The sequence below is a fragment of the Uranotaenia lowii genome, chromosome 3, assembly GCF_029784155.1.
Source record: "Uranotaenia lowii strain MFRU-FL chromosome 3, ASM2978415v1, whole genome shotgun sequence".
Taxonomy (NCBI): domain Eukaryota; kingdom Metazoa; phylum Arthropoda; class Insecta; order Diptera; family Culicidae; genus Uranotaenia; species Uranotaenia lowii.
In genome coordinates this window covers 16,519,599-16,591,687 of record NC_073693.1, presented here as the reverse complement: position 1 = coordinate 16,591,687, position 72,089 = coordinate 16,519,599, and the positions used below count along the sequence as shown (strand labels likewise).

At 36.2% G+C, this 72,089-nt stretch overlaps 3 protein-coding genes across 16 annotated transcripts in view; 1 reads left to right on the top strand and 2 right to left on the bottom strand.

Moving 5' to 3' along the window:
* Positions 1 to 6,197, bottom strand: part of LOC129757875 (potassium voltage-gated channel subfamily H member 7-like) — a 505,815-nt gene extending 499,618 nt beyond the window's left edge. For 8 of the 9 annotated variants that reach the window (XM_055755238.1, XM_055755232.1, XM_055755237.1 and 5 more), the window contains exon 1: positions 4,916 to 6,197. The gene's annotated coding sequence lies outside the window, so the exon portion shown is untranslated. The remainder of the gene's footprint in view (positions 1 to 4,915) is intronic. The other variant, XM_055755233.1, reaches the window with a different exon arrangement.
* A 10,856-nt stretch (positions 6,198 to 17,053) lies between these two features.
* Positions 17,054 to 50,920, bottom strand: LOC129755181 (uncharacterized). Its single transcript, XM_055751550.1, has 4 exons — positions 50,102 to 50,920; positions 34,741 to 34,928; positions 26,173 to 26,694; positions 17,054 to 18,371 (listed from the first exon to the last, which is right to left on the bottom strand). Exons 1-4 carry the CDS (start codon positions 50,217 to 50,219, stop codon positions 18,054 to 18,056), a joined length of 1,146 nt encoding a protein of 381 aa, XP_055607525.1. The 5' UTR covers positions 50,220 to 50,920; the 3' UTR covers positions 17,054 to 18,053.
* A 20,654-nt stretch (positions 50,921 to 71,574) lies between these two features.
* Positions 71,575 to 72,089, top strand: part of LOC129751644 (rho guanine nucleotide exchange factor 18) — a 312,534-nt gene continuing 312,019 nt past the window's right edge. For 4 of the 6 annotated variants that reach the window (XM_055747275.1, XM_055747274.1, XM_055747272.1 and 1 more), the window contains exon 1: positions 71,575 to 71,826. The gene's annotated coding sequence lies outside the window, so the exon portion shown is untranslated. The remainder of the gene's footprint in view (positions 71,827 to 72,089) is intronic. The other 2 variants (XM_055747273.1, XM_055747276.1) reach the window with 2 other exon arrangements.

Genomic DNA, 72,089 nt, shown 5'->3' with positions numbered 1-72,089 from the left:
ACTTAAAAATTCTGCGGTAGTATCTTGATTTTGAAAAAAATGCAATTTGAAATGTACATTCTCGATTAGGAAAAAAATCCATTTTGAATTAACGAGAATTTAATCAAAAAACTTAGTTGAAAATTTAATTTCATTAAATAAAAAGAAAAAAAATATCAAATGTTATTTTAAGAGTGCCAGTGATCAAAGTCAAAGATAAAATCATTTTTTATATTCAAATTCTTCCAGTTATCGATATAAAAAGCCGAAAAAGTTCCTTTTTGAAGTTCATAATAATAGCTTCATAAATGTATTTATAATAAGCTTACCAGATTGCCCGGTTTCATCTGGGTATGCCTGGATATTCTATATAAAATTTGGGAAAAGTCCGGTCCGGCCCGGTTGACTGGATTCCATTGAAAAAAAAACCCCAGATTTTACCCGGATGTATTCACTTAATTTGCCAAACCATACTGCAAAAAAAATCAAATTGTGTTGTAATTTTTATTTAATTATGCGCCCAAAACTAAATTATTTTAGCAATTTTAATAAAAATAATAATAAAAGGTTTTTTGGAAGCCTTAAATACAATTTCAAATCTGCTTATGAGATTAGACGGAAATTTTTTTTTTATGTTTTTGTTCATGATTTTTTTTTTAAGTAAATATGTTCTGGGTTTCAACAAAATTTGCCCAGACATTGCCATGATTTTTGGTGGACAATTTTGAAATCAAATACCAAGTTTTTGCTAGGATTTAGTACGAATTAGCCCGGATTTGTCGAGTCTGATACGTGCTGAAAAAATTCTGGCAACCTTAATTTCTAAATAACATATATATTCAATTCATCATTGAACGTTTGAACTGACAAAGAACAGGTTGTGAAATTTGATTTATTAAATGATCATAGAAATCACAATGAGGAATTCCACGCATGAAGCAAATAGTAATTTAGTTAGCATTTGGCATTATCATTCAACTTTGAAGTTGCTATTTCGAGTTATTTTTGAACTTTTGATAGAATAATTCAAAAAAAATTAATCGATTAAAAAAAGAAAAAATTAAATAAGATAAATAAAAGGAACGTTTAAAATTTTTTCAAGTGCTGAATATTTTGTCGCCGATAATTGAATTTATTTATGAACAAACTTAATAATTGCTCGATTCAGAATGTTTTGCGTGAGGAGTCGTAAATGAATCATGAAAAATCACTCATAACAAACATTTATACGATTGCCACGAACAATCTCAATTTAAACGACCTATGATTTCATGTAAGCTGGGCCGTCTCACAGTGGTAGAAAATTCAAAAAAAAGTTGGCAAAAATTATGTAAAAGGTTTTTTTTTTGTTAAAAATTGTATGCGTAAAGTTGAAAAAATAAGATTCCATTTTTTTTTTCATTTCAAAGATTTCTATTTTTCTATAATTGCCAAATTGGGTTTTGAGCTTTACACTGGAAAATTGAATATTTTTCAATTATATATGAATATTCGTTTTCGAACACAAAATTAATAAAGAGAAATTTAGGTTTTACATTTAATTTTCAAAATAATCTGAACTACCCCGGGTAAAATCCGGAATGTTTTTAACCATATATGGGCATCCCGGCCAAATTCGACTTATAAATAATTTTTCGTTGGATCTATGGACAAAAGACTAGTTCACTTTTCGGCTTTTTTCGCTGATCACAACGCCACTTACAGGGTTTGATCCTCATTCATTTTCAAGAACTCTGGCCAAATTTGAGCTCATTTGAGTATGTTTCCAGCGTGCGCTAGGAGTTTTATTGAAAAAAGTCAATTTTTCTGGAAAATTTTCGTAGATGTGTTCTAGCAAGCTATTGTTAATATAAAATGATAATTTTATAGTGCTCGGTGATTGGTATGACAAGCATTCGTATGGACCTGTTTTAGATAATTGACTAAATCAAACCGAAAAAATTTAAAAATTCATAAACTACCAACTTTTATAGAAAATTTACTTACAAGTTAAGAGCTTAAAATCAGTAGTAAAAAGAAAAAAAAATATTTTCGATATAAACTTTTCATAAAAAGATAGCCTTATTTATAACCTTTAATTTGATGTATAACACTTAATTATCGCAACAGTACAATCAAAGATATTCAAATATTCACATCACATTCTTTGAATCATAATGTTGTCTCCATTCAAGTTTTAGCATCATGCAACCTGCAAAACGTGGCATCAAGAGGACTTGCTTACAACTTGATCAAAGCGCGCGCTTTTTTTTTAACTCCTGGCCCCGTCATGGGGTTCTTGATTGAATAAAATATCCTTTCTTGTGCACAAGTTGGTGTGGAGCAAACTTGAATGTAAAATATTTTATCAAATCAAATTTGTTGCATAGACATTTGAATAACTTTGCTAGCACTCTTGCGATCATTAAGTGTTATACATGAAATTAAAGGTTATAAATAAGGCTCTTTTTATGAAAAGTTTATATCGAAAATATTTTTTTTTCTATTTACCACTGATTTTAAGCTCTCAACTTGTAAGTAAATTTTCTATAAAAGTTGGTAGTTTATGAATTTTTAAATTTTTTCGGTTTGATTTAGTCAATTATCTAAAACAGGTCCATACGAATGCTTGTCATACCAATCACCGAGCACTATAAAATTATCATTTTATATTAACAACAGCTTGCTAGAACACATCTACGGAAATTTTCCAGAAAAATTGGATTTTTTCAATAAAACTCCTAGTGCACGCTGGAAACTTACTCAAATGAGCTCAAATTTGGCCAGAGTACTTGAAAATGAATGAGGATCAAACCCTGTAAGTGGCGTTGTGATCAGCGAAAAAAGCCGAAAAGTGAACTAGTCTAATAGACAAGCCTGGATAAATCAAGAAAATCTGGAATAAACGTTAATCAAAGTATAAAGCGATACCAATCAGCATTCTCCTGTACGATCTGCAGTGAAAGATATACGGATCCACCAAAGATATTTTACAAAAACCATAAGATTTTGATAATTGTGTAGCTTTTTCAACATTTCTTTAAGATATTTAATAAATTCACCCTTTTCGACCAAATACTAAGCCCAACTAGGCTTAACGGTTTTTGGCGGAATTCGGCTGTCCAAATATTCGGTACATCTCCAGTTTTAAACAACCTATTTAAATTTTGTTTTGTTGCCAAAATTCACTTTTTACAGTAGCAAGCAAAATGAATGTTCATAACTATTGGCTGGGAAGTTTTGAATAAATTTTTGTTAATGAGTCAATCAATCAATCAATTTATTCTTTTAGAATAAACATTTAGTTTTATCCATTCAAACCTTAAAGTTAAAATTCACTCATTTAAACGTTACTTTACAATTCTGCTAGTTTGAAAAATGCATGCATGAGTGAAGAACCAACTATTTAAGACCCCGGGATCAGAGATATTCAAAAATGCTCGAAAATCTACTCAATTAGATGATCAGTTGGATCCTCAACACTAGTAAATCCACAGATTTTATATGTAAGCACTTCAAGAATGTCGTTTTAAGGGGGGGGGGGGTAGGGTCTAACGGGTATATAAAAACACCATTTTCACGATTTTTTTCTAGAGCTATCGTTCAAACAAATGTATTCAAATTTTTCGCATTATACAAAGCATTGTTTAAAGAACATTTAGTAATTTTTTCGCAGAAAAATATTGAAAAATGAACCGGTGACGTAGCACTTTCGAGGATGCCTTTTAGAAAACAGGATTTGCGGTGGACACTGTATCTCAGCACAGAATCATCTGAAGTAAAAAAAATCAGAGCATAATATTTTTAATAGATGTTTTTCTGGACCCCAACGATTTTATTTAACTTAAAAAAAAAATATGAAATTTTTGTGGCTGTTTGAAGTAAAAACTACGATTTTTTACGAAAAAATCCGCCATTTTTTATCTGTAAAATCTCCTCAAAGTAAAAGAAAATCGTTGGGGTTTGCTATTTTATATGCAGAAAACATGTTCCAAATTTGAAAATAATCGGTGAAGTAGTTTTCAAATGACGATGTCCACTGACTTTAAAAATGTGCTTTCGAGAAAAACTCGTTTGAAGATTATGCTCTAAAAATGATGCAGTATTAGATAAGAGGAGATAAAGGCCTATAATTTCTACAGTTTTGCTTCGATTGACTTGAAAATTTTACACAACATTCTTGAAATGCTTTACAATAAGAAAATAATAAAAAAAAATCGATTTTTTGAAAGGGTTAGACCCTACTCCCCCCTTAAGTGCTAGTGAACTTTGGATTACTTGTAAAACTCTAAAGAGCCGATCACCATTCGTGAACAATTATTTTACTAAAGAATTCAGTTGTTTATCACTCCATGAATTCAAAATCCAAAAAGATTCATCTGAAGAGGGAAAACCAAATTTCCATTAGTGAGAAACTCAATGCAAGAACGCTTTAACAAGCTTTTGTAGCGGAAAAGTGATGTTTCTGGATTCGACCTGTCAAAAGCATTCTGGCAAATAATCTGACGACGAAAATTGGCGCATTTAAATTTAAACCATTTGCACTCTCTGGAGCCACCCACCATTGAGAAGTTAAGTAAACGTTCCAAGCACTGGTACCTACGTGATTTTCATAATGCTTATCAACCTCTAAGAAAAATCATTAATTTTTTGACATCTTAAAAAAATGTTTTTGAATTTACTTTACTTAAATTTAAATTTTTTTGGAAGATGATAATCTTTTCGAAAGTCACATACCAGTGCTTGGTACATTCACTTAGTCTGAATAAAGGTGGCTCCAGGGGGTTTTTTTTTTTTCTAAGTAAGATTTTCCAAAAAAAGCCAAGAATTGAAATTGTATTTATAGACCGTCATTGGACTTATACGTCTTTATGATAAAAACTTTTTTTTTAATCTAATTGAAACGAAAAATATCATTCCTTGAAAGAACTAAATAAGAGAAAGTGCTTCGTAGTACCTTAATAATCTGCTTATACGCGAACTATCATAGTAGTCCCAGTTGGAGGAATCCTTCCGGTTTAAAGCTTTCAACCTATGATGATGATGCTTCTGTTAATTTTAATCCAATCGTTTGGCGATTGCTGCTGCCGCTAGAGTAGTCTGTTAGAAACCGTTTTCACTAAGGACCAAGATGCACTGTAGCTCAGCGCCACGGAACACAGGCATTGGAATCTGTGTGCAAATCTCGTTCACTTTGGATCGTTGCTATCGTTGTTGTTACTACACACTATTTTTGAATCACAAAACACAATAACACCAAAACCGGATAACTCAAATATGTGTGCTGTTTCCCCCACTGACGATTACGATTTATTCCGCTTCCCGGATCCGCTTTTGATTTCGGATCGTTCGGGGTCCGATTTTCCTCGACGACGGATGAAGACGAATTTATATTCCAATGTTCGACGAGTAATCCCTTTGGAACGGGGGAATTTATTTGCTTCCGTTTGGCCCGGAAACTAGTAGGTACCCTCTAGGTAGGTAATTCAATTTCCGCGACGGCTGCTGTCCACACGCGAAAGCAATAACCCAATCAACGAATCCATCACAACTCTCGACTCAGGCACCGGAACACACCGGAATCGAATCATTAATTTGGACAGGAAGTTCGATGTGTGTTCGGTGGGTATCCACCAGAAAACTAACTAACTTCAACTAACCGTTGTTCGTTGTGAGTTGATATTCGCCATCAATCCTGTTGGCCGGGCCGGAAGTTGGTGGAAGTGGTCGGTTGCCGGAGGAATTTGCTCACGCACACCGATTAGTAAGTCAATGCAGGCACCGGAATGGTCTGCACCTCTTTTACTCCGCAGCCTACTGCGGAACTGGCGACGGATTTAGGGGTTTGAAACCGACGGATTTCACACGGATTCTCGGAACATTTTCCGAATGTTCCTTCAAATAAACTGAAGGAGGGCACGATGATGGGGTTCACTGGGAAATCTACAAAACATTCGAGTGTTTTGGCGACGATGAAAGGAACAATGAAAGTCGAACAGAAAATCACACATACAGAACAGACACGCACATGGGGATGGAAGGGCAGCCGGAACCCTAGGGGGAGGAAAGGAATAAGGACACGCGGAACGGTGCCCGGCACACTACTTATTCACTCTCGGGACACACAGACGGAACGACGACGGCAAACGGATAAAGGACGAACACGACGGACGACGACGAAGACGCCCCGGAACAAACGGAACAAGGGACCGCGTGTTGTGTACTTCGTTGCTCGAGTGTCTGCATCGGACTGAATCGGAGCCAACCGAACGGATCCATCGAATGCGGTGAGGTTTTCGGCTTCTAGTGTGTCCTTCCACCTCACTCGGCATGTTTCATCACCTTGCCTCCTTCCACCAACCCGAAGTAGCCTGAAGCAGCTGAAAAACTACGTCATTGTTGCGCTTTCATACTAACCCTTGTCTCCCCCCTTTCTCGGGCAGCCGACTCTCTCCTTCCTGCGCACCTGAGAACGAGAAAAGAAAACTCTACTAAACGAAATCAACTGAGCCCCCCCTCACATTGGGTTTTGGGTGGTCGTTGCGCTCAGTTTGCTTTCTAGCCTGCAAGCAGCAACTTTCAAATGTTTGTGCCTACTTCGAGGCTGACGCGGAGACTTTGCTTTATATTATGCAGCAGTAGCTAACTCGTGTAGCCCAGTTTAGAAGGGGCACTCGCCACTCCCCACCTCCCTCTCACCTTGAGGTGCTGCTGATGTTTTGGTTTAGTTTTTCCCGCCTCCTGAGCTACCTTCAATTAAGTAGCTAGTAACTCACAAAAAGGGGGTGTGTGGCTGAGTGACCGACCACCCATTGCATCCTCCTTTTTCGGGGTGGTTAAGTAGCGGAAAATTTAACTATTGAAATCCGTTTGTCGAAGTGACACTGGAGTTGCACTACCTGACGTTAGATTATGCCTATTTTTTTAGGTACTGACAATAATTTGAAAAATTGCACATTTTACGTTGGCTGTGTTCTAATCCAATTATAATGAGTAAGAATATAGATGATGGTTTGAAGAATTATTTTCATATTTACAAAAAATTTACACACATATATAAAATTTTTCAAAAATTCATTAAAAATTTACAAAAATTTACAAAAATTTACAAAAGTTTACAAAAATTTACAAAAATTCACAAAAATATAAAAAAATTTACAAAAATTTACAAAAATTTACAAAAATTTACAAAAATTTACAAAAATTTACAAAAATTTACAAAAATTTACAAAAATTTACAAAAATTTACAAAAATTCACAAAAATTTACAAAAATTTACAAAAATTTACAAAAATTTACAAAAATTTACAAAAATTTACAAAAATTTACAAAAATTTACAAAAATTTACAAAAATTTACAAAAATTTATAAAAATTTACAAAAATTTACAAAAACTTACAAAAATTTACAAAAATTTATAAAAAAATAAAAAATTTACAAAAATTTACAAAAACTTACAAAAATTTACAAAAATTTACAAAAATTTACAAAAATTTACAAAAGTTTACAAAAATATACAAATATTTACAAAAATTTACAAAAAATTACAAAAAATTACAAAAATTTACAAAAAAATAAAAAATTTACAAAAATTTACAAAAACTTACAAAAATTTACAAAAATTTACAAAAATTTACAAAAAATTTACAAAAATTTACAAAAATTTACAAAAATTTACAAAAATTTACAAAAATTTTCAAATATTTACAAATATTTACAAAAATTTACAAAAGTTTACAAAAATTTACAAAAATTTACAAAAATTTACAAAATTTACAAAAATTTACAAAAAATTACAAAAATAAACAGAAATTTACAAAAACTTACAAAAATTTACAAAAATTTACAAAAATTTACAAAAATTTACAAAAATTTACAAAAATTTACAAAAATTTACAAAAATTTACAAAAATTTACAAAAATTTACAAAAATTTACAAAAATTTACAAAAATTTACAAAAATTTACAAAAATTTACAAAAATTTACAAAAATTTACAAAAATTTACAAAAATTTACAAAAATTTACAAAAATTTACAAAAATTTACAAAAATTTACAAAAATTTACAAAAATTCACAAAAATTTAAGAAAATTAACAAAAACTTAAAATAAAATTTACAAAAATTTCCAAAAATTAATAAAAATTTATAAAAATTTACAAAAATTTACAAGAATTTACAAACATTTACAAAAATTTACAAAAATTTACAAAAATTTACAAAAATTTACAAAAATTTACAAAAATTTACAACAATTTACAAAAATATACAAATAATTACAAAATTTACAAAAATTTACAAAAATTTATATAAATTTACAAAAATTTACAAAAATTACAAAAATTTACAAAAATATACAGAAATTTACAGAAATTCACAAAAATTTACAAAAATCTACAAAAATTTACAAAACCTTACAAAAATTTACAAAAATTTAAAAAAAAAATGTACAAAAGGTTATAAAAATTTACAAAAGTTAACAAATTTTTTTAAAAATTTTAAAAAAATTACAAAAATCTAAATTTATTTTTCGGACCCGAATGCCAAAAAAGGTCCTAAATAAATGAAAAAAAAAATTATTTTTAAATTACAAAAATTAACAACAGGTTTTCCAAGACTTAAAAAAAAAACCCAAAATGTTTAAAATTGACATTTTTTCAAAAAAATCTTGCAAAATTTAAAAAAAAATCGTTACATCCAAAATATTGGAAAATATTGTGTTAAAACAAAGTTACATTTGATTATAAACATTTATCAAATTTAAACCAATATTCAGAAAGAAGGTTTAATTTAAAAGGACCTCTTGGCCTGGGTTGCCAGGTGTCCAGATTTGTCTGTAAAACACAGTTTTTTGACCATTCGTCCAGATATTGCATAGACATAGATTTTGCCCTGATTTTTGCCCATATTTTACAGACATAAAAAATTGAATGTAGAAATCAATATAAATGTATCGAGTATGATTCAATATTGCGAGATTATACTGGAAATCTCGCCTGCATGCCACAGTATTTCGCTAATAATATATTAAAACTTAATATTATAGTAAGATCGGCGATTACGTGGTAGAAAAATGTGGGTATTGTTTATTTCGTTACTCGAAAATAAGCAAATACGAAACCAAAACATCACCCAACCTCCCCATCTGCCCCGCTCACACGCATTGCTAAGCCCTGAATTCGTACCAAATTTGTTGTTTTTAGTTGAGCACAGTCTTACACAGACGTTTTCTCCAAACTGCCCAGATCTCTTCGAAGCCAGTCCACAACATAAAATTCCAATTTGGGAGGATAAAAACCGACGTCAGTGACTACTTTCATTTGGCAGAGGTAGTACGCACAAAAGCTCTAAGCCGACAGCGATGCTCTAACTTCTGGCCTCCGGGCATATCGAAACCAGCTATTAGCAAAACATGGCGATCGGGTCTCAATATTACCAAAATAGTTGATGATATGACGTCAAAAAAAAAAAAAGAAATATAACAATCTTTTCAATTTTTAAAAAGGTTTCGTTTGCTGAACGCCTAGTTACTCGTCATAAAAAAATGTACCGATTCATCCAGGAAATAGTTCGATAAACCGTCCAAGCTGTTTCAAATAAAAGAATTGTAAAAAAATCAGTTGCAAATGCTGAACATTATTCATTAATCGGCTTCAAATTCAGACACAAAAAGAATATTTTTTAGTATAATTAAGCTTTATAGTCTGTTTTTCATAGTCGCAATCTAAATTATTCCACCTATTTTTCGATTTCATTTCTATCGTGATTTTTTTTATTATTTTAAAATACTTCAAATTGAGACGGAATAAAATATAAAAGGCATTTAACATCACATAGTTTATCAATTCATTGTTAAAATGCTGCTTAACTTAAATTTTGTATAATTTTTTGCCTCGTCACCTCCTGAGAAGGTACCGACAGTTTTCACCAAAATCGTCACCCGAATGTGACATTTCTCTCCCAAGGTGACTAAGAGAATAGAGTAAGAACTCACAAAGTTCATCCGAAGTGACGTTACTCACGACTACTGGAGTCGAGTGACTTGGGTGACTCGATTTTTGTCACCTCACGCGCGGCGCAGGATAAGGGCCTTTGTTTAACTTATTAATGGTCGAAATTATAATCAGCGTTTTAACAATCTCGCTAACAACAGAGCTGCAGGAGTGAGGTAGGGATAGTCAGAGTCGTGTTTGTCTTTTCTTCATGTCTGTTTTTCATCAAAAAGATCCAATTGCAATTTTGAAAACCCTATCTAGGGTACTTTTCAGATGAAAATTCACCAGTGAATTCGTCATGGATATTCAAAGTTTTTCAAGTGATTTTTTTTTAATTTAAAGTGATAAATACTCATATTGTAAGGATTTTAGTATGTTTATTATTATATTTTCGGGAATGTTTGACCTTGTTAAGCCTCACAAAATCAGTTCCGACCAAAACCAAGAGCAGATTCGAATTTCTTTAAAAAATCACATTTTTATGTAACAATATTCTCTGACCGAATACTATACAACTTCGATTTTTCTAAATTTTTGTTTCACATTGGTCCTATTTATGAAATTTTGGACTTGAACTACTATAATTCAAGGATAGAAAAGCTGAGATGACTAAGACCTCAGTAGATATTTCAAGCAGGAATGGAAGTATGATTTCCTGGGAACCTTTTTTTCAAGGAAGTCCGAAGATATTGAAAGTTTTTCGGGCAAAAATATTATCAAACGCAAGCTTAAAAAGTACAAACACTATCCAAAACATATCTCACTAAAATGTTAATCTTTTAAATTATAACACGTATTGGCACGTATTGGCAGCTAGTTATAGTTTTGTTGAAAAACTAAGACCCTAATTAAGATGTTCAAGTAGGAATAAGAGTGGGATCTCGTGGGGTAACTTATTTTCTAGAAATTCGAAGATTGTTAGAAATCGTGATTTTTCATTACAAGGTAAACACTAGGAAATCAAAATTTACGAATATATTCATTCCTCAACCTAAGAATGAAAATTTTCATATTTTTTCGAAGACGCCAAAAAATAAAATTTCCCTTGGAATATTTCTTTTAAAAGGTTGTTGAAAAAATATTTTAGTCTAAACCTTATTATTAGAATTAGAAAAATTTGAGAATTCCCGAATCCCGGGAAACGCATAAAATATCCTGGGAATTCCCGAATCCAGTAAAATGTGCTAAATTTCAACAAATTTACACGATCTAAATTGGAAAAATGAATCAGATGCAGCAATGAAAATGATAGTTCCACTGACCATACTGACTGGACACACGATATCGTAATGTATGTTGGATAATATTTCCAACAGTAGGCAATATTGATTCCGGAGTTCGCATCGATCTATTTGAAGGAATGCTATCCCGGTTAGAAAGTATCACCCAGTATGATTAGTGGTACTACCTTGATGGCTCAGTCTTGATTTTTTTTTCATAAATCTGGCTAATACATTGAATTTGATCAAAAAAATGTTTTTCCAATCGAAAACTTAGTGTTAAAGTGAAAAACCACAAGGAATCTATGAAACCAAACAATTTCGATAATGAAACGCTACGGAAAGAATCTAAATGTTCTATTTTTCAACACTTCCGTTTCGGATACTGTTTACAGTAGCAAAAATATCAGCAAAGAAATATTGTAAAAAAATGGATAGTTATCCGAAAATTGAAGATTTTTAATGAATAACCTGAAGTCTAGCTAACTAACTTATATCTGTAGTGAGAAATCTTTATCAATTATTTCAAATTTTTGCAGCTAGAATCAGACTAGTTTTTCGGTTGAAGTACTTTGTTTTTGGGTCTTTGGTTTGCTTATTGAATTTTTAAGGAATTGAAAAAGTTTGAAATGTTTTGCAATACTAGTTACTACTTTAAATTTAAAAATACCATATTGATAAGAATTCGTACCCTGTAGAGCGGTAAGATCTTCATGTTGAAATCTTCATTTTCAATTTTTCCTGGGATCCCGGGAATTCCCGTGAAAAGGATCGTAAGATTTCTCGATTCCCGGGAACGTAAAAATGGCCGGGAAATGAACACTCTGCTTATTATTAGCCTAAGTCTCATTGAAAAACTTATCCGACACAACTGTGTTCGATGTTGTACTCTTGGGCAGCTAAACAAAAAACTGTATCCCAAATATTCTTTTTTTAATTTAAAGCGTTTTTAATTTTTTTAACGAACACAAACACATGCAGGATCTCGATTGATGTTTCCTCGAAGAGATTCCTTTTTTCTTAACTCTAAGCGTACATCTTCCGAGGATATGATGCGTAGCATCTTACAAATGCTGAAACCACCAACTCACAGAAAGTGTACATACATAGTACGTGACCGGGATTCGATCTCATGCCCGCTGGCTTAGAAGACTTGAAGGCTGTCCTCTACGCCACGGGCTGCATCTAAATTTAAGCTGTTTTACCGTAGGATTATTATAAAAAAATGCAAAAATCTACTTAGTAGAGCCAATGAGTTTGTATATTTTTGAACTCCGATTCATACTTTGAATCTGATTCTGAACTCTGATTCAAATTGAAATACCATTTCTGCTTCTGAAATCAAATTTTGAGATAACCGTATACCTTAACGTTTTTACTATCAACTTACGTTAAAAATTAAATTAGGAAAGCTAAGTAAAAAATTTAAAATTAAGACACGTGAAATGAGTTCCTCTAAGCTAAGGACAAGACAAAAAAAAAACAAACTTTCGCTACTCCACACATTTCTATATTGCCAGATCTCTCAGAGGACAACCGAGCTACTAGTTCAGCTGCTGATAGGCGAATTCACACGTGCCACATCCATATGTAGGTATCTGGAGCTCTGCCGTGTCGAAAGTAGCCCAAAACCAGAACTGCAAATATTATGCTTTCGCCGCCTTTTGATGAGATCATCGGAAAATTTTCGACGCGCACGCTTTCCACTCTTAGTAGGGACCTAGTTGTTGGTTGTTCCAAAATCTGTGTACCTTCTAGTTTTGTTTTTTTTATTTCTGCTTGCTCCTGTTCACTCGAAAAGAGCACATACACACCTTATCACGTCACACATGCCACGCCAGCCAACAGATGAGGGTTTTCCAGAAAGCCCCCGCCACATATGCCTCATACATATGTGTTTGGGAATGCCAGGCGGCAAGAATGGCAATTTAAATGCAGAAAAAAAGGATGATGACGTGATTCTCGAGTTTTAACTATCTTCTGTGGATGCTGAGTGTAGGTTGAGATGTTAACGGAAGGGTTGCCGAAAATTTAAAAAAATATACACTTGCAAAAATTAAGATAAAAAGGCAATGTCAAAATTTACAAACAAAAAAATGAAAAAAATGGCAAAAATTAAAAATTGACAAAAATGACAAAAATGACAAAAATGACAAAAATGACAAAAATGACGAAAATGACAAAAATGACAAAAATGACAAAAATGACAAAAATGACAAAAATGACAAAAATGACAAAAATGACAAAAATGACAAAAATGACAAAAATGACAAAAATGACAAAAATGACAAAAATGACAAAAATGACAAAAATGACAAAAATGACAAAAATGACAAAAATGACAAAAATGACAAAAATGACAAAAATGACAAAAATGACAAAAATGACAAAAATGACAAAAATGACAAAAATGACAAAAATGACAAAAATGACAAAAATGACAAAAATGACAAAAATGACAAAAATGACAAAAATGACAAAAATGACAAAAATGACAAAAATGACAAAAATGACAAAAATGGTAAAAATTACAAAAAATACCAAAATGACAAAAAAAAAAACAATATAATATTAGATATGACAGAATTGTATAGCATTTGTTTATTTGACTCGAATAAGATTAATAAAACAAAGGGCTCAAATTTAATATTTTTCCAAATTTTGATTGAAAAAAAAACAAATATTCTTATGCATAGTATTGATAAGAATCATTCTTAACATTTACATATTTAGTAATAAATATCCAAATCGAGTGCAAAACATTTCAAACTGTCAATTTGGCAACCCTTGATGCTCCTCTAGATTTTATCATTTTTTTTATTCAAATTTGGATAAAATTATTATTATTATTATTATTGATATTTACGTGTTCGAAACAAACGTAGTTTGTTTTATTCGAACATTTTTTTTTATCTGTCAAATTTATTTGTTTCAATTTTTAAAGCTACTGTTTAAAAAATGTAAAAATATGCTTTGATTCAAGCAACAAAATTGTGGTAAAGTTTGAAGAATTTTTTGAAACGACAGCAGAAAAGCGTTGAATAAGCAAACAGCTATCAGTATGATAAGCAGGTATTTTGGGAGGCTTATCTCAATCCTAGGAGAAACAATCCCGCAGATACCAAAGGGGAGTTTGGACGAGGAACAAATCTCGTTTCCCACGAGCCAACCCCTTTCTTGGTCGGATGTTGATATTCCTCTGTTTGCAACCAGATAGTGAACAGGTTTCTTATCTGCTCACAGCAATTCCCAAATCGTGTTGGAGATCGATAGTCGAATTATGATTTTCTTAAGCTTTTGAGAAAAAGCTGAAAATAGACAAGCAAAAAAAGATGTCAACGAGCCAAGTTCACACACACAGCATGGAGAGAAGGGATTTCGTCGAATAGATCAATGGACCCTTCGAATTACTCTAATGTAAGCAAAATTGGATTGTTGTTCGAAGCCAGCGAGTCCTAAAATAACAGCATCTTTGCTTTTGGTGTTGGATGTTGACTTTGTAGTATGTTTGGAGAGAAGAAATGTGGGAGGGAAAAGGATTAAAAACATTGAATGGCTGAAATGGATTAAGGATCTGAACTATTCTGGCAGAAGCTTGATATCCGTAAAATAAAGAAAAATCTTTCTCAAAATCATTTTTTATAAACGGTCCCAATTTTGACATTATGTCATTTTCAATAATATTTTCAATTTTGTCAGTTGGATGAATTTTGTTCAATTATTTAAACTTCGTAAATTTTGTCAATTTTGTCAATTTTGTCATTTTTTTCAATTTTGTCAATTTTGTCAATTTTGTCCATTTTGTCAATTTTGTCAATTTTGTCAATTTTGTCAATTTTGTCAATTTTGTCAATTCTGTCAATTCTGTCAATTCTGTCAATTTTGTAAATTTTGTCAATTTTGTCAATTTTGTCAATTTTGTCAATTTTGTCAATTTTGTCAATTTTGTCAATTTTGTCAATTTTGTCAATTTTGTCAATTTTGTCAATTTCGTCAATTTTGTCAATTTTGTCATTTTATTCAATTTTGTCAATTTGGTCAATTTTGTCAATTTTGTCAATTTTGTCATTTCCGTTATTTTTGTCATTTTTGTCAATTTTGACAATTTTGCTCATTTTGTCAATTTTGTCAATTTTGTCAATTTTGTCAATTTTGTCATTTTTGTCATTTTTGTCATTTTTGTCATTTTTGTCATTTTTGTCATTTTCGTCATTTCTGTCATTTTTGTCATTTTTGTCATTTTTGTCATTTTTGTCATTTTTGTCATTTTTGTCATTTTTGTCATTTTTGTCATTTTTGTCATTTTTGTCATTTTTGTCATTTTGTCATTTTTGTCATTTTTGTCATTTTTGTCATTTTTGCCAATTTTGTCATTTTTGTCATTTTTGTCATTTTTGTCATTTTTGTCATTTTTGTCATTTTTATCATTTTTATTATTTTTGTCATTTGTGTCATTTTTGTCATTTTTGTCATTTTTGTCATTTTTGTCATTTTTGTCATTTTTGTCATTTTTGTCATTTTTGTCATTTTTGTCATTTTTGTCATTTTTGTCATTTTTGTCATTTTTGTCATTTTTGTCATTTTGTCATTTTTGTCATTTTTGTCATTTTTGTCATTTTTGTCATTTTTGTCATTTTTGTCATTTTTGTCATTTTTGTCATTTTTGTCATTTTCGTCATTTTTGTCATTTTTGTCATTTTTGTCATTTTTGTCATTTTTGTCATTTTTGTCATTTTTGTCATTTTTGTCATTTTTGTCATTTTTGTCATTTTTGTCATTTTTGTCATTTTTGTCATTTTTGTCATTTTTGTCATTTTTTTTGTCATTTTTGTCATTTTTGTCATTTTTGTCATTTTTGTCATTTTTGTCATTTTTGTCATTTTTGTCATTTTTGTCATTTTTGTCATTTTTGTCATTTTTGTCATTTTTGTCATTTTTGTCATTTTTGTCATTTTTGTCATTTTTGTCATTTTTGTCATTTTTGTCATTTTTGTCATTTTTGTCATTTTTGTCATTTTTGTCATTTTTGTCATTTTTGTCATTTTTGTCATTTTTGTCATTTTTGTCATTTTTGTCATTTTTGTCATTTTTGTCATTTTTGTCATTTTTGTCATTTTTGTCATTTTTGTCATTTTTGTCATTTTTGTCATTTTTGTCATTTTTGTCATTTTTCTCATTTTTGTCATTTTTTTTTTTCGTTTTTGTCATTTTTTTTTTCGTTTTTGTCATTTTTGTAATTTTTGTTATTTTTGGTATTTTTGTCATTTTTGTCATTTTTGTCATTTTTGTCATTTTTGTCATTTTTGTCATTTTTGTCATTTTTGTAATTTTTGTAATTTTTGTAATTTTTGTCATTTTTGTCATTTTTGTCATTTTTGTCATTTTTGTCATTTTTTTCATTTTTGTCATTTTTGTCATTTTTGTCATTTTTGTCATTTTTGTCATTTTTGTCATTTTTGTCATTTTTGTCATTTTTGTCATTTTTGTCATTTTTGTCATTTTTGTCATTTTTGTCATTTTTGTAATTTTTGTCATTTTTGTCATTTTTGTCATTTTTGTCATTTTTGTCATTTTTGTCATTTTTGTTATTTTTGTCATTTTTGTCAAAAAATATGAAATCTTAAATTCGATTTCCATTTTTTGGAATATAATTTCTCCTGTTTATTTTTACGTTTTTCTTACAGTTTTTTTCCGAAGGTTCTTTTTAAACAGAATCGGAATCTGAATATTAATTATTTTAATGTGAATTAAACTGTCTGATTTGCTGATGATTCACTATTCTCAAGTAGAGTGAGGATGTGGATTACTCACAATCACATTTGACCTTTCCACAGTTGTTGATAGACGGTAATCTTTCAGAAGAAAAAAAAACACACGTTGCTCCAGTTCTCTTAAGCCTACAATTTTTATTGGAATAATAATATAACCAATGCATACATTTCCCGTCGTCTCGTATAATTTAATGTTTCTATTTCTCAAATTACGTATACGGTTTTCGTTCTTGATTCTGCAGCTTGCAAACCTTGACATGACATAGTTATGATCAACATAGCGGTAAAAAGTACATAAATATTTGGTAGTAGATCTCAGATCCTGGTCTCAACAATATAGAAAAGAAAACTTAAATACACTAACTATTAGCATCAGCTACCTCGGAGAAAAAAACAACCGAATAAAATAAGTTGTACCAACATCAGCAATCGATTCACACAGTAGGCGCGAGTGGGGAAATAAACATTACAGCAACAGAAAAAAAAAACAAAATACATCACACTTCCCTGCCATCTTCAAGTCAGCCCTACTGAGTCCTATCCCCCTACTCAGTTGGACCGTCAATCTATATATCTGCTATCTGGGAGCCTACTTTGGTGAGGAAACCTCTCAAACCCAGGGGCAGGAACCAGATGATGATACACCCTAACCTTACACATTACACGCTACAGTATACATTATGTTTGTTCACGTTTCGCGTTTTTTTTTCACTCGAAACCCCCAAATGTAGGCACTATTTTTATTGCTAAAACGTGAATCGATTCATGATGATAGCCTGTTTGGTTTTTCAAGAATTTTCAATCCCCCTGCCCTTTTCTGGAGGGCGAGGGGGTAAATTGGGGTGCAACCACTTCGGGAAGGCATTTTTGGGGTCGATTTGCACCACCGAGCGAGCGAGTTGGTACTTTGGAAAGTACATGACAATTTCTCTCGATCATTTTTATTCCTCCTGTGTGTAATTTATTTTTGGTTATCGTGGAACGAACTTTGGGTCCGAGGTTTTTGAGGGAAGTGGGGTGATTTGTTCTATGTCTTTCGCTGTTGGCTGACATTTTTCAAATTTTTCTTCCATTTATCAGCAAGCTTGACACGGGATGATGCAACCCGATTTAGAGGATTTTCATTTTGCTGATAGTTTTGCTGTCGTCACAGAGCAGCCTCGGGCTTCTGCTTCCGGGACTGGAGGGTACATTCGAGATTCTGCTCATCCTGCCGGCACTTCCCCGATTCGATTGCTGCCCAATGGAGGCCAACTGCTTCCCAATCGCTACCAGAATCGGATGAAGTCCTTTGGTTTTGGGAACTTTCGTGGCCACCTTCGGAACCACGGCAACCGTAGTCGTCGTCGTCGTCGTTGTTGTCGTCGCAAATTGGGGGCTCGTCTTTTGCCTGGATGGGTCCGCTTTCCGGCTTTCCTGGAAAAGTATCTAGCGAAAGGTAGAGAAGAAAAAGAATAAAACTGAAATTAAAACATGTCCACTCATCCGAACCAAACCCCCAAACCTAAAGCATGTCAAAAAGTAATTAATTAAAGCTAGTTTGGATGTTCGAATTTCCTTAGGCACCGAAACTCTTCCTCAAAAAAAAAAACAAAGAATCACACGTGCTGACACGTGGATTGCCGCTGAAAATCGACCGAGTCACTTGGGTTTTTGGGGGTGCCATAAGCGGAAATTGTAGGGCCGTTATAGTTTTTTTGATTGGTGGCATCACCTGAAAAATAACATTAATTTTTTCCCTATAACAAACGTCCTCAAAGCAAAGCGACTTGCTTGCTTGCCCCAGCTATGAGCTCTTTCCTGAACCTAAACTCTAGCGGAAGAGTTAGAAAGTTTAGCTTAAAACTTGACTAGCCCAGCAACCTACTTATACGTACTTATGTAGGTCTAGCAACGTTCAAGCCGAGTGATTTGAAATGCGGAAAATGCGAAAAGCTAACTTTGGATCGCGACACATTTCGGAACAGGGGCGTTTTTAGGCAGTTGATTTAAGATATTCGAAATAAAATATTCGATACAAAAAAGTGTCAAACAAATTATAAAATTCAAATAAGACTCTTTTCCTGCAGTTAATACCAATTTCAGGAAATATGCGAAGCGGCAACTTTGAACACGAAAGGACGATCATCCTTTCGGATGATTCATCTCTTAATTCAGGGGTGTCTCAGGGCGCTCAAAGTTTCTTTTTTTTATTCTCATATATCAATTTTAAATCATGTTGACATAAAAATTAAAATTTAGATCTTTTAAGATTCGATTTTGACATTACAGCCAGCCTACTCTGGAAGATATCCAGAAAAATAAGACCCTTGGGAAGAATTGCATGATTCATGTATATTTAAATCACGTAATCAAAGAAAGAAAAACCCAGCCTCATTATACTTATTCGAATTGAAAACAAAGCTGTTTTTTAGAAATTTTCAATATAAGCACTAAAAAGGTGTAAGCACTAAATGGGTGGCAAGGGAGTTTAAATGATCTACACGCTCTTTTTTTTAAACTCAAAATTAAGTACGACTGAGGTTCAAAACATAGTTCGATTCTATGAACTTAAAGTTAAGTACCCTTTTTTCCTCCTTGCGATGGATCAAAACGGAGTTCGAACTGCGCACTCAAAATTGATCCCTTTTTTTCCTTCGGCGAGGGATCAAAGCTGAGTTCGACCTTATGAACTAAAAATTGAACTCTCTTTGTTGGACTGAAAACACTTAGCGAGTTCAGTCCGAACCGGAACAGCAACCAACGAACACGTCGCAAAATTATGTCGTTCCGGAACAATTACCGGAAGACTATGAAGGAACTTCATGATGAAATGCATGTTCACCGTGTCAGCGTAAAATTCTGTCCGTCATTGTCATCATATGGTGAGCGGCTTGGAATGTCCGGAAACTTCCGGATGTTGTTTACTTCCCGTGGGAAGTAACATCCGGAAGTTTTCTTTGACCGGGATTGTCAAAACTTTCCACCGCTCTGTAATTGCAATGCAATGTACCGCAACAGCAACATCCGGGTACAACAAATTTTAATCATCCTTTAATTCCCTGAAAATCAGCTACCCTCGAAAGAAAAGGATAAATCCGAGTTCGGCTGCCGAACTTAGTATTGAGTATGCCTATCAGAACTTAGTTTTGCTATTGCCCAGTCGAACTCAAAGTTGAGGGAAGCCATCGAAGTGCTGTTTTGAACCAAAAATACTTAATTTTGAGTTTAAAAAAAAGAGCGTGTACATTCCAAGGATCCAGACTAATCCTACACGGAAAAATAAAAAAATGTCAAGTTTACCGTTAAGTGAAATGATTTTTTCCATCCATCTTTCTCGTTAAATTTTAACTTTTTCGCATTCACCTAGCTAAATAGTAAATAATACAGTTTTCCCATTTACTGATTTAAAAGGTAAATGTTAATTGGTTTGATTGGTTTCAAATGATTGGTTTTAAATGATCAAAAAAGCAGCTTTTCCACTACTTTCGTTGTTGGCTCCATTTAAGAGTTATTTTTTTAGATGCACTTGCATAGTAATCTAAACCAGATTCCTCACTGCTCTCAACTATGAATTGCCAAAAACTCTTGAAATTGGTCTGGCTATCCACTATTTTTCAACTAACAGAAATATCAAATCACTGGGTATTTAATATCACATTACCAAGAGGAATCACTTTTGTTACATACTATCTACAACCGAATATCAATCGAACAAAAGCTGTTTTTCTACCATGATATCCGTGATTATCATATATACACTTAAATCTGAAATTAAAATCCATTTGTGTTTTGGTTTTCAGTTAATAATTAACATATGAACAACTCAAAAGTTTTAGATAACCATTCACATGTTATTCCATTATTACGCATTCTCAGTAAACTTAAAAGACAACATTATTTTAATGTTTTTCATAGTTTTTAGTAACTTTTAGTTTAGGATTAAAATAAGATTTAATTTTTTGACGGCTCTTTACATATCATTATATTTACAGATTCAAAATCGTATTCAATATTTGACCGATTAATCTTTTTTTATATATATTTTTTTTTATCTGTTACTTTCAATGTTTTTTGTTACTTCATAGCGAAAATAGAAGCTTCTCAGAGCTATGTATCCGCAAGAATATCAATGGTTTTTAAAGATTTTCCACAAAAGCGTATCGATTTTATAATTTTTTTCTCACAGGAACTTATAATTGCTTCTCAGATAACTGAATGAAATACAGCTTCCTAAAGCTTTCAATATTATCATTTTCTAAGGGATTTTTGACAGTTTGCTATCCTCACAGGTATGTACTTAATTGGTATATAGATTATTTAAGCAATCCTCACAATACTCAGTCTCAAAGCTTTCAAAATTCCCTTTTCCTCACATGACGTTTTCAGAGTATCCTCGCAGTACTCAGTTCCAGCGCCTTTCAGCTTCGCAGGGATATTAAAATAGGTTATTTTGTTTATCATCATCATCCTAAGAAATCTCGGCAGCCTATTATCCTCACAGGGAATTAAGATTCCTTCGCAAAGCTTTAGATAAAAATTAAATATTCTCGTAGGGTTCAATTAGAGCTTCCCAGAGCTCTATATCAACGCCGATGGTCATCAATGTGCGATTTGGGTCTTTTCGAAGGTATTCAACTACTGTCCCTTTAGAATGGAGGTTTGTACTTTCATGCATGTACTGCCCCTCTCAGGGGATTTGTACTTCCTATGAAGTATTGCCCCTCTCGGGGGGTTTGTACTTCCTTTTAAGTACTGCCTCTCTCAGGGGGTTTGTACTTACTTTCAAGTACTGCCCCTCTCAGGGGGTTTGTACTTTCTTCCAAGTACTGCCCCTCTCAGAGGGTTTGTACTTTCTTCCAAGTACTGCTCCTCTCAGGGGGCTTGTACTTCCTTTCAAGTACTGCCCCTCTCAGGGGGTTTGTGCTTACTTTCAAGTACTGCCCCTCTCGAGGGGTTTGTACTTTCTTTCAAGTACTGTCCCTTTCAGGGGGTTTGTACTTACTTTCAAGTACTGCCCCTCTCAGGGGGTTTGTACTTAATTTCTAGTACTGCCCCTCTCAGGGGGTTTGTACTTCCTTCCAAGTACTGCCCCTCTCAGAGGGTTTGTACTTTCTTCCAAGTACTGCCCCTCTCAGGGGTTTGTACTTTCTTTCAAGTACTGCCCCTCTCAGGGGGTTTGTACTTAATTTCAAGTACTGCCCCTCTCAGGGGGTTTGTACTTCCTTTCAAGTACTGCCCCTTTCAAAGGGTTTGAACTTTCGAATTGAGCTTTTTATCTGTCTATCTCTATAAGGACTATTGGAAATTTTTTGTGTATTCCATCTGTTGTTCATTTGTCCAAAGTACCGAGTATATGCCTCTTAGGAACTATTTTTAGCAAAAAATTTTCCTCTTCATCATCAAGCAATTATCATTCCTTCATACCGACATTTTCTGACCGAGTTTACCAAAATATCAGCGTTACATTTCTCATCGCCATTTTTCACTTTAATTGTTATGAATTCTCTTGAATGGTCATCAATGTGCGATTTGGGTCTTTCCGAAGTATTCAACTACTGTCCTTTAGAATGGAGGTTTGTATTTTCATTCATGTACTGCCCCTCTCAGGGGGTTTGTACTTTCTTCCAAGTACTGCTCCTCTCGAGGTGTTTGTACTTTTTTTCAAGTACTGCCCTTCTCAGGGGGTTTGTACTTCCTTTCAAGTATCGCCTCTCTCGGGGTGTTTGTACTTTTTTTCAAGTACTGTCCCTCTCGGGGTGTTTGTACTTTTTTTCCAAGTACTGCCCCTCTCGGGTGGTTTGTACTTCTTTTCAAGTACTGCCCCTCTCAGGGGGTTTGTACTTACTTTCAAGTACTACCTCTCTCAGGGGGTTTGTTCTTCCTTTCAAGTACTGCCCCTCTCAGAGGTTTTGTACTTACTTTCAAGTACTGCCCCTTTCAGGGGGTTTGTACTTACTTCCAAGTACTGCCCCTCTCAGAGGGTTTGTACTTTCTTCTAAGTACTGCCCCTCTCAGGGGTTTGTACTTTCTTTCAAGTACTGCCCCTCTCAGGGGGTTTGTACTTAATTTCAAGTACTGCCCTTCTCAGGGGGTTTGTACTGCTCCTTTCGAAGGGTTTGAACATTCGATTTGAGCTTTGTATCTGTCTTTCTCTACAAGGACTATTGGAAATTTTTGGGATTTCCATCTGTTGTTCATTTGTCCAAAGTACCGAGTATATGACTCTTAGGAACTATTTTTAGCAAAAACTTTTCCTCTTCATCATCAAGCAATTATCATTCTTTCATACCGACATTTTCTGACCGAGCTTACCAAAATATCAGCGTTACATTTCTCATCGCCATTTTGTTTTTCACTTTAATTGTTATGAATTCTCTTGAATGGTCATCAATGTGCGATTTGGGTCTTTCCGAAGTATTCAACTACTGTCCCTTTAGAATGGAGGTTTGTATTTTCATTCATGTACTGCCCCTCTCAGGGGGTTTGTACTTTCTTGCAAGTACTGCCCCTTTCGGGGGGTTTCGACTAGTGTCAACTTGCCTATTTCGACCAAAACATTAGCCCATAAAGCCACTAACACTTGACAGAAACCAGTAGAAACCAATCGCTACCAACGATTGAACGAAGCTACCATCGTTTGAACTTTTTCGGAGACATCCGCAACCATGGTGTATATATATAGGAGGTGTTACCGTATGTCGAATTCCCGATTCAGCCATAGTTGCCGTTTTTGCTTTGCAACTGCAGCTCATGGAGTTTGTTTACCAACAAACCACAGAATAGCTGAGCAAATAAACTTATGTTTGGAAACAAACTCATTGAGCGCCCTGCTCACTCCTCGCCTACTCACTGTGAAAGTCGGAGAATCTTGTGTCTCTTAAAACCTTGTCCACAACCACAACATCGTTCTTGATCTTGACAATCAAGGAGTGCGCAATCGTTTGATCGGAGAGCAAAAAACTTTCAAATGAAATTCGAGTCTTTCAAATATTTTCAGCAAGAGGCTAAATCCTTGATTTTTTTGAATCAAAATCAATAGTTTTTAATCCAAGGAATTTATTTCAGTTAAGCTTAATCGCTTTTTCGATCTATAATTGGGATTGTACGAGATTAAATTTCGGTTATTTTTGAATTTTCTGATGGCGTTCAGTTCGGTCTGGTCGAAGCCGGGCCTAATGATCTAATGAACTTGAAAGTTGAAAAAAGGATTTATATGTACATTGTAAGGGACTAAAGTCACATAAAGGGCACAAAAGAGCTCAAAACGGGATTTACTATGTCACAAAAAGTGCATTGAGGTGCTTTCCAAATCACATCACCACTTCGAGTTATAGTTTCAGTTAGAACAACATCTAGTCGTGGTTTTGTGGTAGCGTGTTTGGTTCTCACCACTAAGGTCGAGGTTCGATCCCCAAGCCGGACAAGATTTTTTTAATAAGTAATTTGGTAGTTGAGAGACCATTCTGATGCGATATATAAAGGAAATGTAGGAAAGAAGCAATTGAGCAATTTGTCGAGTTTGGAATCCGGCACGTGGCATCATGGAGGAGGCACCATGTACTGAACATAGTAAATAATCAAGAGAAGGTGATATGAACCGATGCCAATTGAGACAGAGAGAATTTTTTGCTCATTTCACGATTTTTTGGAAGCTGAATTAAAAGGCCACTGGAAGCTGAATAGAAGATCATTAAGCCTGTTTTCTAACTTAAAAGTATCAATAGGAACTTAAATTTATAGCTGCATAGAACGTATTTCATATCAATGATGGGGCTGAGTAAACTTTTTTGTACCTATTTTATGGGACTTTTGGTTACTTGGGATGTCGTTTCATCTGATGGCAGTCGACTGTTCTGCAAGTGTTTGGTCGCATTCATTTGATGGCACAAAAAATGAAATTGATAAAAGCAAGCTGTGCGACTGTCAGAGAAAATGTCGATAGTTTAGAAGTCTGCTTGCAGGGCGTATAAAAATGGTGTTAGGAACTCTATTTATGAATTACCAATTAAGCTAGTTATTCAATCCTAGTTTCATCCCTGCCTATCTACCTTTCTATCCACTGGAGTAAATGTCCTCTGTGATGTTGTTTCCTCGTGCTGGGAAAACAACCAAAGAGAGAGAGAGAGTTCGTCCGTCAGTTGATTTAACAGGATTTACATTGCTGTACTCCGACTACCTCTTGCCACGGATGTCCTATATTTGTAGATATAAACAGCTGGTAGCTGAAGCTACCTAATGCCATTTTTGGGATCTCCCCCCTGCATACTGTTTGAGTTAACAATTAATTGCCCTGCTTGTTTTAGAGTCCGGTGGCCGGAGACTAAAAACGGCCCAGTAACCGCATTGTTGTGTGGCTTTGCTTGACTTGGCAACACTACGCGGTAATTTATGATGCCATTCGATATAATTGAATATGAATTGAAACAAATTAAAATCTTGTTCCGGGCTGAAATGCACCGGATCGGAAAACGCCCCGGAACATCATGTTAGCTGGTAAGGTTGCCGGAGGTCAGGACCGGAGATATTTAGAACTCAATTGACAATGTCCCCCAGACCAATCCAATCCAATCCGGCGCTGGCTTTGTTTGAGAGTGTTCATTTGCTCGGAATTTCCCTATATTCATATGTCCGAGTGCATATGCAATAGAAATTAATGTCTTTTTGGTTTGCCGTTTAGTACTTTCACACGGTTATGCTTGTTTTTTGCAGAAAATTGTCAAACACAGCTAGGGAACGATGTTCTCTCTCTATCGTTTTAGGTTGGACTGTCACGAAAAGTGACCGACAATTATTACCTTGGCTATTAGTTTAGTTTTATTTTTCTATTTAAGTAATTTTAACGTAAGGAATGTGAGACCTCCTAAAAGGTATAAACCAAATTCATCAATTGAATATTGGATATTTTCGTTAAAAATGAAAATTTTGAAATCTCAAACATTAGTTCTGAATTTTGGATTCATTGATTGATTGATTTTTTTTTTTGCCTTCTGTTTTATATTTACTTGTTTATCAGTGGTGTGATGCAATTGAACAAAACATAAAAAAGAATCAAATTAATTTGAAATTCATTCTAATTAATTAATCACCACCACCAAATCTTGACCATGCGGTTCGAATGCTGCATCGCTGCTCATCAGCAGCTGGCAACGTGCCTTCCCAAAGCATCATCACTCTCGAGTACATATGTAGAAAAGTATGTACTGTGCATGTGCCTCGTCCCACAATCTTGTTCCATGTTTTGACTTACCCTCATCAGTACGAATCCCATGTAGCCGACAGCCAAGATTAAGAAAACCATTCCGGCCGGGATGACTGTGGCCACATTTAGCAAGTAGGCAAGTGCTGATAACTGCCCGACGAAGAGCATCAACGCTCCATAGACAACGAGGGCCAGGGACGAAAAGTACCGTTCTCGCCGTCTTCCGTTCTTCTTCCTCTGGCGATTGCGGGCGGCGGGATCTTCCGGAAATCTGCTGCCGAGCCTCTGAAGCTCCCAACCATGGCGTGGCGCTTTTTGCTGGGCAGGTGTGGCTTCCGGTTCTTTGCAGTCGAAGAATTGTTCTGGTGGAGTGGGAGGGTCTTCGGTTTGAACAGCGGTGTCCACCAAACGGGAATCTTGGGTTTGGGTTTCCGTGTTGCAGTCGTGGGTCGTCCGGTTGTCTGTGAAGTCTGTGTTTAGGCTGGCATCGTGCTGCAGTTCTTCTTCCAACTTTGCTTCGGATTCCTTATCGGTGGAAATGATCATGGACAAGGTCAGCTTCAGGATCAACTGCGGATAAATGGAAATAATTATGAATTTTTGTTAGAATGATTGGGATTATTTCCGTGAAGATCATTTAAAATACCTAGAATGACAAGTTCAAATGGAAAGCGCTTAGAAAGATAGGCACTAACAAAGAAGGCAGATTTATTGTGGGGCGCGACCAAAATAAGATTCTTGTTCGTATCCAAGATTTTAATAAAACAAAATGGAAAAACCTGATAGTTCAATATTTAAATTCCGAGAGGCTTTTCTGGTCACGATACAAAGATGCATAGGACACATTCCACGCGCTTGTATCGCTCACAAGTGATTTTTATCAGTTCTCGAATTAAAAAAAAAATCGTCAATAATTTTGATAATTTAAATCACAGAAAACCATCGAGAAAAGAGAGAAAAAAATGTTTATCATGTTTTATATAGTTTTGAATATCATTTTATTATGGATAAAGTGTAAGTAAATTTCCCAAAAAATTTTTTAAAGAAAATTTAATTTGCGACCGAATTTGCGATTTTTTTTCATTCTGCAGTAAATTAGTTGAATTCTAGAATGATAACAGTTCAGAAAAGTCTTGAAGAGTGAATTCACGTCACGGGGGAATTTTGTGTGTTATAGACATTTAAAACCATAATTTATATCGCGATTGCCTTTGATACTTTTTGATGTTTCATTAATACGTCTATAACAAGCATTCCAGACCACGTGATTGAATTAAAGAGAATCTTTTGATCGCTTTGATTTATAGAATTATCCAACCAAGTAGGCTCACAAGCTTAGTCACAAGTCAATTAGAGTAAAATTGAACAAGCTCAGAAATCCAAAGAGCGTGGGTTCAAGAATTGCAAGGATTTTGTTCAACATTTTCAGATTTCAAGTTTCAAATGTCTAAAAATAATAAAGTCTTAATAAAAACATTCTTTAAAGATTTTTATTCAGAGGATTTGTATGTAGCCAACACATAACCTCAACACATTGCACAATGGGGACAAAAGTGTACAAACCGCGAAGAAATTCAATATCTTTCGTCCTACATGACCCAAATCTATGAAAATATACTTTCCTTTTGTGAAAATTTTCGGAGAATCGATTGAACATAGTTTCAAACGCCGCACAAGCTTACGAACGGAGATATAGTGCCTTTTTAACCCCTAATTCCCCTATATTTTGTAAATATTCCAGAAAAACACTGATTCGAACCAGAGAATTTTGAACGAAAACAGACCTATCGTGTGTAATTTTTTCTGAGGAATCGAATGAAGGCTGTTTTGGTCACCGCACGCTTCAGAAAATGGAGTTATGGTTGTTTTTACCCTCAATTCCCCTATATTTTTCAATTATTTCAGAAAAAAGCATGTTCGGACTTGAAATTTTTGAACCAAATGGGTTGTATCCTATGTGAATTTTTCCGAGGAATCCAACAAAGCCTATTTGAGCCACCGCACGGATTAGGAACAGGAGTTATGGCTGTTTTACCCTCAACATTTTTCAAATAGCTCAGAAAAAGCATGCTGGGACCAGATATTTTTTACCAAATGGGTTGTATTGTGGAGAGTTTTTTCCGAGGAATCGAATGAAGGCTGTTTGGGCCGCCGCACGCTTCGGAAAATGAAGTTATAGCTGTTTTACTCTCAATTCCCCACCATTTTTCAAATTGTTAAGAAAACGCATGTTCGGACTTGAAAATTTTGAACCAAATGGAACGTATCATGAGTGATGTTTTCCGAGGAATGCAACGAAGCCTATTTGACACACGATTAAAAAAATTACACAAAAAATTACACACGATAGGTCTATTTTCGTCCAAAATTCTCTGGTTCGAATCAGTGTTTTTCTGGAATGTTTACAAAATATAGGGGAATCAGGGGTTAAAAAGACACTATATCTCCGTTCGTAAGCTTGTGCGGCGTTTGAAACTATGTTCAATTGATTCTCCGAAAATTTTCACAAAAGGAAAGTATATTTTCATAAATTTGGGTCATGTAGGACGAAAGATATTGAATTTCTTCGCAGTTTGTACACTTTTTTCCCCATTGTGCATTGCGTATCAAATACGAAAAATTAAGTTTTTTCGCATGTAACAAATGTTCTACACTTAACACAGTAACACGAATGATATACATTTAATATGAAACACAACCATAGAAAATAGCTATAATATGTGACTTACATCATTGTTTCTTGTTCAGACTCTAAGAGAGTCTATTTCCTAACTGGCTGATACTTGAAAAAGTAGATAAAAACGTTTAAAAATGCATTTTAAAATTTTTTGCCGAAAGCTGAAAATCAGTTACTGTAGGGGCATAATGAGAACCCCCACTGGGGCAGTATAAGCAACATTATTCGGGGCATGATGAGTATGTGCAAAAAAAAATCCGAACAGGAATCGAACTCGAGTCTACTGATTACCTCTCTGACACCTTACCAATAGGCCAAATCGTCAGATGAAACAAGTCAAGCTGTAGCTTTATTATTCAGTTGACTTCATTAAGTCGAATTCGCTGCTAGATTCCCCGGCAGAAAACGCTCATCGGGCCCCGATTAATGGTGCTTATACTGCCCCAGGGGGGGTTCTCATTATGCCCCTATAGTGACTGGTTTTCAGCTTTCGGCACAAAATTTTAAAAAAGCATTTTTGAACGTTTTTATCTTCTTTTTCAAGTTTCATCCAATAAGGCAATAGACTATTTGGGTATCTGAATACGGAACAATGATGTTATTCACATATTATAGCTGTTCTCTATGGTTAAATAAGCCTTTTTTCAAGGTGGCCATTATGCCCTTATCTCCCCGAACAGCAATCGAACTCGAAAATTGTCAGATGTAAACTGGTGAAGCTGTAGCTCTATCATACAGTTGACTACATCGAGTCGAATTCGCTACTAGATGCTACGGCAGAAAACGCTCATCGTGCCCCGATTAATTGTGCTCTGTTCGCCCCGAGTCAACAAATTTAAGTAAAATCGCTTTTTAAAATTGATTTCAGTGAAAAATCAGAAAATTAATGATGGTGAAAATTGAGGAACAATGTGTATATCATGTTGCAGTGCGTACATTATAGATCAAGATGATTCAAAGACCATAAAAGCTTCCCGATCAGGAGAGCATATCAAAATAAGAACTTAAACATATCTCAACGAGATATTTATTTTTTTTTCAGTTAGAAAATTGTTCACATAATTTTCGACTCTTAGTTTCTTGAATCTTGGTTATATCTTATTTTGATTGGCATTCTTGAATAGGATTGAACTGACTTTCAAGGATAAAGAATTTGTTTCAAATTGTTATAATATATTATAACCGTATCTTATTTTGATATGCATATAACTTTCCATGAAACACGGACATCGAAGTCAGCGGCCCAAACCGTACTTTAATGAGTTTCGTTCAGCAGATTCATAAAATTGAATCAAATTTTTGGGATACCTAAAATGGAGCATGATTTTAGCAAACAGTATGGGTTACTGGCGTTCCACTAGAAATTTCTCTCAAAGCATTCATATCTTGATAAGTTATAATTTTGATAGGATTTGTTCTGCCTAATATCAAACTATGCTATCTGAACCATATATAATCTTGATAGGAGCATATCAAAAACTGATATAATTTAGATATGATCGTATAGATTTGTTGATATAATTTGAGATGTTTTAACATCCTACGAGTACTGAATTATAACTCATTTAGATAGAATAGAAATTGTATCAAAATATATCATCTTGATGTAAAGATGATTAGGATTTCTTTTTTGGTGAAAATTTAATACTATAGGAAGTACAAAACTATTCCTCCTCAAAATTTATTCAAGAAAATGCGTACTTTTGTACAAAAGAGAAGTGCTTACTATGCTTCAGGTGCTCGTTATGCCCTTATCTTCCCTAGGTGTCTAAAATTATATGCAATTGAGCAGACATCTGTTTTCTATATATTGGAGCAATTTTAATGTAGAAGTTTCGTACAGTTTTTGAGATAATTGTTTTACAATGAAAGTAGTCAAAATAGCTGATTTCCAAAACAAGCATATTTATTTATTGGAAATATTTCAATTCCACTTGGAATTTTATTCGTACCAATTTAAAAATGGTAGAAACTAATACTTCTCAGCTGGAAATTTGGCAAAATTTTTGATATCATCCGTTCTTCTTGTATGAAACATAGTTTGGGAAGCCATCCATGGCAATATTAGGTTCAAAAGATATTTTTTTTCATCATTATCGAGCTCTTCTGTTTTCATTATAAAATTATAAGAACAGCTTAGATTTAAACCTTCAGCATAAATTTATATGGTTTACCTATTTGATCTTAATATAGGCCTGTCATCTGCCTGATATGGGCATTCAAAACCCGTCTCCTATTTCAATATCTTATCATTTTGGTATAACTTTACTCATCGTTCCATTTTGTCGAGTTTCTGATTTTTAACTGTAATTCAGTTTAAAATCAGAAATTCACAAATTGCGACAAATCCCAGCAAACATTTCTGTAGGTATATTTCTCAACAAACTTAACAAGCTTAAGCCAGAAGTTAAAAGTATATTTATATGTAGATTGCCTCCACGTTGGTTGGTAACCTCTGTTTTTTTTTCGAGTTTTACGCAAAAATTCTATAATCTGTATGAAACGTATAATTCATACAGATTATAGAATTTTTGCGTAAAACTCGAAAAAAAAAACAGAGGTTACCAACCAAAGTGGAGGCAATCTACATATAAATATACTTTTAACTTCTGGCTTAAGCGATAACAGTTATACAAATTTGTCGATATTCAACACCTTATTCGTACATCCTGAAAGTGGGCGAGAAAGCACATGTTTTGCTCTCAATGCATGTAAACATTTGCCAAAGACAATATTTGCTGCTTCTCTCATTGGACAATATTTCCAAATTATCCATCTGATTTTTAGCAATCTGGTTGCACTGCTTATCGCAGAGAGTACTGCCCAGGAATATTCAAATAAGGTAGTGTCGATAGCCATATTGGATTTTTGTGACGTCACAAAAACGATTGTATCGGAAATTCATACAAGAATAGCAGAAATATTGAAGAAAAACATGTTTTAGAACGCAAATGAATTCCGATTTCATTTTGATTGTGTTGTACTGCCTATATTTTATTGTGTTATGAAGTTTGTTTGCCCTTTAAATTTCTTTATGCACTTTTTCTTACTTTTTTTTTATGCAGTGTTGTCATGATGCAAAAAAGTGCGAAAATTAAAAAAAAATCAGCTTTTAAAAGATCCAGCTGGTAATTGTGTTTTCGTTAGTATCAGCGGTTTTTGGAATACTTTTTATAATAAGAAGCTGAAATTGAACACACTTCAACATTTTCATGGAATATTTTGAACTGATTCTAAAGTTTTGCAAATTTGGGTTGGAAAAATTCAGCATTTTCTCGAATTTCAAAAGTCTATTTTATAGAAAAATTACTCGAAAATCTAACTGCTTTAGAACCAATCTTGAAAAACAAAAATCGTTCTATTATAACATGCTTACAAAGTGAAAAATTTCCAGCAGATCCTTTGAGTTATCAACGAAAAATGTAAGTTGTAAATCAAAAGATTGTTCGTGATTGTGACGTCGCAGTATGTACCAATACTAGAGCAGGGCTGCCTTGGCGCTACCTTCTTTAAATATTCCTTGGAGTACAACAAGGTATTTTTTCTCATTTGGCGGACTTTTATCATATCCGATTTATACCGACTTTTAAGTAACCATTTTTACGATCGTTTACTAATTCGATAGGAATTGCGATTCGCATTAACAATGTTAACGATTTGAGCTATCATTTCTAATGCGATTTTATGTTTGCTGGGATTTTGTATTCCATAAAAATTTGTTCATGCTATGTGATCAAAGCGTATTCTCCTCAAACTGGACTGATTTAATATGTTTATTTACCAGGCAGTTCATCAATCGGCTGTATGTGCATATTACTCGATATGCGGATTTAGGAACACTTTCCCCTAACTCAAAGGAATTTTATTTTTGGAATTTGGTCCAGAAGTTTCTGAGATATAGCGTGTCGAATTTTGGCATTTTTTGGTTTTTTTTTCCTGTTGGGGAGAGAGTCCACTGCGACCATTAAGTTGATCTATTGTGGTATTACCACGCGTTATTATTTTTACTTTGCTATGCTACTTGACACACCTGCACTATTGGTTGAAGTTGCAGTTCTTTACCGGTAGCACTACGAGCACACAAATAACTAGGTAGGATCTCCAAGTGCAATCTATGTTCCCTTGAAAAGATCCATCCACATGCATGTGCTGCATTCATTGAGGCGTACAATTCCAAGGTATACACGGCTAGCATTTCACTAATGCTAAAACCGCCAACCTTCATCATACTATGTGTGCCAGGTTATGTCACGACCGGGATTCGATCTCATGAACGTTGGCTTAGAAGACAAGAATGGTATCCTCTAGGCCACGATCTGCTGGCTATTTTTTGGTTTAGATGTCATCAAGTTTCTGACATCTCATTAAAGCTTGCTTCATTTAGAATTGGAACAAACTTTTGCACATATTGTGGCGCTCCTGGAGGCCGTACCATGAGGAGAACTTACCTCCTAGAAGGAATCAAGTCGTATCGAGCTAGCAAACAGCCAATTCGAATCATTAAACAGAATACTGTGGCCAAAATCCGTGCTCGGAAGCTATACGACCAGGTGCTGATCAAGTCTGACGGGTATCTTCTGATGGACGATGAAACCTATGTCAAGGCTGACTTCGGGCAAATCCCAAAAATTTTACTTAGCAACGGCTCGGGAGAAAGTTCCAGCCAAATTTAAATTTGTTTTTGCCGACAAATTTGCACGGAAACTTATGATTTGGCAGGGCATTTGCAGCTAGGGCAAAAAAACGAAAATTTTCGTTACAAATAAGACAACGCACGGCGTCGGAGTCACACCACAAAGAATGTCTCGAAAAATGAATTTCACCGTTCATTTGATTCCACGACCATCCTGTGAAGTTTTGGCCAGATTTGGCAAGCTGTCATTACAGCAAAAACGTTCAAGAACAATATGCAAAGAAAGAGGTCAAGTTTGTTCCGAAAAACCTTAACCCCCCAGTTCCGCCGTATTGAAAAATACTGGCCAATCATGAAGAGGAAACACAAGGCAAAGGGAAAGGTTGTCAAAGACATCAATCAGATGAAGAACTGGTGCAATAAAACGACGGAGGACACACCGCCTAATGAATCGTGTTGAAGGAAAAAATCGAGAATACCTTCGAAACCGTATAAAATAATTTTATCCGTATTTTTCTTAAAAGTATGAAAAAAATGTTCCATTTGTATGAAAACAGGTCTGGAATCAAATAATAAAAAACTGAAATACAAACAATTGTTATTGTTAAAATTCTAAATGAAGCAAGCTTTATGTTGAAATCAGGCGATTTTTTTTTTCATTTACCATTCCAGCAAATCATTAAGCATCACTTTAAGCTAAATCTTCAGAATACCAATGCTCGACCAAAAAGACATAAATACAAAATGTTTTATTTTTTGTTTCGATTATTAGCGTTCGCATTCGCGACTTTATATCTACGTTGCAGTTGGCGGACATTTATTGAAAAACTTATCCGGTACAACTGTGTTCGATGTTTACTCTTAAGCTCGAACTCGCGGACATCAGTTCAGGAGGCAACTGACTTGCGAATTGAGCTATATCACCAGCTCCAAAATGTTCGCTTAAAAATCTTTGATGCGTGAAGTATTCTTGTCTTGTTTGAAATTTCAAATCACTTATAAAAAGAGTTTTGCTTTTAAGAAACATTGGCACCTGTTTCAGGTCCAGTAATGAAGAATAATGATAGAGCACGAAAAACGTTAGAACGCTTGGTTCCTCAGAAGAAATATTTACTTATGTGTTTAACACTTTAAAATTCTTCAAAACATCATGAATAAGTTTTGAACCAAAACGAAGCTTTCTTTACCAGGTCCTGAGAAATTAAATTTTGGCTACTTATGCTTATTCTGTTTTTATGACAACATTTTAAAACCCGTCATCGAAAAAAATTCCTTCCACCCAATCGTAGGGTAACTAAACACTCACCCGTAGCGTCCGAAAGTTGCCATCCCGGTCGACAAGCCGCGCAATGGCCGGCCGGGTCACGAGGCGCGTGAATGGCGTCAGGACCAGAAAGCACAGGATCCGGTACGTGACCGTCTGGATGACGCCACGTGTCGTGACGATGAGCGATTCGAACACCGACTTCAGGGCTTCCCGGTTCGATTTGAATCCTTTCGTTTGGTGGAAAAAAGAGAAGAAAAAAAGTGAAACATTAGTTGGGACGTCTCGTCTTTCCAGTATGGGTATGATGCGATGATGATGAATGACGAAACTACCTCGGAGGAAGCAGAAATTTTCCAGTAGGAAGTTGAAAGGTTTGCCAATCGGCGGAAAAGCAAACGGAAATCAAAGTAAATATCGTGATGTAAGTCTTTCGTACTTTAAAGTTTCCTCCTTGGGCCGGGCTTCTTCAAACTTATCGCCCTCATTGATTTCGTGTTGGGATTTCGACTGCATGAATGTCTCACACAGAGATTGAAATCCACATGTGATGTGATGGCGCAAACGAACGAATGTAGGTGACCGATTGGCACGCGAGGCGCAATGTGATTGTTACTGTAACGCCGTCGCAGAGACTTATATTTACAAACATTTTCAAAGCCGTCATCAAGCCGGCCTTATCATATTGATAGAAGGACGAAAAAAATGGTAGGTAGGTGCTTACTTTTTTCTCCTCTTCCTCTATCAAAAATCAACATTCGCCAGCGACCGGAACGGCAAACAAAGAAATATCTGTCCGATTTCCAAGCTCCCGGGGTGCATGCAATCCCGATCGGAAAGGAACAAAATTGGCAGCAGTAGAGTCAAGACGAAAGAGCGGGAAATAGTTCATATACAGTTATATTTAAAACATTTACACAAAAAAAAACATACCGCCAACTTCTGACGTGAGAAAACCCATGGTTTTACGAAATCGATTTGCAAAAAAAACACGCGGGGCGCAATCATCGACCTTTCTCGGGAGGAACACTTTGGCCGTGCAATCTCGTTTGATTGCCGTCAGAGGTCACGGATGCGATGGAGCAGCAACTTGACTTGAAGGATGGCCGCCGATTGGCAGCCTTGCCTTGATTATTATTGATTCCGAGGGTTGTTGGATTTTTAACTTCAAATTGAGGGAAAATTTTAAATTCAAATTCAGAATTCAGATTCAGAATTCAAATTCAGATTTCTAAGTTCACAAAAACACATCAAATTTAAGAAAAGGTTCAAACAAATTGTGTACACATAAAACAGATAAAAACTTTATAGAATTATGATTATAGTAATAACAACATACAGAAAAAAGGTTGTATACCAGCAAAACTTCCCCTCACATTTGATACACTCTGGAACACATACAGTATAATGCAATATATCCCTTGAGAAAGGCCTAGACCAAAGGCCGAAACGTCGGGCAAATTGTAAATTCTAGTATTTGCTTTCTTCTGGCTAAAAAGCCAATTTGAATTATATAAAGAACAGTAATCATCAGTCGTTGAAAATTACCAAAAACTTCATTAGGATTCAGTATTCTGATTCATAAATCAGATTCATTGTTTATTTTAATTATTTATTTCGTCTTTGGTTTAATTACCGTACAGACTGATGACTTAAAAACTAGGAAATTCTTCTTAAGTCTATTTTAAAACGACGAAACACTAAATTAAAAAGTTCACAATACTTGTCAATAGGGTGGTTTTGGCCATAGGCAGTACGGTGGTGAGGAATTGATAGAAACTGACGTTGTCGAAGTGTTTTCGTTGGTACATAAATGTTAACACGCTGTAGAATGTACGCACAGTCAATCCGGTTGGTCAATGTGTCGAATATAAAACCTTGCTGCAGTTCGACGCGCCGCTTTTCGAGTGAAGTTAGGCATATCAGAGCACACCTTTCCTCGTACGGTGGAAGTTGGATCGGGTCATTCCAGGGAAGACGCCGTAGAGCGTATCTTAGGAAACATCGTTGAACTCGTTCAAGACGGTGGCATTGTGTGCTTTGAGCTGGAGCCCACACCTGGACGGCGCACAGTGGTTCAAATCCCCAAAAAGCCGGAAAAAAGTCAATTTTTCAAGTCAGCGACAACCAAATTTTTTATGTTGGAATCGAATCTTCAATATTCTAGGAACGTTATGATGTATTTAGATATTTTCTAGGACCTTTTATACACCTTCTGTGAAACAAACATGAACGACAACTTTAACACAAGGATTAAAAATTGGATTTTTTTTCTCAGGCCAAAACAACTTAAAAAAGCATATAAATCTTTAAAAATTTATAAATGTTTATATCGAAGTGATGTATTATAACCTTATTCACAGCATGCGCGGATCTACGGGGGGGGGGGGTGATGGGGGTGATCACCCCCCCCCCCCCAGGCGGAAAAAAAAAATCATTAGTAAAATGGTCACAGATTTTTTAACATTATCATTTTTTTGACATTATCATTTTTACGCGTGCATAAGAATTCAAAGACTGCTAAAACTATGCTTGAATTGAGTATAAAAAGTATACGCGTTTATAAATTCGTGTTGGCTTCGGGCGTGCGAAAAGGACAAAGCTTGCACCTCACTTTTTAAGGAATTTCCTTAAGCATGATAGCAGATTGGTTTTCTTTATTAAGCGATATTCTGAATGATTTCTTGAAGAAGCCTGAAAGAAGCCAACATTTATTTTCAAGTTGATCCTAAAGTGATTTCTTATTTATGCATCGTGATGGTTTTCTAAAAAAAAATTTTATTGGGTCCACAGATGAAAATTTTTAATAATTGTTCTATGTACGGCTAGAAATATTCGTGACATAATTCTGACATTTTCAGTAACACTTTTTAACTGTGGGAAAATAACGTCAAAAGCGATCATGTCCTTGAACTGACATCAACGTTTTTTGTAAACAAAAATTCCGGAGGTTATTTGCTCTTTTCTTATCCATACATATGTACGTAGGCAAATGTGCGTAAGAACTGTCAAAAACAACTCTTTAGTTGATATTATTTCCAGATGTAGCAACTGAAAATCTGATCGATCTAACTTTGCAGACATCCGAATTTGCTGATAATATGGGGTAAGTACATAAATCTGGAACTGAACCATAAAAGCATCGAAATGTTTTCAATTACTACTAGCAAATCTGACCTCCAGAATGATCAGACGTTCGTATCTGCTGCAGACCCATTGATCTATGAAATAGATATAGGTGCTGTTTTAAAGGCTCATCCTAAACCTTATTTAACTATTGATGATATCACAAAGCTAACATTTTAACTAGACCCCGGGTACCTCCACCACAATTTTCGTTTCCATACTCCGAGCATTTGAAAAGTCGAAATGCTGAAAAAGAAAAACAATGAGCAAGTGCAAAGCATTTGGACTTTCAAAAGTTGGCTAGTTTTTTCCAAAACAGAGCAAGGTTTTTTTTTTTTGTAAAGTCTGTCCGCTCTTTGTAGTGAACCTCATTGGTGGAGTTAATAAAACTTTTCAATTTTTAAATCTTGTTACTAAGCCACTGACTTGACAGAAAAAAACGCTATAAGTATTCGAAAAGATAAAAAAAAAGACGAATATATTCAGCAAACCTCTGAAATAAAAAATTAAATATAATGATCCGCAATCCATATTTTATTTCCCTAGATACGTGCTTATTTGTGTTTTAAATGTTTATTTGTTAAAGATTGTTTTTTGATTCAGGATTTTAAATTGATATTTTAGTTTAACTTCAAGTGAAAAATTTGTTAAATTATTGAATAAATACATGGACGGGTTTCGATAAGTAATAAAGCAGCATACAGTTTAAAAATGGAATCAAAAGAGAAGATATTTCGGTTAAATATAACTGAAACTTGTGTAAATAGCTTTTTGCCCGAATATTGTATTGTTACAGTTTCAAAATTAATAAGACGTAGTTTTAATCATAAAACCAGAGATTCTCATTTGAGTAAGTTCAAATCATACCGACAAATGGTCATTCCATATCCCCAACTAGACTAATAAACGTAAATTCAACTCCATACCAGAGAAAAAAAAACATTTGTCTGCGTTTTGCCAGAGACTAAGCCAGCCACAATCAGATGTACAGAATTCTTTGAACAAACTTTTTTTTTTAATTGATTTTAACATTATTTACATGCTGCTGAATTCTCTTCATCTTTATCATCAACATTTTTCCTGTCACAGTTTTTATTTTTCCCAATCACTCAAAAAAATTTGGTTATATTTTTTGAAAATTTTCTAAATCACCCCCCCTAAGAGCAATCTCTAGATTCGCGCCTGATTCACAGTTTGAAGATAAAAAACGTCCTCAATATCATGAACTAATAAAGTTTCGCTTGATTGAAAACCCAGAATTAGATGATAAAAAAAATTCGATTTACTCTATTTATTTTTCGGAAGCAAAAATAAAGCTTGCGCTGTCGATCGCCGTGGTAAATTATACACCGTTGGATAGGTGGAAGCCTCATCAAAAACATATCTTAAAATCAGCTGCTAGTTTTTGCTATATTTTGAATACGAAGTCATTGAGTGGAACGCTGTTTGGTTTAAAAATGCAAATTTAAAATATTTATACAGAGTAAACCAAGCATTGTTTGCTTCAATACATATGCAAATTCCCCTTAAAACATCAGTTTTAATATTCATCCAACTAATATACAGGAATTAAGGAGCCCATACTTACTTTTAATATAAATATTTATAACTATTTAAAAAATATTCAATTTCCTAGTTTAAAAATAGCAAATTTTGAAAAAAAAATCTAATTTATTATGTTTTTCAACTTTTCTTCAATAATCTTTAACAAAAAAGCTTTTTAATAATTTTTCCCACTTTTTTTGATTTTGAACCACTGTGCGGCGTACTCCAGTATGCTACGTACTGAAGCATAGTATATGGCTTTCAATGCATAAACGTCATCAAAATTCTTGGTGTTCCGACGTAGGAATCCGAGAGCAGCAAATCCTTTTGCAGAAGTAAGCGCGACATTTTCTGCAAATGTGAGCCTGTTATCGATCTTCACTCCTATGTCGAGAATAAACTGCACATTCTCCAGCCTAACTCCGGTTAGTTGATAGTCAAAATGGATCGTTCTTCTTGCACAAGAAAAGATTATATTTAATCTTACACTTTTTTACGTTTGCTAACATTCCGTTTAAGCGGCACCACTCATCTAGTCTAGCGATGTCAGCTTGCAGGGCCAGACAGCCAACAGTGTTATGGATCTTTCGTAAAATCTTCAGATCATCGGCGTAGAGGAGTGTATCGGACTGAAGTGTTGAGCACAGGTCATTCACGAAGATTATAAATAGCAAGGGTCCGAGATGGCTCCCTTGAGGAACTCCTGACGGTGTGGCAAACATTCGTGAGCGCGTGTTTCGTATCCTGGTGAAAGCCTGACGGTTAGATGTGAGGCAATCTACTCGAGTGCCCAAGCCGGGAAACCTAGTCGATTCAGCTTTGCAACCAGTATTTTGTGCGTCAGATCCAGATTTCAAAGGAATTTAGAAAACAAAAAACAGTAAAGATTCAAAAATGCACAAAATGTCTATAATTCGTTGTTGTTTCAACAAACAAATTAACCTAGAATCTTTTTTTTATTTTTGACTGTTTTATTTTTGGGCAAAAGCTCAAAGGTATTAAAAATATCGTTCATGTATTTTTTTTTATTTGCGTCTTTTATTTATTTATTTACTATTGATAGATCCTCAGCCTTTTATCTTTAATGGTGTTTACAATATATTTATGAAAAAACTTACTTAAGTCTATTTTTGATTTGTTCTCTGGACATATTCAGTTTTATAACGTTAGCATGTGCATTGTAGAGCGCCATCATTCTATATTTTGGTTGATTGCCAGCGTAGTTTTGAATTCGGTTAGGGAGCTGGAAAGGTCGTATACGTCCTTCGTTAGGAGAAATCTGGACATCAAATACGGTGAAAAATATTTTCCACAGGTCAAATCCTTTAAAAACAATATGTCGATTGATTTTCTGCGATTTCAAGTGAGTTCAAGCCAACCAGCATACATAAAGCTCGATATTCTGGCATATCTTCTTGCCAGCCAAGGTTTCTCAAGGCGTACCTTAGAAATCGTTTTTGAACTCTTTCGATTCTATTCTTATGAACATTGTAGTATGGCTGCCACACAATACTAGCATATTCGATAGTGGTTCGGATAAGTCCAATATAAATTGAGACGATAGTATTTTAAGCATTGTCCGACTTGTGACAAATCCTGCTAACCATACCGTTCATGGAATTGGCTTTGGCAACGACTTGTTCGATATGTTTCGAAAAACTAAGTTTTGCATCCAACTCTACGCCTAGATCTTTCACTGAGGATTTTCTTGTTACGGAACAGTTGTTTTCAAGACAATAATCGTGCACTATGTTGCTCATTTTCCTTGAAAATGTGATCACGCTGCATTTTGAGGCATTGATTCTCAAACCAAAATGGCTGCAACACTCAGAAAATTTGTTAAGGGCATTCTGTAGAACCATACAGCAATCCTTGGGATACCAAACAGAAAGGCAGTGTTCCGAATATCACCCATTTTCAATTAATGTTCCTGATTGCACTTCGCAACTGAACGTACAGCGATCGGGTTTTGTTATTGATTGCTACTGGACTTATCCGATCATCGATCGTTCTATTCATCGCTAAAATACAGATCACCTCGCACGATGTTTGCTGTCAAAACAGTGCAGCACTATCATCAAATTGGAATCTCACCATTGAGTGATGCATACGGCGAATCATGTTGGGCTAGGATCAGGAGTGAATGGTTCAGGCAGTGAGCGAGTGATACATGTAACCGATCATTAGCAAATGTTATTTGATTTTAACACGTTCGTCGCCACGGCACCCATATTTGGGTGACGGGTGTACTTCCTGGGGGCCCCGTCACATCAAAAAGCGTGTGACGCTCTCTTACTTGAGTTTACCGCTCAGCTTCGTCACACGTTTCACATATGGGAGTTCTCCCTCTTTGCTTTCTCTCTCTGAAAATTTCTTTGGGCCCGGCTAGTAAAACTACCAAAATGAGCGTGGCGACGAACGTGTTAAACATAGTCAATTAATAAATTTATTTGATTTTACAGCTTTTTTTACTACAGTAAGAATAAAATCAAACTGTAGTTGTCTTTTCCATTTCTAATCAGCCAGGCGGATACTGAGTGAGTGACATTCAGAATGGATCAGTTGGTATCTCACTCATCTCCGATATGCGATGTTTGCAAACCCGATGATTTTGAATGATGGGACTCGGTTGGCATTGCTGAGTAGAGCGCTGGTCGAGATTGCATACCAGTCGGGCGAAGCAGTTGCGAGAGGCGCTATCCCATTATACAATCAGAATGTATCCAACAGGAAACCCATCCTGAGTGTTTATTTTGATTGATTTTCGGAACATTGCAGGAAGGAACATTTTCAAATCATCCGCGCGGATCAGCACAAACACGTCACGTAGCACTTCGGGGAGCTCGTTCATTACAGTTATAAAAAGTAGAGATCCCAAGTGACTCCCTTGAGGTATACCGCTGTTGACGGAATATGCTTTGAAATGACTTATTTTGGAAAATTTAGTCACTTTATGTGATTTCTGAGCCAGTTTAGTGTCCTCAAGGGACAGCATTTTAGGTACCTATGTTTTGATAAGTGAAGATTAGAAGATTTTGGTTTTCTGCATTTCAATCATTCGTCAAATTTTGTCTATCACTTCTGGCGTGTGGAAATTTTGAAATCGAACAATAAATTTTGTAGGAAATTATCTTTGATAACAGATTCACTGCTAAACGTACATGAAAACTAAAAACTTATTTTTAATTCTATTTGTTATCCTTAGTTCAATCAAGAATTCAGATCTTGACTAGATACTTTAGTTTCAAAAACACGACTATTTAAAAAAATGAACTAATTTCAAAAGTTATCACCGCTTAAGTTATGAAATTAACGCCCTTAATTTATTAAAAATTAAATTTTTTGCACCTCGAAAAAAATGTTAGTTTTGTTGCATTGTGTAATTATGTCATAATTGTCCAATTTTGTCCAATTAATTTAGTACAATTTATCATACATGTCTTTTAATCAGTTTTGTCATTTTTGCCGTTATGTCATTTTCGTCTGATTTTTGTCAGTATGATCTATTTTTGTCATTTTTCTCCAACAAAATTGTGGTTCTCAAAAATTATCATAAAATAACTATTAGGGAAAATTATAATGGGCATAATGAGCACCCGAGACGAACTAAACTGGGCAACTCTTTTCTAAGGAAAAACGTATTTTCTCAAATAAATTTTCACGAGGAAAAGTTTTGTAGTTCCTATAGTATTAATTTTTCAGCAAAAAGGAATTTCCTTATCATCTTTACACAAATATTTAAAAAAAAATCCACTAAGTTCTCAAGTGACGAAAATATTATAATTTTTGAGTACCGGAAAATAAGGTCTTATGATCTTTAAATCATCTTGATCTATAATGTAAGCACTGCTACATGATATGTACACGTTGTTCCTCAATTTTCACCATCATTACATATTTGATTTTTCACTATACTCAATTTTAAAACCCGTTTTTTGTTTAACTTGCATACTCAGAGCGAACAGAGCACCATTGATCGGGGCACGACGAGCATTTTCTGCCCTAGAATCATCCGCCAAACAATGCACCAGAAACATAATGTATGAGTAGGGCTCGTGATATAGCTCAGTTGGTAAAGTCAGTTGCCTTCTGAGCCGATGTCCGTGAGTTCGAGCCCAAGAGTAAACATCGAACACAGTTGAACCGGATAAGTTTTTCAATAACTGTCCGCCAACTGCAACGTTGAAATAAAGTCGCGAATGCCATAAAAATGGTAAAACGACTATAATCGAAATAAAAAAAAAATGTATGAGTGTGTGTGAATAGTTTGAAATCGTAATAGAAATAAAAAAGTTGAATCGGAAGGCAGTTGAGTCAACTCGAAAATATGCCTCCAAAAATTTGAGAATATGCTTATTCGACATTAACGGTTTGAGTGCACTGATTTACGATAAATGGGCGGTCCTTCAATTGAAACTCTATCCGGTTTCTCCCTTTCTTCGTTTGACCGGTCCATAAAAAGAAAGTCTCACATTATGTGAGTCACATATAAAGCTATAGCATGGCTCATATCAACTGATGATTTGGAATCGTGGTAAGATATCGGACAGCGAACTCGGAGGACTGGAGTTCGAATCTCGGTCGAGGAAATTTTTTTTTCCGTTTTCCTCAAATTACTTAAAATCGTTTATTTTGCTTTTTGTGAGGAAATCGAAAAGTTTAATACAATCTTTTCATCTGGTATATTTGTTTGAAAAATTCTGTTGTTCCTGCTATATACCTTCTTAAATGTTTGCTGGGCTGTATTCTACAAACAGCCATACAATATTTTGTTATTGCTTTGAAATGCATCAAAATCCGAATCACAAATTCACCTATAAAATCTCCTTTCCATATGCTGGAATATGATTGTTTGCATCACGCGTTTGTTAGTTCCAAAAAACGATACCGTATTGTTTAGGTATATTTTTATCCAAATTTTCTGGTTCATTGACACACAGAACATGTATTTTTTTTTTTCAAACAATTATAAAAATAATTTTATGAAAATCTGAAATATTTTACTTACCTTAAGTTAAAAAAAAAGAAAGTGACGTCACATAAAATATTGGATTCAGGGCTATACGCATTTTTTTCGATAAGTTGGCAAACCAAATATTTTAAGAATGTCGCTATAGAAATATTTTAGGAAAGCCTCTTCGCGAATCAGAGTGCAGATCAAAGCCAGTAAATCCCGCGTTGATAGCTCACACCCAATTACGACTGTTACCATATCAAGATAATGTAATCAACACTTGTCGTAGGCATGTTACGCTCTTCGCGAACAATTACCGCAAGCCCATTGAACTCGTCGTCAGTCGACTGACGGGTTGATAGTAAAACTCAAAGGTATAAATCGTCTGTCGGTATATGGATTGCATTTTTTTCCCTATCATCGTCATCGTCATCATCGGTTACTACTTATATTTACCGTTTACAACGAGGGAAAGGGCTTTTACCTTTCTTAGTTCTTCCTCGCGCTCAGCAGGTATCCAAGAGTGCACTTTACTCATTGACTGAAGCGCTTCTTGTTGCATTGGGTAGAAGTTTTTTTTTATGTTTTGACTCAATAGTCCTCTGGAACACCTAAACCAGGTAACCGGAGGCCTAGTCAGGATAGCGGTAATAATAGCTCTGACTGGGCGGCAAAATTAAGTGCAACAAGTCCCTCCTTCCACCCACATACATATTACTACTAACCACCCACACACAGACATCGAAAATAAGGGCCACAAATTGAAGTAACGTCATCGTTGAGGTAGGCTTTAGGCGAGTGCACATTAGTGGCCGATGATAGTTCGACTTGCAGCTGCGGCCTTTGAGGTATCACAAAAAACATCAAAATCGATACTCGAGGAAACCCTTCAACTTCAACGGCTCTCCAGTTGAGCGCATTACGAGGATACTTCTGACGTATGGAGAACAGGCACTCATGCTCTAAGACAAAAATGTAACAAATCAGATTTGAGGAATCGTAATAAAGTTACACGGTATCTTTCGGTGGTACCAGAAGTCTCTGGTTGAAATTCTGTATAAAAAACGTATTAAAAAAATTTTGACGGTCGCCATAGAAATATAAGTACCACCATGAAATATTTGGAAACTTTTTGAACGAAAAATTCAAAAAAAATGTTATTCTACACAGATTTTTCCGCAACCGCAGTGAATGATTTTTGTTCAAATTTCACAACCAACGAAAACGAGGATATTTCCATTCCCAATATTTCGTTTGGTTTTCAGTACAGAAACGTTCACGAATATGAAATTTTTAATGCAGTAGCTTCCATCGGATCGAATGCTACAGGACTGGTTAATATTCCCATTAAACTGGTAAAAATAACTCTTCCTCGTTTGCTCCCGGTATTGAATCATATTTAATTCAATTTGATAATACTGATGAGCATCGAAATTTCCTTTCCAGTGGAAACAAATTAAAATCGTTCCAATTCCAAAGAAATCAAATAATCTTGATATTACGAATTTAAGGCCAATTAGCTTACTGAGCTCAGTTTCAAAAAATTTCGAGAAATTTCTCGAAACACATATTTCAGGTTCAGGTGCTCAGTAATAGTCAATCCTGTTTTAGAGCGAATCATAGTATAGAAACTACCTCGATGAAGGTTCACCATGACATGGCTGTTTCTCTCGATAAAAAAGGTTTAGCCTTCCTGATACATATAGATTTTGCAGAAGAATTCGATAGGGTGCATGTGTCATAAGAAGCTTATTGCAAAATTGGTATCCAATTTCTCTTTTTCTGGACATGCTGCTAAAATGATAAAATCATACCTTCAAGGATGCGTTCAATCAGTGATAGTTTTTCGAGATTTACTCCCATAAAATCTGGAGTACCCCAAGGTTCAATTCTTGGACCAATGTTATTCTCTCTTTTCATAAACGATCTTCCATATGTTTTGAAATACTCTAGCATTCAAAGGTTTGCTGATGATGTACAAATTTATTCTGGTTCGGACAGAGCAATAGAGATGCAGAGACAAAATTAATCAATCTTCTACCTATTAACCCTGTTAAAACTAAGGCTCTTTTCTTCAATAAATTCAACAGAAGTGTCGAAGCTCCTACGCTTTATTTGGCGAATTCGGTCATTACTTTTACTGACTATGCTGAAAATCTGGGTGTTATTTTCGACCGTGATTCGTTGTGAAGTAGACAAGTAAATAAACAATGTGGCAAAATTTAAGGGTCATTGTAGTGACTGTTGAGCGATGTGCACTAATCACGAAAAAGAATGATTTACTCGTAGCACAAAATATAAATTTTCCGACACAACTTTTTGCACAACATTCTTTCATATCAAGAGAGGAACCGCGTTTTGACATAGAAATGGTTACTTATCAATTCTATATTTTAAACTTTATGTTTTTTATTACAATATAACCAGCTGAATCAAATCTAAAAATATTTATTTAAAAAAAATTAATTGTATCACATTGAAAATCTTATCTGAGGTACAATATAGGTTTGTGGTTTGTTCACATGAATTGTGCTGCAAGAATCAAGGAATATTTTTCATTCAAAGTATGTAATATTTTTTGGAGCTTTCAGTAAATCTCTGGCGATTTTTGAATGAAAAAATTTGATTTCCCATACATATTTGCATACAAAATTAAAACTCAATGCGCTAATTCAGGACTGGATGGATCGCTTCCAAAATGTTTATTGCTATTTCTGGCAGCAAAATTGCCTAAGAAATGCGAATGGCCGAATTCTCGATTAAGCCTACGTCAATAATCCGGATTACGTCGAGCTTATCGATCCACCCGTACCACTTCTGAAGGTAGACGAACATCACAAGCCATTCATTCTACACTGTGACAAGCAGTTTACTCTACCAGTCTACGACAACGTTAGGGAAAACGCTACTGGCTTTGACTTTAAAAGGTGTGATCTCGGCCTGTTGAATGATAAGCTTTTGACAATAGATTGGACACAAAACCTGAGTTGCTCTTCTGTCGATGGAACAGTGGATGCATTTTACGTACAACTTATTCCACGAATTTGTATTACGTCACCGTAATACCACGACCACCGTAAGCCGGCAACCTTGGTGGACAAATGAGCTCCGAAACTTACGCAACAGACTCCGTAAAGCCCGCAATCGCTTCTTCAGTACCAAATCCGAAGAAAACAGCAATAGTCTACGAGTCATTTAATATAACGATCTGCTTCCATCGACTTATGCGGCGTACCTTGAAAGGCTGCAATCAAACCTAAAGGAGAATCCGTCGTCGTTTTGGACTTTCATCAGGACTCAAAAAACGTCAAAACGCATCCCGGGTAACATGGAGTATAAAGGACGTGTAGCATGCACAGCTGAGGAAGCAGTCAATCTGTTTGTAGGCTTCTTTAAAAGTGTATTCCGTACCGCCTCTCCTTCATCACATCCTGAAAGATTTTACTTCGTGCCAACGTACGACGTGACCGTTCCGAACTTTCGTTTCTCTACCGTAGATGTATTGATAGCACTTAATAGTTTAGACACTACCAAAGGTCCTGGGGTTGATAGACTAACACCATTTTTCGTGAAAGGTTGTTCGGAAGCGCTGGCTGCACCAATTACGCTGATTTTCAGCCGTTCGCTAGCTGAGGGTACGTTCCCGTCAGCATGGAAGACTGCTAAGATGGTACCAATTCACAAGGCAGGAAGTATCCAACTTGTTGAAAACTATCGGGTAATTTCGATACTTTGTGTTCTCGGAAAGGTCTTCGAAACGCTCGTCCATCGGTTTTTGAGCAACGCTGCAAAACCATTGATCAGCGAATTTCAATATGGCTTCGTTGAGCGACGTTCAACAACGACAAATCTAATGGACTATACTAACACGCTGTTCCCTGCAGTTGAATCTCGTCGCCAGGTAGACTCCATATATGTAGATTTTTCAAAAGCGTTTTATCTAGTTCCACATACCCTTGAAATCGACAAACTCTTACATCTGGGCTTTCCGAGGTGGTTAGTTGAATGGTTGAATTCGTAGTTGCCAGACCGCAAAGCATTCGTTCAAGTGAATCACGATGCGTCAGCGCTATTCAACATCACCTCAGGGGTTCCTCAAGGGAGCCTGCTCGGTCCGCTACTTTTCATCTTGAACATCAACTACCTCCCGATACCGATTAAAATCTGGGAAATTATTCTTCGCGGACGATCTCAAAATCTTTCGAATAATAGCTTCCATCGTAGATGGTACTGCCTTGCAAAATTATATCGATCAGCTCCTGATGTGGTGCGATGAAAACGGAATGGCCGTTAACATAAAAAAATGTAAAGTAGTTTCATTTACTCGTTGTTTGACTACTATCAAATTTAGCTACGCGATTGGTTCGACTGTCCTTGAGCGGGTTAGTTCTATTCGTGACTTAGGTGTGGTACCTAGTTGATAGCAAACTAAGATTTAACGAACATGTTTCGCTAACTGCAGCCAAAGCATTTTCTGTCCTGGGCTTCATTCGTCGCAACGCAGCATTTACCACTGACGTTTATGCTCTCAAATCTTTATACTGCTCATTGGTGCGTAGTGTAATTGAGTACGCAGCGCCAGTTTGGGCACCGTATCACGTCACACATGCGCTCAAACTAAAACGTGTCCAAAAATACTTTATCCGATTCACCCTTCGTCAGCTTCCTTGGACTAATCTTGCTGAGCTGCCGCCGTATCCTTAACGCTGCTTGTTAATTGGCTTAGAAATGCTTTCGGTTAGACGCCTTAAATTACAGTAAATTTATTATTACAGTAATATTTATATTTGACCTTCTTAAAAATCGTATCTATTGCTCAGCTTTGCTTTCAAATATCAATATTAACACCCCTTCCCGTAATCTCCGAAACCATGTTTGGCTTGTGTTACCATTTAACAGAAAAAGCTATGGATACAACAATCCACTCAGTACTTGTATTCGAGCTTTTAATGTTGTTTTTGAATTGTATGACTTTAATATAAATATAAATAAGGATGTCTTTGTGAATATAATTAAGAATTTAGGTTAAGATTCAGTCTGTACGAATAATTTCGAAGACAAAGAATAAAATAATAAAAAAACAACCAAAAAAAGTTATAATATTTTCGTCAATTTTTTTTTATATTTCTGTAAAGATGATAAGGAGATTTCTTTTTTGCCGAAAAATGAATACTATAGAACTATTAGGGAAAATATGTTTTTTCCTTAGAAAAGGGTGTTTCAGTTCGCCTTGGGTGCTCGTTATGCCCCCTAATATGTCAAAAATGATCCTAATCAACTTGTTTCGTTCATAACAAACAGAATTGATCGTCAAATTGTTGAAAAAAAGGATGGATTTTTTAGAACAAATGAATTTTCCTTTGTTTAGTCCCCAAACAAAGGATAAGTTCTTTGATTCTGGGACAAATGAAAAATTTTCTCCTAACTTTTCTAACCATTTTATCAATTTTCAATTCTTATATTCTTTCTCGAAGAATATACATTTTCACTGATATTCCGAAAATAAATTTACAAAAATCAATTAAAATGATGGTTAACTTATCTTAAGAATCTTAGTTCGAAATTCGAATTCTGCATCTCTAAATTCTAAATGCTGGATATAGATAGGATGTAATTTCTGAATCTTGAATTGTGATTTTAAATTCTGTACCTAAATTTTGAATTCTGACTTTGAATCCTGAATCTGAATTCTAAATTTGAGACTGTAATTTTAAACATCATACAGATATTTTCCTTATTAATTCAATTACGTTGACGAAATTTTTTGGAATCACTTACCTCTCAGTCTCATCGGATGGGCCAAGGAGCACAGCTTCTGGAACGAATTGCTGCGCAAGAACATCTTGGAGCGACTTTCGCCGCCTAGAACTTTATCGTTCGGCATGATTGAAGACATGTCCTTTCGTGAACCAAACTGACAGTTACTATTCACCAAACAACTTGAAGCTATCAACTTCTCTTATCACTTGCTGGCCAATTTCTTCTGATTCTACGGAAGTTGTTATGCTGGTAGAAAAACAAAACCGTTCGAGTGTCTGCTGGTAGGTTGTTTTTTTTTCTTCTCTTCAATCTCAAACCACACTCTGGATCAAAAAACAATCTTGTTCTAACATTCTTGGATGCGCAATGGATGGCTGCACCTGGTCACGAATAGCCCTTCTTCTGCAAAAGGGAATCAAACCAACTGGATCTTCATCAGGGAGAGGTGGGGCTATTCTTGAGCAACCGCTTAAAACTGTTGATGCGCAATTCACTCCCACGGACCGGGTCCGGTAATTTGATTGCAATTTAGGTACTACTCGAAGGCGCGGACGGACCGTTTCCACTCGATAGCTAATTTGATCGTTTAGCGAACCGGAGACGCGATGATGATGTTCAGCAAAATCTCATGTTGCGCAAAGGCGATGCGAGGCCTTGGCCGTGAACAACACCAGCCAGACAATCTATGCTGGTTGGGAGAATTAATTAGAAAACCGGCAAGCCGGTGGAGCTGCTCCAAAGTGGAACCTCGAAAGAAAGGTGCACCTTTCTTCGGCAAACGATGGCACACAACTGACTAGCAAGAATGGGCCATTTCGTCGAATGAGGCCTTCGGTTCAGTTCCGCGATGATGGACGATGACGCCGAATGATGATGGACAAGTCACTGAGGGAGGATCGCTGCTTATTCTTGCTTTATTTACATCGTTACATGGCTCGGTCATGTATATTGGATTGAAGCACCAGCTGCCGGTAAAAACCGAAGAGCTGCTGCTACTGATAAGGGAAATGTTTTGATTTTGGTAAGACCGGGGAGCTGTCGCGTACACATATGAACCACGGACCGACGGCATGGCAGGTATTCATATTTAGTACCTACCTACTGCAGCAACTGGACTGAAATTTTACGTAAGCTAGCTGGTCGGGATCAGACAGAATTTTGTTCCAAAATGCAGTCAACAGGTTTATTTTGCTGTTTTGGAGGACAATGTACTTGACCTTCTTTATTTATATTTCGGTCGCACTGGAGCATGGTCGGGTTAAGACTATTTCAAACACTCACGTGAAAAACCCGACTGGTTCTATACTGATTCTCCACAAGATTTAAGTAGATTTCTAAATAATGAAATAAGTATCTATCCCTTGGGTTGAGGATGCTTAAACTTATCATCGGTTTAAAATTAAAAAAAAAAACTAACAAGAACAACTTTTTTCTTTCAAGTAATACCCATTAAAATCATTCAATTCTGAATTTAACAAATTTTAGTCGGTAGCAAACGGCTGATAGCATTTGACCTAGACAATGAATGTAGATTGGACCTTGTTCTCTTCTTCTCTCGTTGAATCGAGCTCACTGTGCAGCGCCAATGATTTCCACAGTTAATTGCAGTTTTTTTTTTTCGTTATAAGCGCTAAACATGTCACAATTTTCATAGAAAAATCTCGATCGTAAAATTTTGAAAGATTTCTCATTCGGTCGACCTAACTCCCGTTTTTCACTGATAGGAAAGACCGCGTCCTTCTGGCGTGCTGTTCTCGGTCTATAAGTACGTTGAGTCGACCCGAGTATACGCACATATCCACCCAACGTTCTTACTTCCACATGAGGCCTACGGCCTTGAGTTGAGGTCATCAAACATTCTCGCAACACTTTTTGGGGTGCATTAACGACACCACGGACAAGATTGCCGAAATCACAGATAATTCTGCATTATCACATCATTTTGAGCAAAATTTCGTCACAGATCACATAATTTTTAAACTTTTTACAGAATTTACCGATTTTCTTAATTTTGTACAATTTTCCATTATTATATTTTTTTATGTAACTTTCGACTTATTGTTTCTGACTTTAATTCACGTAAATATGTAATCCAAATTGATTTTTTTTTCTATTAAAACTGTTAAAAGTATTTAATTTGTTGATGTTTCCTATGATTTCTCAATGAACTCCATAAAAATAGCGTCACAGAAAACTGTCACAGAATTTTCCCTGACGTACGTCTTCAAACAATGGAGCCATCTTCCTTCTCTTGAGCTGTCCCACAACTTTTGTTCGTTATTTTCAGCGTAAGTGCAGCTGTTCTCTTTGCCACCTTTTTAATATATACTCAACATGGCTACCTCAATACCAGGTTCCAGTTTTAACCACAAAACGTTCCCTCGGACTTTGAGGGAAGAGGGTTAACCACTGACGGGGGATACCCACGAGTATAGAGGCTCTCGATGCCGGGCGAGACTCTCGAGTCGGAGTAGGATGTCGTCACCGTCGGGAAACATCAGAGTCGTAGCGTTCAAAGTCCCGAACGTGTGCCGTGACAGGCGCGAGTCCAGGACAAACTGCTCTCGATCAGGCACACGACGGGCTAGGTGGCAAACCTCGATCCCTGAAGATAAGAGGTCGGGTCCCGAGTCGTTAGAGGAGAGGTCAGGCCTCAAACCTTCAGGCGGAGAGGTTTGTGTGGTCAACCCCGAGTCTTTATGATAAGGGGTCGGGTCTCGAGTCGCAAGAGGAGGGATCTGGCCCCTTATCAACGAGAGGAGGGGTACAAGTGGTCACCTCGAATCATTACGAGGAGAGGTCTGATTTCAAGTCGTTCAAGTCGAGATCGGACCTTGAATCGTGCAGAGGAGAGGTAAACCTCGAGTTGATGCGAGGATGGGTCGAATCTCGAGTCGTTAGAGGAGAGATCAGGCCTCAAGTCGCGAAGAGGAGAGGTTTGTGTGGGAATCTCGAGTCATTACGAGAAGATGTCGGTTCTCAAGTCGTTAGAGGAGAGTTCAGGCGTCGAGTCGTAAGGATGAGAGGTTTTGCTGAAAGTGGTCTCATTAATGAGTATTGCCTTGGAGCGCATTAGCGCGAATAGACCTCCCACTATTGAAGCATAGTGTACAAAACAGATAGAGGAGGGAACAAGGTCTGCGGCCCCAGGTGGAGTTTAGGAAGTTGGGGGTATACACGGAGTAAATCATGAGTCTTCCCATTGTACCCATGAACCCAGAGTAGCAAACTGGGGGGGACGCGGTGGCTCGCCGTGCCTTGGAATACAATCCTTAAACCGGGATTTGCCACCTGTGGTTACCAACTAAAAAAAAACATACAAAACGTATTGGTTGTTACTCTCCTTTCCACTTCAAACGAAAGTGCTTCTATTCGATAAATTTCTATCCCCAACCTGTCGCAAGTAGGACAACAAGATCCGTAAAATTAATTGAACTTTACTTTCTCTGGGAAGCTCAACATCAGCATATGTAATACTTTACATAGAGTCGTTCTATGTAGTATTCTACAGAATCAGGCTTACATTAAACCCACGATCGTGATGTTTAAGGGTGATACGGTCAAAATTTGGTCAATATCAATTTGAAGTATTTCTTTCAATTTTGCATTCAAAAAAAAAACCTGAATAACCCTCATTTTGAAGGTGTGTGTGTGTGTAGAATGTTGCTCCTATTTTTATTTTGGAATTCACTCTTCAGTTGTCAAAATGCCGTCCAAGGAAGAAGAGCAGCGTATCAAAATTTTGCTCGCGCATCGCGAAAATCCGAGCTACTCGAAAAGTTGCCAAATCAACCGTTACAAATGTAATTAAAGTGTTTGTCGACGTTTGTCGACAGCCAGGAAGTCTGGATCGGGCGGAAGCTGCTGAGACGACAAAGAGAGTTGCCGGTAGTTTCAAGCGAAACCCTAACCTCTCTCTCCGAGATGCCGCAAATAAGCTGGGTGTATCGTCTTCAACCGTGCAACGAGCCAAAAAACGAGCCGGACTATCGACTTACAGGAAGGTAGTGACTCCAAATCGCGATGATAAACAAAATACGACGGCCAAAGCGCGATCCCAGAGGCTGTACACGACGATGCTGACGAAGTTTGACTGCGTGGTAATGGACGACGAAACCTACGTCAAAGCCGACTACAAGCAGCTTCCGGGACAGGAGTTTTATACGGCAAAAGGAAGGGGAAAGGTAGCAGATATTTTCAAGCACATGAAACTGTCAAAGTTCGCGAAGAAATATCTGGTTTGGCAAGCCATCTGTACCTGTGGCTTGAAAAGCACCATTTTCATAGCTTCCGAGACTGTCAACCAAGAAATTAACGTGAAGGTGTGTTTGAATAAAAGTTTGCTGCCTTTCCTGAAGAAACACGGTTGTTCCGTACTGTTTTGGCCAGATGTGTCATCTTGCCATTACGGTAAAAAGGCCATGGAGAGGTACGCCACCAACAACGTGCAGGCTATTGTCAAGCGGAACCTAAAGAAGACCAAAAAAACTGCTAAGGACGAGCAGCAGTCAAGGCAAACTGGCTTTCTGCGGCCAAGAAGGTGGACAAGGTGTCTGTACAAAATCTGATGGCAGGGGTTAAGCGTAAGGCCCGGCAATTCGGATTTGGAAAAGCGGAAGCCCAACTGAATATTTTTCCTGATTTTTATACTAATTAAACTTGAAACAGAAATTTAATTTGATTTTTTAAATAAACGATTTCACCGATTTACACGCGTTTTCCCTTGCCCAAATTTTGACCGTATCACCCTTTACAGCATGAGTTTTTTTTTGTATTAGTTGATCACCCAGGTGGTAAATTCTTTTTAGTATGCTACTCTGAGTCCATGGGTGCGATTGGTCGGCTCTAGATATTATGTACCCCTACGCCAGAAAGTTGTAGCGCTATAATTAAGTATTTGTGGTTGTTTGATTTTGAGCGTGTAGCGATTGGGTTAAATCGAGCCAGACTCGAGAATTTATAGTTTAGAGCTTAAAATTTCGAACACAAACACGCGTAACAACGTAAACAAAAACACAGCAAGACAACAACAATTAGAGCAGCAAAAGAAATTCGTCCTTCTATTGCTGTACCAGACGTTCTTCTCCAGCTGATTCGGAGCAGCAGCAGCAGATTCTGATGGAGGATTCTGGAAGGCAAAACTCTGGTGCGTAGGAGAATAATCGACGTCATCTAAACTCGGCTCACGATAAGAATCGGTAAACGAAGTAAAACAAAAGAAAAGACAACAAAGGAAAATATCTAAATGCAAGAGGCGCACAGTCGACGGCAGGTTGCCGCCTGGATGTCAATACACCAAACGCTCGTAGCGACATATTTGGCTAAACGTATGGCCCTAACTGAGGCCGTTGTTTGGGATCTGGAATTGCATTTTGCGAACTGATCAGCAGTCGTATGGCCAAGCCGGAACAGATCCAGTCGGAAACAGGCATCAAAGTTCTCCGGGCAATAACCTCGTGCCTGTTCAGGAGTGGAGCCAGGAAGGGCTGCCAGACTATGTAATACCTCAGGAAACCGAGCTGTGATACGTATGTTTGTACGTTTTGGATGTTGTCTTTATAAATTACGGTAGGAATGAGGGTAGGTAGGGCCCGTGAGTAGATTTAATGTAAGCTAGCTTAAGTTTTTAAAATGTCGTGTGTTAGTAAATAATTATAATTGCTAGAAGATTTGGCTTTTGCGTATTTGTGTTTTGGGTAAGAGTTAGCCGTGTAGCACACTCTGAAAGCCAGTGGTGCTCTAGTTGTTTTAAATTCCTGCAACGAAGGCTGTACCCGTACCTGTACAGCATATATACCCTGCCTCTTGTTATGGTTCAAGATTAAGATATTCTCCTCTGACGACTTGAGGTCCGGCCTTTACTCGTAATTCGAGGCTCGCTTGGTTACCACAACTATCGTGCTCCGCCTCTGTTCGCGTTCACTTCTAGAGACCAGTTACCTCTTCTCTAACGACTTGAGGTCTTTGCTCCGCTTGGCTTGGCTCGAGGCCCTCTCCTCTTTGCCCGTCTGTGTTCCGATCGAGGCGTATCCTGGACTCGCGCTTTTTACATCACATGTACAGGCCTTTCAAGCTTATGCCTCAGATGATTCCCGACGGTGATGTAATCCTACCCGGCTCGAGTGGCTCACCAGACGGCGCCGTGAAACCACTCTATCCGATTCCGTGTTCGACTGCGAAGAAGGTATTCACCCTTATTCTTGTTTACGGCGTATCTGCCGTTCGTTCGAACGGATACTTTCGATCGAATTCGAAAAAGGTATTCTTGTTTTCGTACGAATGTGATACGTTTGATTTTGGTGTTGCCTGATTTACTTCGAAAATTCGAGGCAGCCCTGATGTGTGAAAATGACAGTTCTAGACGTATCTTGTGATAGAAATTTGTTTATTTTCATAACTTGAAGAACAAAAAAGCGGATCAGAAATCGTCGGGAAAGATTCCGATGATAATTCCATCGCCATCAGCAGCAACTAACGCCTCCCTATATCGAAGCTGTGACGTAAATGATGTATTTCCGGTACAAAAAAGTGTCCTCATAGGCAAAGAATAGTAAGAATGGTGCCACCGCGATTGCTTCTGCCTGCTGTTGTTAAGTTCCCCCACCGGAAGGGAAGACGATGGCGAGTCTCGATAGCAGCATATCAGCAGCCGCAACCGTGGCTGATCCGACAACAAACCTAAGCAGCAGCAACGAACGCCTGCCGATATCAAAGCTGTTGGAGAGTGTTCATCGCAAGTGTCGCCTATAAGAAACAGGTATCCTCAATGAGCTCAATGAGGATGGCGCTGCCGCTTTTGCTGCTGCTGATCTCCACCGAGATGACCGAATGGGAAGACGATGACAAGTCCGAAAATTTAAAATTGGTTACATTTTGAATAAAAAATCAATTTATTTTAACTCCCATTTTTTTTTTCAAGTCTTTTGCTCATTGGATCCACACAAAAAAGGTTTATTTTGAGCGACTCGTTCTAAACTTTTTTCCATTATTAATAGATGGTAGAAAAAGTTGGTAGATCAAATAAATTTCATCAGCAAAAATGTTCGTAATTTGGCATTAAATCAGCCTGGATGGAAAATTGTTGTGTTTTCAGATTTTTAGTCTCATATCCTCTCATTTTAACGTTTTTCTTCTACTTTTTCGTTTTTAGCCCTTTAAACGAATTCTGTTCGCAGCATTAGACTCGCGTTTGACGACCGATAGTAAAAATACGTTCGATCGAAAACAAGAATGCAACATTTCGTTCGAACGAGCTATGTTCGAAAGATCGAACTGCTCTGATTCGTTCGAACGAAAACAAGAATACGAAATTGCCTAACTTTCGAACGAATGTCATTCGATCGAAAACGGGAATAAGGGTGATTGTCTTAGCCCCGCAGCCTCGGTCGTAGAGGACGCATTCTACACGGATACTCCGCGACGGTAACAGTGAGGATATCCTACACACATATGCGGCGTACCTAGCAGCTCGGCATACGCAGTAGGTATAGAGTTATCTTTGTATAAGCATAGTGCTAGGTTCGGATGCACTCTACTCAGATGCTCCCCGGCGGAAGAGTCACCCTACATCTCTCTGGCGCTGGTTCAATATCCTCTGCAGGGCTGTCATGATCCGGGTGAACCCATCGATGACCACGCGCCACGTGTAGGCGTTCTCACACATCTCCCGCACGATGTTGTCGGCGTTCCATTGCATCCAAACCTCAAAAATCAAATTTACTCATGAAAACATCACTTAAAAATTCTGCAAAAAATAATGGATGAGTTTTGGACCCAAATGAATCTTTCAAAGCTCGAAGGTTTGAGAAATTCTAAAATGACCCCAAATCGACACAGTCCTTCATCCAGATCAAGACCTTTTCTTTCCCGTTCTTTGAAAAGGTAAATAGATCATTTACCCTAGTTTTGTTGAATTTGTTTGGTTCCCCTATGAATTCTTATCTAATAAGCTAATTTCTATTTGCCTCACCTAGGTACATACCTAAATACTACTTAACTGAAGCTATTTTCCTTCAACGTATGTATTCAAATGGGTAGAGCGGGTAGTGCAGAAAATATGGATGATGGCTGTTGCATAGTTTTGCTAGTATAAATCCAGGCGTTTTTCTCAAATGCTTACCCGAATTATTTCAGACAGCATTGCGTTTGTTATGATTTTACGTTACGTGACGTTAATTTCTTTAAACGCGTTTGGATTAGAAAAATTTCAAATATGAATTCTGAGAAATAGAGTTAGGGTAAATTATTTCATTCCTTTTTAAAATTGTTAATCTTATGAGAGTCTTTTTTTTGCTCAACACTGTTATTAAACGTACATATGTAACATTTCTATAGGTTATCGAGAAAAGGATGGCTCGAAACGGTCGAAATAATCTCATCAACCGGCCAAGCGCGACGAATCAGGATGCTTCGTCCGAAAACCGATTACTTCACCAATTCAGCACGCGATCCCTGAGCTGCCGGTCATGTTTCCACCAGGAAGCTGTTCACGAGATTTTTACTGAATCAGCCACCTACTCCGGGCTAAGCCGTTTGCTGCTGGCTGATGCAAAAAACCATTTGAATAACAAAGCTGATCCGCGGACCCATTTTAGTCAGAGTTCATCGAATCTTACCTTGGACTGCACCCGCGGCTGACTGATTGCCAGCGAAAGTTAAAGGAGCGGCCGGCAGCAGCATCTCTGCTGAAAGTCATTCATCACTCCTTCGCCAGATGATGTTGGTGCTTATTGATGCAAGACGCCAGAACTGTCCCACGCGCCAAATTCTAGCTCCCGTTCGAGCGTTTGTTGCTGATAAGTGATAACTAGGGGAAGCGGGCGGGTTTCTGAGCAAAAGTGAAATGCAATTTTTAATTTCAGTTGATTGACTGTTATTGTAACATTTTCCGATTACGCCTGCAACCGACCTAATCATAATTGACCGCTGCCTGCCGAATCAGCGCTGCAAAACGTGATTTAATGATTGACGGTCAATTTCAATTGCGGTTGGACAACGTTTTAGCCAATGATGTTGTTATGGTATGGTTTTTGGATTCAAATTCTTAGTTTACATTTTAGAAAGCGGCTGTTCGTCAATAGGAGGGCTAAAATTTTAACTTGACTCTCATTTTTGATAATGCGTCTAGTTTCTAAATTTTATTAATTAATTTCTTTGTTTTTAGAACATGGTACAAAGTTCAGGAACCATAACGGTTGTCGGGGTCAAATACTATCAGCTTTTGATAGCGGCTAAAATTAACTACACACCTGCGTTCAATCATTTGGATTCAATGCTAGAAAGTAGGTACCTACTTCTACCACCGTTCTAACAAATAAAACTTTGCAATTTTAAGCACGCATTAGCGCTTACACATATTGAAAATTTTCAAAAACTCTATTTGGCACATTAAATTTCACGTCTCATGAGCTTAGAAAAGTAGACAAAAGTGACTTGATAAAAAAAATTCTAAGCTTTTAAAACTGTCAAAAATGACAACTTCAAAACAGAAAATTTAAAAAAGAAATTCAAATTTGTACGGGAGAGTGTGGCATTGTGGGTAAACGTCGACTTTCTCAATAATTTTCACAATTGTTAAAAGTATTAAATATTTAAAATTTGTTAAAATTTTCAATATTGTAAAATTTGTCAAAACAGTCCAAATTTTCAAAAGGGTCGAACTTGACAAGATAATATCATAATCAAATTCATTAAAAACTTAAAAATGGTCTGAATTTTCCAAATATTCAAAATTTAGAATATTTTAAATCTCAATATTTAAAAAATTTCGAAATTATCAGAATTAAAAAACATAACAAAAATCACTAAATTGAAAATATTGACGAAGTTGACAAATTAAAATACAAAAATACAACAAAGATTAAAAAAAATATTCTTTAGTAGGGAAATAAATAAAAATCCAAATTTTTAATTTTTTTCCAAACTGGCATAATTTACAAAACTATTTAAATTTTCAAAGAAATTGATAAAATTGTCAAAATTTACCAAATTCAGACTGGTTAGTCCAAATCATCAAAATTGACAAAATTGTCAAAATCGACGAAATTGACAAAATAATCGAAATCAACGAGATGGAAAAAATAGTCAAATTCCCAACTTGTGACTAACACGCTAGAAATTATTAAACCATTTACGATTCAAAAATAACCATTTTTGACCTTTTCCCGGGAAATGCCATTTTATGAGTTCTCCATGAGAACCCATAAAATGACTTTTCGGGGAGAAGTAGAAATATGGTTATTTTTCAACCGCACGGAAGATTACCGTAGAAATTTAAAAATGGTTATTTTTGAACCGCAATATGAAAAGAAGAATAGCAAATGTGAAATTTTCATAATTATAGACAAAAATTCAGAAAAAATGCGAGTTTTAAATTTTGTTTTATATTTTCTTTTTTGTTTTACATGCATGTTTACTGTAGAGCTTATATTACGTTTTTCATGAAAAAATCCCAAGGTTTCGAAGAATCAAAAGCACAAGTTTCAAATCAAATGGTAATTACTGTTCACTTTTCCTTGCCTGAACCGTTTCCTAGCCCTGCTGGCAGCTTGCAGCCCAATTGATGGCTTATCTGTCTCCCCGCCGTTTTCCACTAGCACCAGCTGTCGGTAGATGAAAACTCGCCCCTTGAATGTTTCCGGATTTGCCCAAAAAGGCATCGGCTGCTTCTATCAGCAAAAACCCGCCGGAATTTGACTGGTCAGATGAATACGATACGCGATGCGTCAGCGATACGATGAACCACCATTCGTCTTGTAAATTATCGCTTATGTGCGACCTTCCGGCAAAATGTGGTGGTAAGTTGGATTTGCTGAAAGTTAGTTAAAGTTTTTTTCGAATTAAACATTCAAGATTTACATAAATCTACCAACCTTTTTAATCCTAGGAAGTCAATAATTTTCTCCTAAAAAACCAGACCTACTTTTGAATGTAGTACTTTCATATAAGATCCTTCTTGACCATCATCTTGTGCAATAGAAAAAGAAATCGATTCCTTTTTTGCCGGAACAATAACCGGGAGCATTGACTTCTCCGTCACAATATTTTGCATCTTCCGGCTGGATCTTAGAGTTGGAAACGTAGCGCTCATTTGGTGATCTGAAATTACATTTGGTTAACTGTTAGGTTTGCATTGAATTAGATATTTCTTTATGAAATCTATTACCTTTAAGCAGCTCCTTTTTTGTTCACTCACAAAATATTAAAAAAAAACGCGTTCGGCTGCTCTTTCAAAATGGCGATGAAACACCAAAATTTGAACCATTTTGTGGTTATCACCTGAGAACTAGAAATATGGTTGAAATAGAAACTAGAAAAAATGTTGTAAAATAACCATATTGGCAGTTTTGAGGCAAAAGGCTTAAAATGGTTATTTTTGAATCAAAAATGATTATAAAAAAATTAGCGTGAAAATGACAAAATTGATTAACACAATTGTAAAATTGATAAAATTTACGAAGTCAACTAAATTATCAAATTAACATAATAAGAAAAAGTTAGAAAAGATTTTTTTGCAAGTTCAATTTCAATTCTGAAAATTATGTCCGTTTTAAAATATTTGATATTGTTTTTCATTTAACCATGTTGACCATTTTGAAGGCTTAGCAAATTCGAAAATTTGGACGATCCTGTCCTTCGAAATCATTTTGTTCAAATAAAACAAAATTGACCAATTTAAAAATGTTAAATATTTGACATAGTTAGCAATTTTGAGAACTTTGTCAAATTTTCTAATTTAGTAAGCTTTCAAAATCTGTTTGACAATTAGGACAACTTGGACTTGGACTTTTTACGATCTCGAAAAACTTGTGAATGTATATTTTGTAAACTTTGCCAATTTTGACAAGCAATGTTTCTCAAAACTTAAATAAAAAAAAAAATTAACAAAATTGGAAAAAAAAATGCAAGATTAATTTTCAAATGGCCGAACTGAAACGAAATTGTCAAATTGACAAGTTAAACAAAATTATCAAATTTAAAAAACTTTAGAAATATATTTTTTTAATTAAGTAAAATTCATTTTTTTTTTTTAATTTTGTCAATTGAACAATTTTAAAAAATTACCCCAATTTAGAAAACTTTGATAATTTTGAAAATTTTAACCAAATTGACAATTTAATTGACAAAAGTTTTTATATTTGAAAGTTTTGACGATTTTGTCCATTTTAACAATAACGGCAATTGGAAATTTTTTGACAATTTAGGGGATTTTTTTAATTTAACAATTTGAAATTGTTATCAATTTAGACTATTTCGACAGTTTGCCTTGACAATATTAACAATTTTGAGAATTCCGGCGATATTGAGAATTTCAATAATGTCAACCATATGGCGGCAGAATGAGAAAAGAAAAAAATAGATCAAATTCAGTTTTACGGCAAAATTGACAAAAATTTACAGGCAAAATTTAAATATACATAGACAACATTGACAAAAATAAACGAGAAAAATAGCAAAAAAAAATTAACTTAACTGACCGAATCGTCAAAATTAACAAATTTGACAATATTATAAAAAAAAATTACAAAATTGGAAAATATAATCAAATTTGTTACAAAAACTAACGAAATTTATAGAGTGGACAAAATTCACAAGACAATTGATTAAATTGAAAATTTGATATTAACAAAGTTGAATATATTTTCCAAATCAACAAAAACGAAACTATTACTTGCTCTCTCGGAAGGAGGTCACCAATAGCCCCTAGTTGCTGGTCAAGCCACGGCAACCGTCTGGGGTGGGCTACATACGCCTCTTTTGATGGGCCAGCTAGAGCTTGAGAACCACTTGGGCTCAAGGTCGGCTCTCGCTTTAGGAGACTGGTCGGATGATCAATTAAAACACTACGGACTCTGGTATTTAATTTGTTATGTATTATAAAAACTTACTTTTTGTGTAGTGTAGGTGTGTATTGTGTGCTCTGCTGCTGCTGTCGCTGGTACCGGCCGGCCGTAACGGGTCCAATTCGTCACTGCGCTTCACACCGTGGTCGTCAACTGACCATTCGCAGCAATGGAACCGGAGGGTAGTTGTTTGAATTCTTACGAACCCGTTTGAAGGGATCAAACAACACCCTCTGGAACCAAATCGAGACAAGTCGGTTTGGCGGCTATGGTTGTCCTCGATGCTAATTTCCAGCTGGTGCTCTGGATGGTGCCCGCAGCGCTTACGCTCCGCAGGCTCCTCGACAGAGCCACGGAACCCGATGGACTGCTACAGGCTCTGAGTTGTTGGAGATTTTCCGCTTTAGTTGTCCACTGTATTCATTGGGTCCTTTGCCTCTTGGGACGGCAATTTGGTGGACCCAACTAGCGGATGGACACGGGATGGTCGGGACCTTCGGGGTAGTAATTCGGTTCAGCTGCCCAGTTGGCCACGTGTAACCGAATGCAGTGTCCAGTCAGATTGAGGAACACGACGCTTATGATTCCGACTAAGCCACGGATTTGGTTCACCGAACCGTTCGCCTGGTGTGAACCGTAGTTTGGTATGGTCACTTGGCCGGAATCTCTGCCCAGAACTTTGAGGGTCCTAAGTGGGAGCTTTGGTTAGGATGGGATAACTAATTATAGATGTCGAACACTCACTTGACTTCGTAGATTTTATCAACGAATTATTCTCTTTCCACTTGATAACTTTTATAGGTTTATTCCACGTAATATAAAATTAAGTTTAACTAGAACACTTGACTATCGTCTAGTTACTCTCGTGGTTGTAGGTGGAAAGACCTTATTAAGTCAAAGTGTTAGTTACCCATCCTTACCAGCTTCCGTTTCATTTTCCGTTGACGTTTATCATTTTCCAAATACCCGTTACTGTTCAGTAAGTGTTATGTGTTTTTGTAAGTGTTATGAATTTTTGAATTTCTGAAAGTCCATTGGAGTGTTTTTTCAAAAATTATTAATTATTGAACCTATCTCCTAATCTGTCCTGTTTAACAATTTTGTGTTCTTTTCATACATAATAAGGCAGGAAAATCGTCGATATTTAATCGACGAACTTCTTGAGCACTCAGAAGGAATGCTTCAAGTGGCTCGCTCCCTATGGGTCCAATGGGGCAAAATACCCCAACGGTTACAAAACTTACAAAATTGACAAAAGTGATAACATCAACCATATTGACAAAAATAAAAAAATGCAAAAAATTCACAGCATTGACAACTGACAAAAATGACAAAATTGATTAGCAAAATTTTAAAATTGATAAAATTTACAAACTCAATTAGCTAAATTAGCAACATTTAAGATAAAAAAAATGGGAAAATTTTTTTTCCCAAGTTGGTCAATTTGATAATTTTGAAAATTATGTCCATTTTTCAATACTGACGATTTTCAAAATTTAATTTAAATGTTGACTAATTTGCGACGATTTTGTCAAATTTTACAATTTAGATAGTTTTCAAAATCTTTTTGATAAGTTGGACAACTTTCGACATTGTCAATATTGTAAATTTTGTCAATTTTGACACTCATTGAATGTTGAAAAGTTTGTTAAATTTTAAATACAAATAAAAAGTAATTAACAAAATTACAAAAATTTGTGAAATATAATTTCCGAACATAATTAAACAAAATTCTCAAATTTAACAAAGTTTAAGAAAAAAAATTGATAAAAGAATAATATTCACTATTTTTAAATTTTGTCAATTTAAAAATTACGAAAAATTATCTGAGTTCAGAAAACTTTGATAATTTAGAAAATTTCAGCCAAATTGACAATTTTGACTATTTTGAGAATTTTTAAACTCGAATGTTTTGACAATTTTTTTTTTTTCATGTTAAAAATATTGACCAATTTTGGCTATTTGAACAATTTTGACAATTGTAGGGGCTTTTTGAAACAATTTGAAATTGTTATCAATTTTGATAATTTGGACAATTTTCAATATTTCGACCATTTCGACAATTTTACAATTTTATCGATTTTGAAAAATTAAATTGTTTCGACAATTTTAACAATTCGATTTTGCCTGGACAATGTTAGCAATTTTGAGAATTTCAACAATTTCGACTATGTCAACAATTTGTTCAATTCATCAAAATGGTCAATTCTAACCAAATAAGAAAAAATAGATCAAATTGATTTTTATGGCAAAATTTACAAAAATTGATGGATATAACTGAAAAATCTGTAGGAAATAAAATGGGATAAAATATCTATGCTAGAATAGACCAAAAATGAACAACTTGAAGATTGGCATCCTTAATATAAAAAAAATCCCAAAAATTACATTATTATCAAAAAATTTACGAAATTGAAAAATATCATCAAATCCCCAATATAGATTACCAAAATAAACTCAATTTACAAAGTGGACAAAATTCACAAGAAAATTTTTTAAATTGAAAATTTCATCAATAGACAAAGTTGAGAAAATTTTCCAAATTCCACGAAACTAACAAACTTTACAAAAGTGACAACATAAACAATATTGACAACAATAACAAAATTCGCAAAATTGATAACATTGTCAACTGCCAAATTCACGAATTTTTATAATTTCCAAAAATTGAACCATTTCAACAAATTCCAAAGTAGACGGTTTAAACCGTTTTAGCAATTTAAGTAATTTCGAAAATTTCAAATTTACGATGTACAATTTAAATTTTTTTTCGACTGAATTTAAATCTCATAAAAAATAATAAAATATCAAAATATGTGTGAAAAGTTTCATAGTTTTCAAAATTTTTTTTTTTTTTTTTAATTTTTTATTGGCTTTACCTCTATAACATAACCGGCCAAGTGTTGATTACTGTTCTACTTACATGTCTATTTCACATTCAATTACAAAATTAGCTATCGTTTTATATAATTCAATGTCTTTCTTTTTTAGTATCAAATGAATATCGGGTGGAATTCCTTTTTTCATTAAAATTCGCCAAATAGGTCTACGAAGATTTTCAAATCTGCTGCATGCGAAGATAATGTGATCAGGATCTGCGATGGATTCGCCACAACTACACGTAGCATCCAATAGGATACCATTCCTAGTGAGATGAGCAGGGAGTCGTGAATGATTTGATATTAATTTGGAAAGGATTACAATTTGTCTGCGGTTGAGATCCAAGCTACTAAACCATGGTTGGAGCGAAACGTTAGAGATGATGCTGTGACAGAAACGTCCTTTAGTTCCTGAATTCCATTTTGCTTGCCATTTGTGCATTGTTGTACGCCGAATCGGAAACTGGATGTCGAATGATGTTAAAATATAATCTGCTGTACCACCATTGATGCACGCACTTTTCGCCTCTTGATCTGCCAACTCGTTCATTGGAATACCTCTGTGAGACGGAACCCATATCAGATGGATTTCGTACCCCATTCTTTGACCTTCAAGAATGGATTCTTTTATATCGTACCAAGCAACGGGATATTTTTGATTGATGTTGATTTTTTGCAGGCTCGTGAGACAACTCAAACTATCGGATAGAATAATATACTGAGCAACAGGAAGACTTACGATCATTTTCGCAGCATGCCTGATTGCCAGAAGCTCTGCCATATAAACGGATGCTTTACTGTCGAGTTTGATCCCTTCTGCAGGTGTTCCAAAGTTATTTACCACAGCATAACCTGTGCCTTGAATATCTTTCGACCCGTCAGTTGCCAAGATTTTCGCGTTGGCATACACTTCCAAGAGATAGTTTGACACCAAATCAGCTGCCGATGAGTTCTGGTGTTCTAAACATAACCGTTTAACAGTGAGATCAATGGATATTTTTGTTCTTACAACTTCACGGTTGAACATGTAGCATGGGAGATTATTTAGAGGCTGTTCAAGTGGAATGAATTCGTTAAGCATTCTTGTTGCGCGGTGTATTCCCGTAGCCACTAAGCCACCGTCCAAGATCGGTCTGGAATATTGTCGATGCCAAGAAAGGAGTGACGCTCTTTTATTTACAAAACGCATGACCGCAAGTTCTCTTCTTTGTTGCAGCGGAATAATACCAGCCATCACTTCGAGTGAACCTGTGTGGGTGGTTTTTGTGGAGCCCAAACAGATTCGAATTCCTGCCCATTGTAGTCTATCCAAAATAATGGCTTCTTTTTGTGATAACTCCGTCATAAATATGGAACCGTATTCCAATATTGATCTCACACATGACTTAAAAATAACTAACAATGCTGCTGGATGTGCTCCCCATAACTGGCCCGATATGCTTCGTAAAAAGTTAAGATACGGAGCTGTACGTTTCTGTACCTCTCTAATATGACACGACCACGACAGATTTCGTGTGAGGTACATGCCGAGTAACCTCAGGGATCTGACGTATTCCAAAGTGCAACCGCCGATATTTATTTCTGGAGGATTATCGCATTGTTGTGTCGAGATCAGGAGGCACTTACATTTCGTCGGCGAAAGTTCTAACCCAAGGTCGAAAATATTTTCCACAACTATATCCACTGCCCTTTGGAGAGATTCGCAACTATGCTCCAGTGAGGTTCCTCTTACAGCAATTGTTGTGTCATCGGCGTAATTTACGGTTATCACATCAGGAGGGACACTGTTGATCAATCCACTGATCACAACATTAAAGCATAACGGACTTAGTGGAGATCCCTGAGGAAGGCCTTTCCACGTTGTCCTAGATATTGAATCTAATCCACTCGAAATGCACAAATTCCTTTCTTCAAACAGATGGAAGATACTTTTTACTAGACATTCAGGACTCTTCTTTTCAAAGCTAAGGAAGCTTCGTTAATCAGTGGAAACAACGCATCCATTGTTCCTCGTCCTTTCCTAAAACCGTTGATAGCTGAAGGGAACAGGTTGTTGTTTTCGATGAAATGTTCTAGTCGATCTTTGATTATGAGTTCATACACTTTGCGAAAACATGAAGCTAACGCGATTGGACGAACAGCAAAAGGAGAAATCGGATCATGGCCACTTTTAGGAATCGGTACAATTTTATAGGTTTTCCAGCTTTCCGGAATTCTTCCTGAAGCAAAAATTTGGCAATAGATTATTCGCAACTGACTAAGCGCCGCCCATGGGAGACGATTTATGACGGAATATGGAACACCATCCAAACCAGGAGCCGAATCTTTACCGGTTTTCAAAACAGCTTGAATATCCGATACTGAGAATGGAAAACCAGTTTGAGAGCAACACGAACATTGTAGAAAAACCGGGGGTGGATTTTTGGCAGATGAGGGAGCCAACTTGTCCAAAACATCGTTGGCCAAATTGTCCGAAATTCTGATGTTTTTTGATGGCTCTCCGCGTCCTTTGAACCTTCTGGCCATCCTCCATAAGGTTGTGAGGGACGTAGAACTATCACAGCTATCACAAAAATGTTGCCAACTTTTCCTCTTCTTCTCGCGTACCAAATTTCTGAACCTTCGTTCTGTATTAGCGTACCCTTCGTAAGCTTCGGTTGACAGTTCCCGTTTCCAAGCGCGGAAAGCAATTCTGGTGGCTTTCTTCGCTTCTGTTAGCTCTTCGTCCCAATAGGGTTGCGGTATTCGGCGGGTGTGGTTCGAGTTTACGGATGGGCAGGACCTGCGCAGTGCTTGCCAAATCAGCTCAAAGAAGACATCAAAGCTATCCGGTTCTCCATTTTCGACGAATGATTCCTCGAGGCTTCCGGCAAAACGTTCCCAGTCGATTTTTCGAACATTAATTCCAGAGTAGAATTTCATCGCGCATGTAGTACTCGAATGAAAAACTATCGGAAAATGATCGCTTCCATTTGGTGAATCCAAAACCTCCCAGTCGAAGCACAAACTAAGGCTCGAAGAAACCAGCGTGATATCAATTGCGCCCCACGACCGGTTTACATCAAACCTAGTTGGCTGACCGTTGTTGAGAATGACGAGATGAGATGTTTCGATGGCTTGATGAAGACGGTCTCCACGTATGTTTCCATGCTCGCTTCCCCATAGGTGATGTTTTGCGTTAAAGTCTCCTCCAATGATGCACGGTTTCGGAACGGTTGATAAAAAATTTTCAAACTGAGTCTGCGATATGTTGGCTTGCGGGTGTATGTACACAGATACAATAGTGATCAACCCGGAGATGTATTTGATCTGGCAGGCAACGGCTTGAATATCCGCTGGCAGTGCAATAGGAAATGCTACGGGATTTAGTTCTGAACGAATCGCGATGGCTACGCCCATCGAGTTTCGTCTGTGATCTTTACGAAACATGGTGTGCTGCGGTAGATTAAAGTTTGTGTGACTGTCGAGATGTGTTTCACTCAAAAGCGAAATATTGATATTATGTGTATTTATGAGCTGGATTAAGGATGAGCGTTTACTATTTATCCCTCTACAATTCCATTGTAGACATTGCAGAGGAACGGTGGTTGTTAAAGTGCTTGGTGTGGTCTTTTTCATAATCTGAGATTAGCAAAATAGCCTTTCATTTTATCACTAACAACATCTGAAATTCTCTCCAAAACCATTTGCTGGATTTTTTGTCGAGTTTCAATATCTTCCTCAGGAACTTCCAGAGCATCTGCAACGATATCGATGACCTCAGTAGATTCAATCGTCGATCGGATCGAATCGCAAACCCCGTCAGAAATGTTAACTTCAAGTTGGGGAAGCTCATCGTCCGAATCGACATTATAACGACGTTTGCTGGAAGGATTAGATCCATTCTTGTCAACATTATTTGTTTGGCAAGCTACTGCCACGGTGGATATTGTTGTTGGTTGAGAGATGATAGGTAGTGAGTTTGATGAATCATTTGAATTTGTTCCACAAAACCAATCGACACGTCCTTGTGAAAAAGTGTCACGCCGCTCTTTATCGGTTTTCTTTTTTTGAATTATTTTCGGACATAGCTTGTGATCATTGGCCCGATGGGAGCCTAAACAGTTAACGCACTGTGGCTCACTATTTTCACACGCATGATCTTCGCCGCCCACTTGATCCAAGCACTGATTGCAGCGTTTAGCACTCTTGCATCCTTTTTTGTCATGTCCCAAGCGCCAGCAGTTACCACAATGGCGGACAGGATAAATGTATTGCTTAACAGCATAAAGCACTCTATTTAACTCGATGTGAGTAGGTAAATTCTGCCCAGCGAAAGTAAAAATCACCGTAAACAGGGCTTCCTCTTTATCATCAGCCAATTTTCTAAGCACACGACGAGCATGAACTATCTCCGGGTTATCAACTTGATTCGACTTGCGTTTATCGTAAGCATTAGCAAACTTCAATTCTTCATCACAAATATCCGGCTCAATATAGGCTACCCCCAGACACTCCACCAGCCGTTGGGGGATAAAAAAACGCACTTCATTTGAGGTACCGATGCCTGCTATTTCATTAGCAGCATCCCTCGATCGCATCAAAATTTTCATTTTGGTTTTAGAAACCGGCATAGCACGAATAAAATCGTCACCAAATTTCTTCACCAGACTTTTAGCAATCTTCGCAGCAGATATATTCCCGACATTTGTTTCAGCCATAACGAGATATGGCCCAGCATAATTTTCGTGATATTTCCGTACTCGAACTTCATTTTTCGATGACCTTGGTGTATCGTTGTGGGTCATTGCACCGCTCGACAATAGAGTGTGGAAGGAGAGAAGAAAAATAAATTAGATTTCAATTCAGCTCACACACACGATGTGCAACGTACCGTAGTTCAAACGAGACTGTAGTTTTCAAAATTAAAATACCTGAAAACTCGATCAAAACTGGAAAAATTGTCAACATTGTAAAATTAGCTGAAATTCGTTTAAACTTACCGGGTGGCAATGCCCGGTTTTCTCCGGGTTTGCCCGTATATTTAATGTATAATTTGGGAAAAGTCCGGCCCGGCACGGTGTCCCAGGTTTCATTGAAAAATGCCCGGATTTATTCAAATTAAGTGGCAAATCTAACAAACAAAAAAATTGTATTTTAAAAATGTTTGACTTACGCCTCGAATGCACGGATTTTGTCAAGTTTTTATATAAAATTAGCCGGATAATTCTATCTCGGATACATGCTGAAAAATTCCGGCCACCTTAGTTAACACTGTCAAAATTCTTATTTTGTCATTATCCATGATTATTTTACTGTATCAGCATTTATTCCAACCGTTTTAGACGCAAGTCATGTGTAAGCAAATAACGAATATTTTTATCAATATATTTTTTTTTATTTCATGTAGTCATGAAAGTTTTAACCGATACATTTAATCTGAATTTATGTCGAAATTGTATTAAAGAAAAAAAACTCATTTTGAACCACCGTTTCCCTTGGTTTTGACAGTTCCGCAACTTGCACAAAAGCTAGCATGCAACAAAAAAAAAATCACGAACCGCGAGTGTTGCCCGATCAACTTTTATGTTTTGCGACTCTCTCCCGCATACGCGTGAAAAGCGAACGAGAGTGCTCTGAATTTGTTTCTCCAGCCAGTAATCGAGGCGTATGGCGTCGCGTAGCAGTGTGCGTGGTTTGCTATTGATGATGGTCTGTTTCTTGGCCATTTGATCCAAATGTAACTTTTTTTCCACCGATTCCGTCCGATGGTATTCGTATACGACAGCCAACCAACCAACCAAATCGCAAAGAGAGCTCATCGGAGCAGCACGGTGCCGTCGTCGTCGTCGTGTGTGAAAAGAAGACTTTCATCGTCGTCGTCGTCGCCCCGTTTCCGATCCGAGAAAGAAGAATATAATTTTCCATTTTTCACCTGGCTTAGGGATCGCGAAAGCCGTCGAAAATCGGTTCGGAAGCACCGGAAGGGACCATGTCAACCGTCGGTGGTCCGGTACCCTGAGTGCGAATCCCGTTTTGTGTGGTACGGAAAAGTGGGTTTTTTTTTCTGGTGCTGGTGCTCTGCTCTGGGGGTGAAATTTGTGAAGTGCACCTTTTTCCCTGTGTGGTGTTCTTTGTGGTCTTTTTGTTATTCGGGGTAGTCCAAAATGTCGATGTAGGAAAAGAGCTACAGGTTCAATTTTTTTTTCTGTTGGTGTTTTCCTTTGCTTCATGTTGCTGCTGCTGCTACCTCCCACCTTTTTATGCACTGCTTACCCTAGCAGCCAACAAGCACCCTCCCCCTTC

Coding starts and splice junctions, on each gene's coding strand:
- LOC129755181 (XM_055751550.1), bottom strand. CDS start 50,219: ATGTCTTCAATCATGCCGAACGATAAAGTTCTAGGCGGCGAAAGTCGC. Junction 26,695..34,740: donor GCAACTTTCGGACGCTACGG/GTGAGTGTTTAG, acceptor ATTTATCCGCAG/TTGATCCTGAAGCTGACCTT. Junction 18,372..26,172: donor TGGGATTCGTACTGATGAGG/GTAAGTCAAAAC, acceptor ACCTTTCGCTAG/ATACTTTTCCAGGAAAGCCG.